The sequence below is a fragment of the Eretmochelys imbricata genome, chromosome 4, assembly GCF_965152235.1.
Source record: "Eretmochelys imbricata isolate rEreImb1 chromosome 4, rEreImb1.hap1, whole genome shotgun sequence".
NCBI classification, from domain to species: Eukaryota; Metazoa; Chordata; order Testudines; family Cheloniidae; genus Eretmochelys; species Eretmochelys imbricata.
The window spans coordinates 88999487-89071575 of NC_135575.1; the positions used below are offsets into that span (position 1 = coordinate 88999487).

General features: G+C 41.4%; 1 protein-coding gene across 1 annotated transcript; it reads left to right on the forward strand.

Moving 5' to 3' along the window:
- The first annotated feature begins 29771 nt into the window (after nucleotides 1-29771).
- Nucleotides 29772-54237, forward strand: MSR1 (macrophage scavenger receptor 1). Its single transcript, XM_077816164.1, has 8 exons — nucleotides 29772-30182; nucleotides 32630-32816; nucleotides 35011-35091; nucleotides 39783-39863; nucleotides 41742-41821; nucleotides 42410-42500; nucleotides 52649-52831; nucleotides 54104-54237. Exons 1-8 carry the CDS (start codon nucleotides 29772-29774, stop codon nucleotides 54235-54237), a joined length of 1248 nt encoding a protein of 415 aa, XP_077672290.1.
- Nucleotides 54238-72089: the final 17852 nt, after the last annotated feature.

Genomic DNA, 72089 nt, shown 5'->3' on the forward strand with positions numbered 1-72089 from the left:
CTGTAAAGGGTTTAGAAGCTAGGATAACCTCGCTGGCACCTGACCACAATGACCAATGAGGAGCCAAAATATTTTCAAAGCTGGAGGGGGGGAAAAAACAAAGGGTCTGGGTCTGTCTGTGTGATGCTTTTACCAGGGACAGAACAGGAATGGAGTCTTAGAACTTAGTAAGTAATCTAGGTAGATATGCGTTAGATTATGATTTCTTTAAATGGCTGAAAAATTAAGCTGTGCTGAAAGGAATGGATATTCCTGTCTTTGTGTCTTTTTGTAACTTAAGGTTTTGCCTAGAGGGATTCTCTATGTTTTGAATCAGATTACCCTGTAAGGTATTTATCATCCTGATTTTACAGAGGTGATTCTTTTTACTTCTTTTAAAATTCTTCTTTCAAGAAACTGAATGCTTTTTCATTGTTCTTAAGATCCAAGGGTTTGGGTCTGTGGTCACCTATGCAAATTGGTGAGGATTTTTACCAAACCTTCCCCAGGAAGTGGGGTACAAGGGTTGGGAGGATTTTGGGGGGAAAGACGTTTCCAAACAACTCTTTCCCAGAAACCTGTTTAGACGTTTGGTGGTGGCAGCGAAAGTCCAAGAGCAAAGGGTAAAATAGTTTGTACCTTGGGGAAGTTTTAACCTAAGCTGGTAAAAGTAAGCTTGGGGGGTTTTCATGCAGGTCCCCACATCTGTACCCTAGAGTTCAGAGTGGGGAAGGAACCTTGACACCAGTGAAGAAACATGAATCAACTGGTGAACAAGTTTAAGCTGCAGTAACCTGCTCATTAAATAACAGCAACAAAAAACGTTAAGGGAAAGTTAAAAATTTCCATAGACATTGGAATGCTGTGGTTTAACAGCAGATGACTCATGCTGAAGATATGGCCAATCCCAAAGAAATGTGTCTTATAGCATGATCAGGCCCAAAAATGTTAATTTATTGGGTGAAAATATAAAACATTATTGTATAACAGGTATACAAATTACACAATATTTATTTGTATTTGTAATTTTTGTCCCATAAAGCACAATTAATAGTATATGGTTATTTTAGGGTGGGACATAAGGCACATACAGAAGTGATGGACCAGCTTCCACTGAATTTCAAAGATTGGGTGACTAATTCCCTTAAGCATGTGTGAATCCCTGCATACTTTAATTTTTTAAATAATCTTTCGGAATATAACAACATTCTGAATATACTGCTAGATTTTTGTCCTTAGCAGAGATTAGGGATAACTCTTTGATTTCTGATGAAAAATTATTTCTTTACTGCTCATTATCACATTCATTTTCTGCCTTAATGGGGTGCATTTGGAAGACATACTTTCCCTAAAGAAAGCTGCAGGACTCCATAAGGTCTGTACAGAGACTCATTTCTTCATCCAGCTCAGTTCTAACTATTGGTTATATCAAAATGTGGCAGATTGAATTTATCTATAGGTCAATAGGGTAATCTAAAATGACTCATTACTGAGTTTCATAAGAACTGTTGGGTTCTGCCATTATTTGAAAATGTAAAGAGAGAAACCATGTTCTAATTTTTCTAATAAATTATCTGTACTGTGTACTCCATGAAAAATACCCACTGTTCAAAGTGCAACTACTTTGGAAAAGCTGACATTGACCATCGATAGATCATGACAGCATCAGTGTCACTGCCCAGAAAGGTTAATAGCAATGTTTGAACACCACTTTAAAAAGATATGAGAGCTTCAACTGGCCTCTATTAAATGAGAAGCCAACACATAAAGCAGATAATCTATGCGATGTATTCACTGTGGTGTTTGCTGTGTAGCAGATGGAATACTGTGTTTTGTCCCTGTTGAAATTTTTTTCAGGGAGGGTGGCTTTATTCCTATATATCTTGGTGTGAGAGATGGTTTAAGGTATAGGCTAGTGTCAAGGTTCCTCCCCCACTCTGAACTCTAGGGTACAGATGTGGGGACCTGCATGAAAAACCTCCTAAGCTTATCTTTACCAGCTTAGGTCAAGACAAGGTTTGGTAAAAAGCCTCACCAATTTGCCTAGGTGACTACAGACCCAGACCTTGGATCTTAAGAACAATGAACAATCCTCTCAACACTTGCACCCCCCCTTTCCTGGGAAATGTTGGATAAAAAGCCTCACCAATTTGCATAGGTGACCACAGACCCAAACCCTTGGATCTGAGAACAATGAAAAAGCATTCAGTTTTCTTACAAGAAGACTTTTAATAAAAATAGAAGTAAATAGAAATAAAGAAATCCCCCCTGTAAAATCAGGATGGTAGATATCTTACAGGGTAATTAGATTCAAAAACATAGAGAACCCCTCTAGGCAAAACCTTAAGTTACAAAAAAGATACACAGACAGAAATAGTTATTCTATTCAGCACAATTCTTTTCTCAGCCATTTAAAGAAATCATAATCTAACACATACCTAGCTAGATTACTTACTAAAAGTTCTAAGACTCCATTCCTGGTCTATCCCTGGCAAAGACCAGCATACAGACAGACACTGACCCTTTGTTTCTCTCCCTCCTCCCAGCTTTTGAAAGTATCTTGTCTCCTCATTGGTCATTTTGGTCAGGTGCCAGCGAGGTTACCTTTAGCTTCTTAACCCTTTACAGGTGAGAGGAGCTTTCCCCTGGCCAGGAGGGATTTCAAAGGGGTTTACCCTTCCCTTTATATTTATGACACGCCCCCCAAATCTCAGCTAGGGTGAAACACTGGCTGGGATTTCTTCCTGGAGCTCTAGGAAAAACAGAGTTAATAAGACACATGCATCTCTAAATATACTACCAAGTACATAAAGACTAACAATATTTTCCACATCTCAAGGACGATTTTAACCAGTTGATTCTGGGAAACTTTCACGGGAGAGTGCATCAGCCACTTTGTTAGAAGCTCCTGAGATGTGTTGGATGTCGAAATCAAAATCTTGGAGAGCTAAACTCCACCGAAGAAGTTTTTTGTTAGTTTCTTTGATGGTGTGAAGCCACTTTACTGCAGCATGGTCGGTTTGCAGGTGGAAACGCCGTCCCCAAACATATGGGCGTAGCTTTTCCAGAGCGTAGACAATGGCATAACATTCTTTTTCAGTGACTGACCAGTTGCTTTCCCTCTCAGACAGTTTTTTGCTGAGAAACACTACAGGGTGGAATTCTTGATCAGGTCCTTTCTGCATTAAAACTGCTCCCACACCACGCTCGGATGCATCTGTGGTTACTAGGAACGGTTTGTCAAAGTCTGGGGCCCTTAGTACAGGGTCAGACATGAGTGTCGCTTTAAGCTTGTTAAAGGCCTTCTGACACTTTCCGGTCCACTGAACAGCATTTGGCTGTTTCTTTTTGGTTAGGTCTGTCAGTGGGGCAGCGATTTGGCTGTAGTGCGGTACAAATCGTCTGTAATAACCGGCCAAGCCTAAGAAGGATTGAACCTGTTTCTTTGACTTTGGGACAGGCCACTTTTGGATAGCATCCACTTTGGCCTGTAGGGGGTTGATAGTTCCTTGACCCACCTGGTGTCCAAGGTAATTCACTCTGTTTAGGCCTATTTGACACTTCTTAGCCTTAACAGTTAGTCCTGCCTCCCTTATGCGCTCAAGGACTTTGTGTAGATGTTCCAGGTGGTCTGCCCAGGAATCCAAAAATATGGCCACATCGTCAAGGTAGGCGACTGCATATTCTCCTAATCCCGCTAGGAGACCATCTACAAGTCTTTGGAAAGTGGCGGGTGCATTTCGCAGCCCGAAAGGGAGTACATTAAATTCATACAGCCCGAGATGTGTGATGAAGGCTGACCTTTCCTTGGCAGATTCATCTAGCGGTACCTGCCAGTACCCCTTCGTTAAGTCCAAGGTAGAGATGAACTGGGCCCGTCCCAGTTTCTCTAATAGTTCATCTGTGCATGGCATTGGATAGTTGTCTGGGCGAGTTACAGCATTTAGCTTACGGTAGTCCACGCAAAAACGTATTTCCCCATCTGGTTTGGGAACTAGAACCACTGGAGATGCCCATGCACTTTCAGAGGGGCGGATTACACCCATCTGTAACATATCCTGGATCTCCCGTTCTATAGCAGTTTTAGCTTGAGGAGACACCCGGTAAGGGTGGACCCTAATTGGGTGAGCATTACCTGTGTCAATGGAGTGGTATGCCCGTTCAGTCAGTCCTGGGGTGGCTGAGAACGTTGGCGCGTAGCTAGTGCACAGCTCCTGGATCTGCTGTCGCTGCATACGCCCAAGGGTCATGGAGAGGTTCACCTCTTCCACACCACCAGCACATTTCCCTTCGTAGTAGACACCTTCAGGCCACTCAGCATCGTCTCCTCCCTGGGCTGTAAACTGACAAACCTTTAATTCTCTGGAATAAAAGGGCTTTAGAGAATTAATATGGTACACCTTAGGCTTTCGGTTGGAGGTGGGGAATGCTATGAGATAATTAACAGCTCCCAGGCGCTCCTGGACCGTGAATGGCCCTTCCCATGATGCTTCCATTTTATGGGCCTGGAGCGCCTTTAAGACCATGACCTGGTCTCCTACTTTGAAGGAACGCTCTCTGGCATGTTTATCATACCAGGCTTTTTGCTCTTTTTGAGCATCCTGTAAGTTTTCTCTAGCAAGGGCTAAAGAGGTTCGAAGGGTGTTTTGTAGGTTGGTCACAAAGTCCAGAATGTTAGTTCCTGGAGAAGGTGTAAATCCCTCCCATTGCTGCTTCACCAACTGCAATGGCCCCTTAACCTCACGGCCATATACAAGTTCAAATGGGGAAAACCCTAAACTGGGATGTGGTACAGCTCTGTAGGCAAAGAGCAACTGCTGCAACACTAGGTCCCAATCATTGGAGTGCTCATTTACGAATTTACGTATCATAGCCCCCAAAGTTCCATTAAACTTCTCCACCATGCCATTTGTTTGATGGTGGTAAGGAGTGGCAACCAAGTGATTTACCCCATGAGCTTCCCAAAGGTTTTTCATAGTTCCTGCCAGGAAATTAGTCCCTGCATCGGTGAGGATGTCGGAGGGCCAACCTACCCTGGCAAAAATGTCTGCTAGTGCCTGGCACACACTTTTAGCCCTGGTGTTGCTTAGAGCTACTGCTTCCGGCCATCGGGTGGCAAAATCCATGAAAGTCAGTATGTACTGCTTTCCTCTGGGTGTCTTTTTCGGAAAAGGACCCAGAATATCCACAGCTACTCGCTGAAATGGAACTTCAATGATGGGGAGTGGTTGTAGAGGGGCTTTGACCTGGTCTTGGGGTTTTCCTACTCTTTGGCACACCTCACAAGACTGGACATAGGTAGAAACATCCTTGCCCATTCCCTCCCAGTGGAATGATCCCCCCAAACGGTCTTTGGTCCTGTTCACCCCAGCATGGCCACTAGGGTGATCATGGGCTAAGCTCAAGAGCTTGGCCCGGTATTTAGTTGGAACTACCAACTGTCTCTGAGGATGCCAGTCTTCCTGGTGTCCACCAGAAAGAGTTTCCTTGTATAAAAGTCCTCTTTCTACAACAAACCTGGATCGATTAGAAGAGCTGAGAGGCGGTGGGTTGCTCTGTGCCGCCTTCCAAGCTCTCTGGAGGCTTTCATCTGCTTCCTGTTCGGTCTGGAACTGTTCCCTTGATGCTGGAGACATCAGTTCCTCATTGGATTGTGGACCTAGGCTTGGTCCCTCTGGAAGCGATATAGGGGATGGAGCTGTTTCTGTTGACTGTGAACCGCTCTCCGCTGGTGCACTATGTTGGGATTCAGGCTCCGGCTGAGCCTCTTGTGTAGGGTTATCGGCTGCTGCCAGTTCAGGTTCAGTGGGGCCCTCTGGTGTTGAGGTTGCAAGTACTGGATTCAGTGCTGGCACGGGGTCTGGTGTTGGTTGTTTGGTTGGTTCCGGTTCTGGGACTGGTTCCGTCTGGGTCTCTGGGACTGGATCCACTACTGCTGTTGCAGACATTGGCCTGGGGTCCGGGTCCATCACCTCTGACTGGGTCCTGATAGAAGTTTCCGGAACAGAGCTAGGCCTCACGGCTTGTTTAGCCTGGCTGCGGGTGACCATTCCCACCCTCTTAGCCTGCTTCACATGATTGGCCAAGTCTTCCCCCAACAGCATGGGGATGGGATAATCATCATAGACTGCAAAAGTCCACATTCCTGACCAGCCCTTGTACTGGACAGGCAACTTGGCTGTAGGCAAATTGAAAGAGTTGGACTTGAAGGGTTGAATCGTCACTTGGATCTCTGGGTTGATTAAATTGGGGTCCACTAAGGAAGCATGGATAGCTGACACTTGTGCTCCGGTGTCCCTCCACGCGGTGACCTTCTTCCCGCCCACACTCACAGTTTCCCTCCGCTCCAAGGGTATCTGGGAGGTATCTGGGCCTGTGGACCTCTGGTGTGATTCCGGTGCAATGAACTGTAATCTGTTGGGGTTCTTGGGGCAGTTGGCCTTTACATGCCCCAGCTCGTTACATTTAAAACATCGTCCAGCTGACGGGTCACTGGGGCGAGGAGGTTTGCTGGAGAACGGGGTGGCAGGACGATAAGGGGTCTGGAGGGTTCTTTGGGAGGTAGGTGGGGCCTTGGGCGGCCCCCGGTAATAGGGTGTGGTCTGGGGTGGTCCCTTCTGGTCTCCGCTCCAACTGCGACCAGTTTTCTTCTTCTCTGCCACCTCCACCCATCTGGCTCCAATCTCTCCTGCCTCAATTACAGTTTTGGGTTTCCCATCTAGGATGTATCTTTCTATTTCCTCAGGAACACCCTCTAAGAATTGTTCCATTTGCATTAGGAAGGGCAAATTTACTGGAGATTCAACACTTGCTCCTGATATCCAGGCATCCCAATGTTTCACAATGTGGTAGGCATGTCGGGTAAATGACATGTCTGGTTTCCACCTTAGGGCTCTGAACCTCCGACGAGACTGCTCGGATGTTATCCCCATTCTGACTCTCGCCTTGGATTTAAACAGTTCATACTTGTTCATGTGTTCTTTAGGCATTTCAGCTGCCACCTCAGCTAAGGGTCCACTGAGCTGCAGCCTCAGCTCTACCATGTATTGGTCAGTAGAGATGTTGTACCCAAGGCAGGCCCTTTCGAAGTTTTCTAGGAAGGCCTCAGTATCATCGCCTGCCTTGTAGGTGGGGAACTTTCTGGGATGGGAAGTGGTACTTGGAGAAGGATTACTAGGGTTTGTTGGGATATTCTGCTGAGCCTTTATCTTCTCCATCTCCTCCACATACTTCCTCTCTTTTTCCTTCTCCTCCAGTTCTTTGTCCCTCGCTTCCATAGCTCTCCTGTGAGCAGCCGCTTGGTGTTGTTCTGCCTCCCTTTCTTGTTCCTTCTTCAGCCGCATGAGTTCTATCTGTCTTTCATGTTCCCTTTGTCTTTCCTCAGCCTGAAATTTGGCTAATTCCAGCTGTAGTCGAGCTGAGGATTTGGTCATTCTAACCTCTCTGTTTTTAACTAACTTTACACCCGAGGTTTAGAAATAAACAAACAAAACTTGGCTGTAAAATTTTGCTGTGCTGGAATAGAATACCTATTCTCTGATAGTGATTGTCAGCCTACAGAAAAAGACAATTCCCTTGTCTCTGCTCTGGGCCCAACTTAAAGCAAAAAACCTCCAACTACTTGGAAACCTGCTTACCCAGCCCAAAGAAAAAGCAAATGGGTAAAACACACACACCCTATTTACTTTTAGGAAGAGAAGAAAAAAAAAACCTCTGGGTTGGAAGACTGTGAATTTCCCTGCAGGAGTTAAGTACTCTGCCTCCAGGCAAAGAAAACCTGCAATTCACAAGATAATCCCCTTTTGTCTCTGCTTGGCCACAAAGCAGAGAAAAAACAATCTGCTTTCAGTTTCAACTGCTTTCTGGACTTCCTTTCCAAAGGAAAAAATAATTTCTTTTTAAAATCTGTATTTCTAGTTCAAAAAATCTCAACTGGATCTCAAAATGATTTCAGGTTAATCCCACCACTATGCCACCATGTCAAGGTTCCTCCCCCACTCTGAACTCTAGGGTACAGATGTGGGGACCTGCATGAAAAACCTCCTAAGCTTATCTTTACCAGTTTAGGTCAAAACTTCCCCAAGGTACAAAATATTCCCCCCGTTGTCCTTGGACTGGCCGCTACCACCACCAAACTAATACTGGTTACTGGGGAAGAGCTGTTTGGACGCGTCCTTCCCCCCAAAATACTTCCCAAAACCTTGCACCCCACTTCCTGGACAAGGTTTGGTAAAAAGCCTCACCAATTTGCCTAGGTGACTACAGACCCAGACCTTGGATCTTAAGAACAATGAACAATCCTCTCAACACTTGCACCCCCCCTTTCCTGGGAAATGTTGGATAAAAAGCCTCACCAATTTGCATAGGTGACCACAGACCCAGACCCTTGGATCTTAAGAACAATGAACAATCCTCCCAACACTTGCACCCCCCCTTTCCTGGGAAATGTTGGATAAAAAGCCTCACCAATTTGCATAGGTGACCACAGACCCAAACCCTTGGATCTGAGAACAATGAAAAAGCATTCAGTTTTCTTACAAGAAGACTTTTAATAAAAATAGAAGTAAATAGAAATAAAGAAATCCCCCCTGTAAAATCAGGATGGTAGATATCTTACAGGGTAATTAGATTCAAAAACATAGAGAACCCCTCTAGGCAAAACCTTAAGTTACAAAAAAGATACACAGACAGAAATAGTTATTCTATTCAGCACAATTCTTTTCTCAGCCATTTAAAGAAATCATAATCTAACACATACCTAGCTAGATTACTTACTAAAAGTTCTAAGACTCCATTCCTGGTCTATCCCTGGCAAAGACCAGCATACAGACAGACACTGACCCTTTGTTTCTCTCCCTCCTCCCAGCTTTTGAAAGTATCTTGTCTCCTCATTGGTCATTTTGGTCAGGTGCCAGCGAGGTTACCTTTAGCTTCTTAACCCTTTACAGGTGAGAGGAGCTTTCCCCTGGCCAGGAGGGATTTCAAAGGGGTTTACCCTTCCCTTTATATTTATGACAGCTAGCTTTCAGTATATGGATCAAGAATCTAGATATATGGAGATAGCTGTCTGGCTGTGCTGAGATACTGAATATCTTTCAGGAATGGTCTAGCAGCCAGAAGAGAGAACTATGATTCCCATCTTCACCCTCCACCATTCCTCAGCATTAGTGAATTGCATAATGTTACTTAACTATCCAGAATGTAGACTTACAATGGCTGAACTCTGTCTTGGGCTACACCAGTTTCTGCTGGTGTAACCCAGAGAGCAATGCTTCTAGTAGCAGAAAGTCCACTGTCGGGGGCAGAACCAGCAGCACAAAATGCCTACAGCCACTAACCTGCAGCCACTGAAATCTAAAAATGGTGACCAGGCCAATGGATGTGCAGATTCAACAACTCTGCCTTTACTTACCTGGCATTTAAAACATACAGCTTAATAACAAAAATACAATTTGCATTATGCACTGACAGAGGTGAATACAACCCATCTTCCTTTAATGTATTATTCTTGTCTGCTTGAAACCTCTTGCTGCAATCACCATGAAATATATTGTGGAAACACATTCAATCACTCTTCAACAAAAGCCTATGGCTATACCTATGGGTAGATGCTAGGGGACCAGGACTAAACAAGTAATACTTAACCTCTCTTGACTATTTTCCTTTCTGTGGGTGGTAACAGAGCATCTGCCTTTATCCATGTGGCAATGTTGTTTTTACAGAAAAATGATTGTTCAGCTTCTCATCTCTTGTTATTTATCACATGCAATTTGGCCAGAGTTATGACACTGATGAATACCCCGAACTATAAAGCAGATTTACGGAATGGGATTAGATTACATGTAAAGAGCTCCTATGCTGTGTAGTGAAAAGGAGCAGAGAAGCCCAAACACAGTACAAAGTGAACAGGTGGCTGTGCCCCTTCTCTCTGAAAGTCCATGGAAGTCCCTCTGCGTGAATATCACATGGTGGGGTTCTGTACATTAGGGAGCTAGCTGGCTTGAAGTGGGGCTGGACTGAAGAGGAACCACTTATCTGGAAAGTGAGAAGAAATTCTACTAGAAAATCAATGAGAAGCAATAGTGGAGCAGTATTATCTTTGGTTCTGTGTCTTTTAGCTGCCACAGAAGGGGGAGGAAATAGATGTATCACAGGTAGCCACTGACAGTACAGATCCTCAAAGGTATTCCACTGATTTCAATGAAAGTTAGGAGCCTAAATACCTTTTGAGATCTGGACCTAACAGCCCAGCTCCTGAGTGAGGAATGCTGACAGGTAGAACATGAGTAGCAGTGAATAAAGGCAGTCTTGTCCATGAAGGTGGCCTGGGACCCATGAAATCGGAACTCAATACATCTGTGGATCCTTGAGCTGTTCCCTCAGTGGTAGAGGCACTTTAACCCTTCCTATGTTTTTTCAAAGGGTATGGAATAGTTTGGGCCTAGATCTAGAGAAAGTGACCCTGTTAATTATGTTATTGAGTCCATGTCAACATTATTCATAAACTCAATATAAATATTCTTCACTTACGCATGCAATCATTAAAGGGGTGTCAATTGTGTGCATATGTAACCTCTGGGGGTGCTAGAGTTTACTTCATCACCTCTCGTCTAGTGCTTCAACACAATTCATACAGAAAAGCACATGCAGACCCAGAATTCAATCACTGAGGATTTTTGACAAGAATTGCACAGGGTCAAACTCCCCACACTTATGTCCAAAAAGAACAAAAAGTTTTAATTTAATTCTTAAGTACCAACTTGATAAAATCTTATCATGATAAAGAAACATGATAGCTTACTTTCTACTACAATAATAAGACTACGTCATAATCCACATACATTAGCTTCACAGATATACATAAATATAGATAAAAAATTTAAATATGAATAGCTCAGTCCCCACAGAAATGTAGAGAAAAATAACTCCAAGTACCAAAAGCTTAGGTTGAGTTCATCTGAGTCTCAGTTCTTCTTTGTTCCTCAATGCTGTACAGTCTGCTGAGTCAAAAACATTGCAGTAATATCTTTCCTCCTTTTGCTTACAGAAATCTCCAACTGGAACCCACACAGACTCTTTCCTCTTCTGCTGGACTGTGGAACCACTCAGTTAGCTAGTCAGCTAATAAACCAACCAATCAGTGTTAAGTACACAAATAAAAAATCCTGTCACAAGAAAAATAGAGAATTAAGAATAGCAAAATACAGATAACTTTTTCCCTATCATCACTTTTAAATAAGAAGAGCGCTGGTGAACCAGACTGGTTAAGACAATTTGATGAAAATCAAGGAACATTAAAGGTACACAATTAAAACAAAAGAAGGTAGCTTTTCCTCCCAATTCCTCCTTTTTGTAATTAACAGTGCCAATGATTCCCTGTTGGAAAGCTAATAGTAGTACTAACTGCTGCAAAATACTTCAGTGTTAGGGGAAATCTGTCTGCTTTCTGCTCCTGTGGCTAAGCTTCTCTCAACCCACCCACATTACATGACCTTTTGTAAAGCAGCTACCCTGTCTATTTGCCTTCAATAAAGTCTGAGTCCAGCTACAGGGGGCCTATTGAGCATACCCAAAACTACTGCACCGAATTCCAGAAACTTCTGGACATGTGTATCTGCCTATCAAAATGATCCAGACACAACTCATTACTCTGCCCCTTCTTCTCGCTAGACCTCTTAAAGAGATATCTCCCGTTAAGCATGTGGGTTACACATATATTGCTATATTTGATACTCCTAAAGATGAACTCAGATTTGGTTAGACATTACAAGTGATTGTTTCACAGGTCACTGTGTGTGTAATTTCAAAATAAACAGTGCAATTGCATTTTTGTTCCCAGACAGAAAACTACCCTTTTCATGGTGCTTCCATAGCACGTATCTGCCAGTGATATAGGTTGTTTGTCCAGTCATGCTACTACATGCAAGAGGGAAGGGAAAAGCCATCTGTCATTTTATTTATTTCTCACCGCATTATGTATATAAAGTGAAGATTGGTTATGCATTAACATTAGGCAGATAAAAAAATACCTTTGCATAATTTTTTCTGCTTCTAAATGTCTATCATTTTTATAGCTTTATGTTTGGAAGATAGATAAATGGATTCTATTGCCTGTGATTTTCATAGATATATGTTAGAGGAAGAATTCAAACAAGCTAATAGAGCCATGTACAACATGCCCTCTGAAGGACAGATTTGTCTAATTTGTAATTGCACCGCAAAAATCTTTATAGATTTTCTTGTCATAGGTGGGTAGTCCCATATGTGACCTTGACCTGAGTATTTTTGTCTGTGCTTTCCAAAGTTTCTCCTTTTAATTGCTCTAAAAAAATAATCAATGATTTTTTTTGGGGTGTGCTACAGGATAATATGCAGCATTTAATTCTTATTTACAGGAATCTATTTCTTGTCATCTGAACACATTTATTATTTTATTTGTAGTACAGTAGAACCTAAGGGTCTCAGTTAGGATCAGTGAGGCCCCATATGTGCTAGGTATTGTACAAACATATAGAAAGACCTGGTCCATGCCCTGAACAGCTTGCGAACCCAATTTGCAAATTACACAAGTGAGTTTAACAATTGGGAGAAAGAGATACAACAAAGACAATGCAGTAACATTTGTCATTCCCCCATGAGTCTTGTGATAACAATGTTGGATTTTTTTCCGAGTTCCAACTCCTGGAGTCAAGTGATTGAGCTGGGAATGGCTACCTTTTTTTTAAAAAAAATGACTACATATTATGATTGTGGAGAACATCTTGAAAATGTGAGTTCTAAAGGCACAAAGATCATATGGCCACTAAAAAGACCTACAAGGTTATTATTTTTAAATCATGATTTGAAGCCTATTTCAAACCTATTCATGACTTTGTGCATTTTACTTATGATTTTGGAGTGTTTGTAATTGCCAATACTCATTTCAGTAAAAAATCATAGTTGAGATTTCCAAAGCCAGCCAAGGGAATTAGCTGTGCAACCACTATTGAAATGAATGGGATTTGTGTGTCTAAAAATAAACTTCAAAAATCTGAGTCTATGTGGTTAGTCAGGTCAATTATGTGCACCCACACGTCCAAGGAATGGTGACCACACTGCCTTTCTTTATGAGTAAATAAGAAGAGGTTCCCAAACTTTGTAACATGGGGTCACAGAATGGAAAAAGGCAGGAACAACTGTTATAGAGGGGTTTACATTGACATACCTTAGATTTTAGAGACGTTATTTCATATTCTTTACACAGCTTTTGCTTTCAAACTCTAATGTAAGTAAATACAGTTCATAGATTCATAGACTAGTCCAACCCCCTGCTCAAAGCAGGACCAATCCCTAACTAAATGATCCCAGCCAGGGCTTTGTCAAGCCTGACCTTAAAAATCTCTAAGGAAGGAGATTCCACCACCTCCCTAGATAACCCATTCCAGTGCTTCACCACCCTCCTAGTGAAAAAGTTTTTCCTAATATCCAACCTAAACCTCCCCCACTGCAACTTGAGACCATTACTCCTTATTTTGTCATCTGGTACCACTGAGAACAGTCTAGATCCATCCTCTTTGGAACCCCCTTTCAGGTAGTTGAAAGCAGCTATCAAATCCCGCCTCATTCTTCTCTTCTGCAGACTAAATAATCCCAGTTCCCTCAGCCTCTCCTCATAAGTCATGTGTTCCAGTCCCCTAATAATTTTTGTTGCCCTCCGCTGGACATTTTCCAAATCCTTCTTGTAGTGTGGGGCCCAAAACTGGACACAGTACTCCAGATGAGGCCTCACCAATGTCAAATAGAGGGGAACGATCACATCCCTCGATCTGCTGGCAATGCCTCTACTTATACATCCCAAAATGCCATTGGCCTTCTTGGCAGCAACGGCATACTGTTGGCTCATATCCAGCTTCTCGTCCAGTATAACCCCTCGGTCCTTTTCTGCAGAACTGCTGCCTAGCCATTTGGTCCCTAGTCTGTAGCGGTGCATGGGATTCTTCCGTCCTAACTGCAGGACTCTGCACTTGTCCTTGTTGAACCTCATCAGATTTCTCTTGGCCCAATCCTCCAATTTGTCTAGGTCCCTCTGTATCCTATACCTACCCTCCAGCATATCTAACACTCCTCCCAGTTTACTGTCATCTGCAAACTTGCTGAGGGTGCAATCCATGCCATCCTCCAGATCATTAATGAAGGTATTGAACAACAACAGCCCCAGGACCGACCGTTTCATACCAGCTGCCAACTAGCCACTGAGCCATTGATCACTACCCGTTGAGCCTGACGATCCAGCCAGCTTTCTATCCACCTTTTAGTCCATTCATCCATCCCATACTTCTTTAACTTGCTGGCAAGAATACTGTGGGAGACCGTATCAAAAGCTTTGCTAAAGTCAAGGAATAACACTTCCACTGCTTTCTTCTCATCCACAGAGCCAGTTATCTCGTCATAGAAGGCAATTATGTTATTTTGATCTCCTAGTACCTCAGGTTTTAATTTTCCTGCCCAACTGACTATTTATCTTCCTTTCCCCCCCCAGTACTGTTCTAACTCTCCTTTATCAAGTGACTCAAATACATTCCATATTGGAATAGGTTTTCTAGACAATAGAAAAGTTGTGTAAGAAAAAAAATTAATACCAATTTTCCTTCCTTTTCCTGTTTAGCAGTCTAGCATTTTCTTACCACTGGATGGACGCCTGTTTTCAGTTTCTGTATCCCATTCCTCTGTATTTAAAATATTATAGAACTAGGGAGCTGAGGGCAAAGAGCCTGGGGTTAGGGTTGTCAAAACACCTCACAGTACCAATACAAATCTCTTGGGCCAAGAAAGCCGCACTTGGGAGGCATCAGATTTTGTGACAGACACATTTTGGAACATACCATTCACAGTTATGGTATCTATCAGGTACAGGATATAATGCTTCACAGAGAAAATGAGCAGAAAATCCACAGTCAGCTATACAGTAAGCATTCCACTTAAACCAGCATATTATTATACTGTTGGTAATTAGCTGATGAGTCTCATGCTATATTTTTGATGAAAGCCATGCAGTTTTTATGTGCTATCATGATTTTTTCTTTTATTTTCTGCTAATAATTTTTTATTTTTTGCACCATGATCTATCTTACACCATTTTGTGAGCTCATCTATTATTTTTAGAATGCAACACACTCTCTAACCATTTCCCATAAAGTCATCTTAGAGAAGCCTGATTGGCACCAACCTAGCTAACATAAAATTCTGCTATTGATGTAAAGTGTCATTTATTGCACAATCTATTTTGACCTCACATAGACACTTATTCCATTAAAAAACATACAGTACATTAGGGAACTACATCAGCATTTAACATTTTTAAGTAACCCTTTTTTCTTCCTTCTTAGTATATTAATGAAAGGTCACTAAGAATGTGTGTGTGTGTGTGAGAGAGAGAGAGAGAGAGAAAGAGAGTGCTGAAATGCTAAATATTTTATTTAATGTGAAGACGATAATTTTGCATTGAACTGACAGTGAAATCTGGCATGGGTGGGCATATCTGGCCCCAGGAGAATAACTCCAGTGCAAGGAATATCCTCCATTGACAAAGAACCAGAGTAGAGATTCCTGTGCAACCCACTACCTCTGTTGCAGGGGGAAGGAGTATGTCCTCTGTACTGCTGCAGTTTCATGATTTAAACTATTTATGGCCATTATTTGAGTATTAGAGCATTTATTTAGGCTACTGTAATTTATGTGTAGGGACTGGCCCCATGCAAAGCACTACAAACTTTGGGGAAGTGCAGAGAAACTTTATGCCAGTTTTTCACATGCCTAGGGTGACCATCTATTCAAAATGCAAAAATAGGACACATAAGGAGCCCCACTTTTTCTCTGTGGCCCCATCCCTGCTCCTCCTCCCTGAGGCCCCACCCCCTGACCAGGGTGATAGCTGGAACCAGGCAGTGGTAAGAGCCACCCAGGGACCCTCACCTGCTCTGGACAGGAGGCTGGAGTGCCCAAGAGCAGCCCTTGGCCCATGTTCCTGCCCCCGCATGGCACATCGCCCAAAGGAGGTGGAGAGTCTGGGACTCCAGGGCTCCCCACAGTGTCCTGGGCTACCTGGGTGGCTCTTACTACTGCCTGGCTATAGCTTCTGGCCTGGCCAAGAGTGGGGCCTTTGGGGAATAGGAAGGGCAGGGGGCAGGGTCTTATGGTGAGGGGGGCTAAGGCCCCCCTCCACCCTCCCTCCCAACAGGAAGAGGTTGGTGCCACCCGTAAGCTTCAGGCTGGCATGGAGCAGTGCCGCAGGGACTCTGTGACAAATGTTGTCCTGCAGTCATTCAGTCTGGGACCAGCACTTGAAATGTACATTTTGGGACTGTCCCAACCAAGTAGGGATGGGTAGTCACCCTACGCTGAAGCTCTGGCCCTATGAATATTTCAGAGAGATTAACCAAATTGACTCATCGATCGATATCCCCTAAATACCTTACTTAATATTATACATTTCATGTATATGGCAATATATAGAGAGAGATAGTTCTCTACACTTTTTCTTATAGAATTATGTTGAACAGTCAAAAACTCAGCTTGGTTCTGTCACTGTAATTTCAATGAGAAGCAGAATCTTTCCGCATTAAAAAAAAACTGATCTTTTTTCTTCTCCCAATTTGTGACCTGCTTTCTGGTAAAGTCATTTCAAAAGCATGAGATTTTAAATAAAAATTATCTCAGGGGAGGAGATAACAACTTGGTGCCATCCAAAATGCAGATTAGATGCAAGATTTTGAAATGCTATATTGTACAGAGATACCAAAACTACCTCCTATATAGTTTCCTTTATTGGAAAGTATCTTACTAGATTGGTATTTTAAATATAGGAAAGTATAATGGTATCTTGAATGCCATTTGTTGGTTATGGTATTTAATTTAGGTTAGATTACCCACATTTGTTTTTTACTACTACACAACTGTGCATTTCCTAAATTTGTGGGCTCACAAACAGTTTTGGCCATTTGCATGGAGGAAAATAATACAATAAAATAAATAAATAACAAAACCTCCTGAAACACAAATAATGGCTGCTTTAATGTATGGAAAAAGGCAACACTCAGATTTTCAAATGTGTTGATGATAGAATACTTGCTAAATCAGGGGTGGGAAAACTTTTTGGCCTGAGGGCCACATCTGGGAATAGAAATTGTATGGTGGGCCATGAATGCTCACAAAATTGGGGTTGGAGTGCGGGAGGGGGTGAGGGCTCTGGCTGGGGCTGCGGACTCTGGGGTGGGGCTAGGGATAAGGGGTTTGGGGTGCAGGAGGGTGCTCCTGGCGGGGATCGAGGGGTTTGGAGAGCAGGAGGGGGATCAGGGCTGGGGCAGGGGGTTGAGGCATGGGGAGAGTCTCTGGGTGCAGGCTCCGAGCGGCGCTTACCTCAAGTGGCTCCCCGAAGCAGTGGCATGTCCCTTCTCCAGCTCCTATGCAGAGGTGCAACCAGGCGTCTCTGCACACTGCCTCATTGACAGGCACAACCCCTGCAGCTCCCAGTGAAGTGTGTAGAAGCTGGAGCGGGGCCATGCGACTGCTTCCAGAAGCTGCCTGGTACGGTCCTGACCCTGCACCCTGGCTGGAGCGCCGGAGTGGGGCAAGCCCCAGACCCCGCTCCCCAGCAGGAGCTCATGGGCAGGCTTAAAATGGTCCATGGGCCATAGTTTGCCCACCCCTGTGCTAAATGATCATAGTGATCACTTCTGAACTTCAAGTCTGAGCCTATAAAGTCATAATTAACACACTAATTATGACCTGATTGCGTGGGTGTTTTTCTTTTTGTTTTTTATTAATTGGGCGACTTATTTTCAGTGGATTTCATTCAGAGTGATGCCAATTAAATACTGAAGAACAACCATGCAGGATTCCACAATCTGTCTTGCTGCTAGTCAGTTACTGTGACACTATCTAGAACAGTTGTCTCCAAACTTTTTACACACACAATCACTTTTTCAATTTAAGGGCAACCCAAGATCTACCCTGCCCCTTCCCCAAAGCCCCGCCGCACTCACTCCATTCCACGCCCCGTCTCTCCGTCACTCGCTCTCCCCCACCCTCACTCACTTTCACCAGGCTGGGGTAGGGGTTTGGCAGGGGGTGTGGGCTCTGGGCTGGAGCCAAGGGGCTCACAGTGTGGGAGGGGGCTCTGGGCTAAGCCTGGGGTAGGGGGTTGGGGTGAAGGAGGGAGTTGGGGTGAAGGAGGGGGCTCTGGGATGAGGCAGTGTTGGGGTGTAGGAGGGGGTGCAGGGTGTGGGTTCTGGGAGGGGGTTCTGGGCTGGGGCAGAGTTTTGGAGTGCAGGAGGGGATACAGGATGCTGGCTCTGGGGGTGCTGGCTCTGGGAGGGGGGTCAGGGCTGAGGCTTGGGGTGCAGGAGGGGGGCTCAGGGTGCTGGCTCCAGGAGGGGGCTCATGGCTGGAACTTGGGGTGCAGGAGGTTGGTGACCACTGATCTAGCACATGGCCATGACACCATGACTAGGAATAACCATACACTAAACTTATGAGCACAGACTTGGGCACTATTGCTCTGATACTGCAAAGATTTAGGCGCATGCAAATTTCTGAAATGTAAATACTACCACTGAAAACAAATTCTATTCAAGTTAAGCACATGCCTAAGTCTGTGCAGGATCAAAGCCATGATCTCCACAATAATTGGGGGTAAATAATATATGAGAGAACTATAATTAAATAGTTGTACAAATAATTTATTGCAAATTATTTAATAAAAATTGTATTCTCAGAGTTGAAGATCCCAAGGCGTATTCTCATGTTGATACACAGGGAGATATCCACATAAGGATAAACTTATTAATATTATCTTCAAGCATCTACATAAGTATTGATGCTGCATCAGCTTTTAAAACTAGTCATAAGAGAGAATTTCATTTCCTTTTCTTAATAAGAGGAAGCAAAGGTATTATGTAACTACAGTTTTCGGGTTTTGCTGAAAAGAAAGAGGCTGCATAAGTCAATTCTCCTTCCATTGGCACTAAAGGTAAAAAACATATTTTAATTATAAGTCACAATTTCATCCTTTTTTAATGAGAAAGGGGAAAGTCCTAAAAATAAATTTCTCCCCTCAATGTTAAAAGGCATCTCTATTACAGCTCAGCTTTTTCTTCAGCTAATAGAAAAATGTTATATGTGATGTAGGATTCAAGGGAAGTTAAGTTTCAGAGTAGCAGCCGTGTTAGTCTGTATTCACAAAAAGAACAGGAGTACTTGTGGCACCTTAGAGACTAACCAATTTATTTGAGCATAAGCTTTCGTGAGCTACAGCTCACTTCATCAGATGCATTCATCGGATGCATACAGTGGGGAATGCATCCGATGAAGTGAGCTGTAGCTCATGAAAGCTTATGCTCAAATAAATTTGTTAGTCTCTAAGGTGCCAAAAGTACTCCTTTTCTTTTTACAAATACAAACTAACACGGCTGCTACTCTGAAACCTGTCATAAAGTTAAGCTCTGATGTCTGCAATATTTTTCTGAGTTGTTTAATACTTTTCATCTCATTTTTCATATACTTATTGTATTGTTGAGATGCTTCACTTTTGCTGGGAGTGGGCTTCTTTATAGATTATACGTGCTCTGCAGACATTTAAGTTCTTTACCTGTAATTGGAAATTCCAAACCCAGTCAGTTGTGGCAGCAGAGAAGATAAGTAATCTCAGTTGAAACCTTTTTTATTAGATCTATCTTGTATCCACTTGTTATATTTAATTATATCAATTCAGGATTAAATTTATAAAGGGAAAATTTAATTCAGTTGACTTACTTCAAGAGCTAAAAAAGTAAACTCATATGTGGTTTCATCTGAATATTTCTGAGCAGTTTGTCATTTGAGCATTGATTTCTGAATAATGCACTACAGTTTTAAGATATCAGGAATATTTCTCTTAGAAATAAAGAAGTTCAGTACATATTAAAATACAATTACCTTGGTCCATCACATGCAAGTTCTTTAACCCCACATTTATTTCCCCAAGACTCATCAATACAATGAAATTTCACTGTCACGAAAGCAGAAATGACATTTTCTGGTCCCCATAATAGCTCTCTGGGCACTGGCATGTCTGGGTGCTGGAAAATATTGTGTTAATGTACTTGTGTCCTATGAAAACCTTGATTAATTGTCTATTTACTGTAGATCAAAATTGAAAATGATTTGTGGTCTCATCAGAGTTCCTAACTGATGCTTATCCAAATTACAGAACCACCACTATACAACTGGGTATAATTACTAATCTTTTTTTTTAAAGAGACATAATTTGGCTAGATTTTAAGGGGTTTCTATAACTTAACAACCACTAATGATATTAGCTGTATAAGGAGAAGGTAGCTATGTGTGTGATCAAATATCCTATTTCAGGGTGTATGATGTTTGCTTGCAACTCTCAGGGGACTTTCCCTCATTATACAAAATTTCACAGCTGCCTAGGGCCACTAGGGTGGGATTGAGAGAGCAGGTTGACTTTGCTTGGACGCCTCAAGTGCCAACCATTATGAAAAACAGGAGGCTGAATTAGATGGAACCATAGTTCCAATCAGATATGACAAATTCTTTGCCATCTTATTCACACATTTTTAATTCTTGAGGGTAATATTTTTTTACTGCATGCTAGTGTGTGGTTGGTTTTTTTCTTTATTTTTTTGCTCTTCATTCTGACTTCTATTGGTACACACTGGTCATAATTCTAATCTCACTTACACTGGTGTAAATGTAGTTCCCATGATTTCAGTGAAGTTACTCCGGAAGAGTGTGTGTCGTTGATAGAGCACTGGTCTGGAACTCTGGGACCTGGTTGCTATTCCTGGCTCTGCCACTGGTCTTCTGTGTGACCCTGTGCAAATCACATCTCTGCTCTGTGCCTCAGTCTCCTCTTCTGTAAAATAGGAATAATGATAGTGTCCTACTTTGTAAAATACTTTGAGATCTAAAGCTTTGATCTAGCTGAGGAGAATAACCCATAAAATTCTGTTAGAAGAAGAAGAGAACTACCATTTGGGGGGTATGTTCTCATTCAGTTAGAGAGTGAGAATTCAGTGAACTCAAGTACATGCATAAGTACTTTCCTGAGTTGGGGCCTTAATGTTTGATTAAGCTGTTATTTGTGAAGAAATATATAAATACAAGATATTTAAATTATATGTGCACTATTTTAGCCTTTGACATTCAAAACATGGCAAGTTGTGAGGATGATCATTCAGATGGAATTTTCTGCACAGACCAGCATTCTGATTGCGTCAAGTTTGATACCCTGTCTGAGAAAGCACTGTTTTCACTATGTAAGTACTTCACATGAATAGGATGACTCCCTACTAATTCCTCCATCATCAGAGAATGACACTTATTATTTAAAAGTTTTCAGTAGAAAATGATACACTTCTTCCTAGATTATTTTCCCTTTAGAAAAGACACATTACTTATTTTATATTGACTGTGTTACACACTTAGGATGAAATTCATCTGCACATTTTAAGCCTGATATGAATACTGTTTAGACATCTGCCTATTGTGGCTGTGCAGAGATGCTTTTACAAATTCAGTGGCCTAAGATTACACACAGATGGTATAGAGGGATTGAAATCTTTATTCCAGCCCCAAAGCTTCCACGAGTCAATCTGGCTCATGGCACAACTTAGATCAGCCCTTTCCTGGAGGGTACTATATATAATGCCCCTTCTCAATGGCCCCACAGGTTCTGTTCCATAGCCTGGGAATGTATTGGCCATGCCTCCTCCCCCATTGGAGCCAGGAATAGATGACTCAGCTCGAAGACAGCCATGTAATTTTCCATGCTGGGGGAATTCTGAGTTGCTCACGTAACAAGATTTTATGACCTGTTTGGATGGTCAGCAAAGCCAGAATCTGAAATCTGGTTCTGTGTATCAAAATATTTGCCCTTTAGGAAAGGCCATTATATTTAGATACTAAAACATTGGAGGTACCTGAACTCCTGCATACTAGTTTGGTATGTGTCTCTTACCCCAATTCCTAAAATTAGAGAAACACATTATTTTCTTTCAAAAAGCAACAGTTATTCCAAAAGGCTTTTTCAATGCAATATCCAACTGTAAAATAACAAAAACTGAAACCGAAACCCTGTTAACTTGCCTCTTGTAATTCAGTCACTGTAATATAAATTGTAAAAATAAATATCCTTGAGAGATTTCATGAAGAGAACTATAGCACCAGAGATTTGATATGGCAGAGTTGAAAAAAATGAAAGCAAAGTTTAAACTTGATAACCAGCCATAAATTTACTTTTAGGCTCTCTCTTACCTGGTGACTTTGGACTGAAAATATATCCCTACTATAACTTTAATTAATCATTCTACCTTACTCCTTGAATCTATTGCAATAGCATTCAATTCTTAGTGTAGTTTAAAACTGAGAAATAAGTGAGGGCTATTCACTTATCTTTTCTTTATATACTTCTGTTTAAAAAGAAATACTGTTTCAGCTAACAATGTCACAGAATGTTACCAGCTTTCTTAGAGTAATTTCAGCATCCCAGATTTTGCCCGTGCCCCCAAGAAAAAACTCACAGGGAGGAGCTTTTTCTGAGGAAATTATCATGATGATCCCCTCACTAACTTCCTCTCAATTCTTCCATTAGGGACTGGAGTTTTATCTCCATGGGGAATACATCAGCCCCTCAACCCAGGCAGATCTGGAAGGTGGATATCTGCATGAGTCCCGGCTTATCCACCTGGGGGCCATTTCCCTCTGTACTGGCACAGGCCTCTAATGCCATCCCTTGTTCCTCCTACCAGAGTGTCCTGGATGTAGCTTCTTTCTGGGCCCTTTTTCCCCCGGAGGGGAAAGCTAATACAGCACCAGAATGTATTATATGTTCTTCCTAAGGTCAATTAAAGGGGGAACAATGATGGCACTTTAACATCAAGAACTGGAGGGAAAGGAAGGTGAGTACAGGAAGAAGAAATCTCAGAGGAAAACTGGAGTCAGAAGAGTGCTTGATTTAGTAGGGAGAACCAGATGGCAAATCTACCTTTCTTAGTGATCTTGGTGACCACTGGTCCCACTGTGAGAATTGGCATTATTTTTTATTATTCAAATCACTGCTGCTTATAAAATGTAAAACATGTTTCCTGAAGTATTTTTATTATTTAATTAATAGCCCATGATTATTTTAAAGTTTCTTTAGGGGATTCAAAATTTCTTAATATCAAGAAAAATTACAGTGTAATATCATATATTCTGGGCTCCTTCTGTAGTCTTTAGTCAGGCAAAATTCCCATTATTTTCAATGGGAATCTTGCCTGAGTTGGGGCTATGGGATTGAACCCTCTATGTCTAATTCTTTGCAGGTACTAAAAAGGTCACGGATCATCAAAGAAAAAAACAGAAATGTTTTATGCTTACCCTCAGTGTTCTCTATCTGCTTGTATTTTCCATTGTCGTTGTAATCATCAGACTAGCAGGTAAAAATTTCAATTTATTATACCAAAGGAAACAAACAGGTATGGGTAATCTTAAGCAAGAGATTTAGTAAAGAACGATTATATCTGGAATTATTTTTACATCAGTGAAGACCTGAAGTATGACTTAGGATTTGAATGCACAGTGTTCACTAGGGTCAAATTTAATGCAGTGATGGCTAGTGCTCCTGGATCAACTAAGCCCCAGTGCTGATGTCCATCCACCTGTATTTGTCACTGCTCCAGAAAAACAATGCTGCCTTTTTTGTGCACTAGGCTAGATACACTGCCTCCCTTGAGAACCAACCTTCATTTCCTTTGGAAGCACCACTGAGTAATTCCTTCAGGTGAAAATCCAAAACTAGTTCAAACTGTAAATAAGACACAAGATTTTAGCAGCAAAGTTGACCATTGACACAGCCTACTGAAGGAAGCTGTAAATTCATCATAAGTTGGAGACTTGAAATGGAGTCTGGATGTCTTTCTAAAGGACATACTCTAGTTCCATCACAGATTATTGGGCTTGCTAGTTTTCACATATGTAGCTAAATAAATAAATAAATTCCCTCCACTGCAGAAACTGTTGGACAGTAAATTCTATGATCTGTCCTATGTAGCAAGTCTGACAAGATAAGCAATGTGGCTCTTCAGGCATTAAAATGTACTAATCTCTATCTAACAGAAAACTGTCAGTTATGAGCCATCTGATGGTTCATGAACATTGTTTCAAAGTACAATATCAATGCCCTGCTGTTGCATGGAGATCCATGCTGCTTACGGATGGTCACTTGTGCTGGCACAGAGCCATTGACTTCCATGGAGACGCCACATGAGTGAAGAATCCACCAACGCAGAGCTCCTTACAGGACTGGGGCATTATTTCTGTGAATAAAAACCATTCCCCCATGTAAGATTAAAGACCATTAAAATTCTTTCCTTGCTGGAGCTGTCTTATGTTAAAATAATGTCTGTTTCTTAGTACATACGTCCCAAATTTTACAGTGATATTTCACTGTCTCCTTCAGAAAGGTTCTTTACTGATGAATAAACATATCCCTTGTATATGTTTCAAGTAACTGGCTTTTTGTATCGCTAATAAGACTAAGCAACATCTTCCTGAAAACATTCCATTAATATGTAAATAACTGAACTCCTTTGTGTAATGATTGGGGGCCAGATCCGAAGACCATTGAAGTTAATGGCAATAAACCATTGACTTTGGATCAGGCCCTGAAAAGAAACACTCACAGTAAATATATCCTTTAGGAATCACAAATAAAGACACTGAAAGATTAAAAGTGTATGGGTTGGCTAGAGCTGTGAAAAGCACAATAAAATATAAATTGAACACCAAAATTGTAATTATGGAAAAGATGTCATTTATTGACTTTTGTGGCAAAAAATCTGGGCACATTCTTTAATCAATACTGACAGATTAAATAAAGTGGCCTACTTACTTCTTAATTAAATCCTGAGTACAGAGAGGAATTCAAATGCTCTTTGCGACAAAAAAGTCCTCTTTATACTCATTTCTTTTTATGATACACTTTGTACATTTTTATCAATTTGACTATTGTAATTTTCTTTTTACTAATCAAAATGAGACTTTCTAAGAACTGACAAGAAAAGAAAAATTATCTAGAGTCCAGATCTGCATTGCATTTTGTTCCCCATATACATCATGATCCGACCCAGAGACAGTGGGAAAGCTCATATGAAAGTACTTGCTCTCCCTGTCCCATGAGGAATCCAAAGAGGCATATTGGAAGATCAGCCACAGATAGATTGACCTGTATCAAGGAGTGATGTAGTCCCATTGCAAAGTGTGCCCCACAGGGGAGCATGTGAGATGGAGGGACCAATGAGGAACAACAGCTACCAAGAGGCACCACAGTGGCTCAGGTGGATACAGAGGTAAATGTCAACCTGACTCTCAAATAAATGATTTTCCCAGTGGAATATTTTGCCAAAATTAATCTTTTCCCACAGAAAATTTAAATTTGGACGAAATCTATTTTTTTCCAATGGGAAAATAGTTAGTTCTAAATTTTTCAACTAGCCCTAATTATCATGATGAAACATTATGATTCAGTGTCACCAAGAGATGACTGAAAAATCATTTAAAAATCCAAACATGAGGGGGGGGCAGAAGGGAAGAATAGGGTGTTGAATTTTCTCCAAAAAAACTCGTTAAAAAATCAAAATTTGAAAAATGTCAAACAGCTGTAGTCATGTAGTGATGCAATCCAACAATGAAACTATTGCCAAGTCAGGTCAGGATGCTGCACTATGTTTACTTTGAGGCTCTCTGCAACTCCATTTTATGCAAACCTCCTCTCTCTTTGTTCCTCCCTCCCCCACTTCTCCCATCACCCCTGGATATTGAGAGAGATCCAGCAATATCCCACTAGCTTCAGTCCAGTTACTCAGTAGCCCTCTGAAACCTCACATGTATCATGGGAAGAGCTTTCGTCTTTCTGCCTGGGATCTTGAAGAGTGAGAGGATCCCTGATCAGGCTCTTGCTCTCCACACATATCACATTTGGTATTATAAGTGCTGTGCTATGACTACAAGCTGAATATCTTCACTCTGCAACAGCCAATTCCACCCCTCAATAGCCTGACGCGTGAGAGAGGAAGAATCAAACCCAGTTTGCTGGATGGCAGCACAGTCACTAACCACTTACCCAGGGCACTTTTCTCATATTGCTTGGAAATTTACAATACATGTTTCCATACAGAGTTGGGAGAAATCACTGTAGGCAACTGCTACAACCTGCAATAACAGTTTTCATACATATGTTTACAGTCAAGTTTCTTTCTCAGCTTGGCAAATGTGCCTGGGGAGAGAGTCACAAGAGTGGAACTGAGAACATATAGTTCACAAAATACAGTGAAAAACCCCCACAGCCATTTATCAGGGGGTAGCCGTGTTAGTCTGTATCCACAAAAACAACAGGGAGTCTGGTGGCACCTTAAAGACTAAGCCCTGGTCTACACTAGGACTTTAGGTCAAATTTAGCAGCGTTAAATCAATGTAAACCTGCACCCATCCACAAGATGAAGCCCTTTTTTTCGACTTAAAGGGCTCTTAAAATCGATTTCCTTACTCCACGCCTGACAAGTGGATTAGCGCTTAAATCGGCCTTGCTGGGTCGAATTTGGGGTACTGTGGACACAATTCAATGGTATTGGCCTCCGGGAGCTATCCCAGAGTGCTCCATTGTGACCGCTCTGGACAGCACTCTCAACCCAGATGCACTGGCCAGGTAGACAGGAAAAGAACCGCGAACTTTTGAATCTCATTTCTGGAGACTGCGGGAACTGTGGGATAGCTACCCACAGTGCAGCACTCCGGAAGTTGACGCTTGCCTCGGTACTGTGGAAGCACTCCACCGAGTTAATGCACTTAGAGCATTTTCTGTGGGGACACACACACTCGAATATATAAAAACGATTTCTAAAAAAACGACTTCCATAAATTCGACCTAATTTCGTAGTGTAGACATACCCTAACAGATTTATTTGGGCATAAGCTTTCGTGGGTAAAAACCCTACTTCTTCAGATGCAACTGAAAGTATCTGAAGAGGTGGGGTTTTTACCCACGAAAGCTTATGCTCAAATAAATCTGTTAGTCTTTAAGGTGCCACCGGACTCCTTGTTGTTTTCACAGAGATTTAGTCAGTTAGTGTAAGCGCTATTTACTTTCTATCTAATGAAGCTGTTATTTCCTGATTCACATATGGTCACACAGACTCATTTGGGTAGATTAACCACTGGTGTAACTCCACTGAGGTCAATGAAGTTATACCGGAGATACATTTGGCTAAACATGTTTACAATGCTTGGATGCAGTGCCTTGAACCAACCACTGAGAATCCGGAATCTCTCTGCAGTCCTATTCAATGACATAAAAAGCAACATTTCCAGTAAAAAGCTTTTAAAGGAAACAAAGGAAATAGTTACAACAAGCTACTTTTAATGTTGACATTGATGGAACAGAAAATGTTTCATTTCATGTAAACTACAATCACTGACTATTAATGCTGACAAATTTCTAAAAATGGGTGTATTTTTTTCAGTTTGCATTAGCACCCATTTCACCAACAATACAGAACCCACTGTGTCTGCCTGGTATGAATAATAAGAACTTGTCTGTTTATCTGCAACTAGAATTAAGTTGTGGAACTTGTCTCCAATGAAATAGATGCTGAAAATCAGCCTGCCCCTCTATATCTCTTCAGAATTATTCTGAGAATTAGAGAGATGATACACAATGCATAGAGGATTTAACTGCCTCATCATGCATCAAATAAGGCACTTAACACATGTGGCCATTAATTTACTCACCCACAAGTTTACCAGTGGGGGTAAAAAAAAAAAGCAGATCCTAGAAGTGTGCAGTAGTAAGCAGCTGTGCATATCTCAGAAACATCTCATCACAACAGACATTAATTGGCTCCCCTGTTGGCCGTCCTAGTGAGAAACTGAAGGGACTTAAAGATTAAAGTAGTTTTTCCTTGATAGAAGTGTGGTCTTTCTAGACCATCACAGAGCAAACTGGTGTGCAGTACTGGCAAATTTGTATGCTACTGCCGAGGCTGTATAGTCCTTTGAATAAATAAGACTTCAAATCCCTAGCTGTTAATCCAGCACCTTTCAAAAACACTAAATTCACCAAAAGAGTCATTATCAATGGCTGCTTCAAAATATATGTCAAATTTGAAAAGCAAAATCTATATTCAGTAGAGAAGAGCTCCGTTGAAGGACTAAGACAAGCTCTATGTGTTAATTACTTCTATGCTTGTTTTTTTCAAGCATCCAAATTGTGCAAGCCACCACAGAAACAAGTAGAAATGTGGAGGAAATCCCGGCCCCATTGAAATCAATGGGAGTTTTGTCATATTTTTATCCATGGTCTCTACCCCCAAGGCTAAAGGACAAAATTTTAAAACTTGGGTGCTTAACGTTAGCCACTTAAATAAATTTCACTGATTTTTTTTCCAGTGAGCAGTTCTCATAATTCATAGATTTTAAGGCCAGAAGGGATCATTAGATCATCAAGTCTGATCCCCTGTGTGCATAAGTCATTGAATTTCATACAGTTACTCTTGTATTGAATCCAACAATTTGTGTTTGACTGAAGCATATCTTCCAGAAAAGCATCCAGTCTTGGTTTCTCCATCTTTTGATGTCTTCAAATCACCACTTCCTTTGGTAATTTCTTCCAGTGGTTAATCACCCTCACTGTGAAAAAAATTGTGCCTTATGAATTTGAACATCGCAAGTGAGTGTCATGTCAGACTGTAAAATCTTTCTCTCTCTCTCAGTCCCTCCTGTTGAAGCTGTTCCATTTTGTATAATGATTAAATATTAATTGGACCAGAGAGAGAGAGAGAGAGAGAGAGTAACTGTCTGGCAGGGGTGTCAGAAGCAGGGAGACCATGGGGTCCATGCCTGCCCACTTTTTAACATGGGCATAGTTGGGAGGGGCAGGTGGCCATGTTGCTCCCCAAAACTGCAAGCCTTGGGCATGCTCGGTGCAGTGTAGGCAGGGGCTGCGCTTCGCAGTGGGGGAGCTGATGATCATGGTGCCAGCCTCTTCCCAGGGTGGGAACTGAGGTGGGTCGTAGTTCCCCCTCACCATGAGGCATGGTCCCTCTTAGTGGCCCTGCTCCTGCTCCTCCTCTTTTCCCCAAGCCCCTGCCCCCTAGCCAGGCTGGAAGCTGGAGCCGGACCATGGTAAGAGCCATCCAGGGAGCCTAGACCTCTTTGGGGAGCCCTGGACCCTGCATCTCTCCTGGGTGGGATGCCGAGGTGCCTGAGAGCAGCCCCTGGCCCATGTCCCTGCCCCCCAGGGCACACCACCCAGGGCAGGTGGAAAGTTCTGGCCTCCCCACAGTGGCCCGGGCTCCCTGGGCAGCACTTACCATGGCCATATGTGGAAGTCCTTGCAGGATAGAGGTTTAAGAACACATACAAAACAATAAATTAGGGTCACTGATGGGCAAAACAGAGAGAGAGAGAAAGAGAAAGGACCAGGGTAACAATAAGATCACACTCAGACAGGTGAATGTGGATCTCTTACAATAGAGTTTATTTAAATTTTTTATCATCTCACATGCCATGCCAATTCTGTGGGAACAAAGTAATTTTAACCCATAATATGAGGAATGCTGAGGCCCTGGATAATTTATTTAAGAACAAATTATACAGTCTTGATACTTAATCTATTGATTTAATTATCTCAGTACCCTGCATGATTAAATAATTGAAGAACCTAGCAATAACACTTGTATTTTCACTTGGAACTTTATTCAGTTCACGTATCCGAGATGGAAAAGAACCTGAAGAATGACACTAATCTAGTTAGTGAGAATAACATACAACGGTGCTTCAGTGGAGATTGTCCTGGCAAAGCAAGAAAAGGAAAAGAGGAGCAGAGAGAACTCATCATAGCTCATACTGAAGCTTTACATCAAATTGCCAAAGAGATTTCAGAGCTGAAAACGAACCTTCACCAAAAGTCAGAGCATTTCCGAAATCTAAGCACAGCAACTGAACAAAAGCTCTGGGCGGTTGGCCTTCAGATTAACACCTCAACCTTAGCAATGCAAGTCCTTCGGAAGTTGATAGAAGATATTCAGACCTCATTTAGGTTTCTGAATTTGACATTAGCTGAAGTTCAGTCTGCTGCAGAAGACAGGAACAATAAATACACAGGAGTGTTCCTTAAACAGCTAGAGGTAGGAAGCTACATTGATTTTGTCACAAGTTTTAAGGCATTGATAGGATCCCCCATCCATTGGCAAAAGAAAAGGTAACAGCTTTGCCGTGTAGATGGTCAGATTGTTGTTCTTATGACAAATTTGGGAATACATTTTCAGAAGGGCAGAGGGAACAGCTTTTCTTTCTACAAGTGCAATTTGTATCTACTAACATTCATTCCCATATTTTTGCACCAGGAAAATGAACTACATATGCAAATCAGACAACTTAGACCTCTTTCTACTTACCTGATTTGCACCTGACCATGAGATAATTAGTGCAATTATCCTAATTTTCATCCACAGAAGGAAGGCCGCCCTGTTGAAAAATTACCCGGTCCCAAAGAGATCATGTTGGCAGGTTAACATTTTGTTCATTTACTTTCATCCCAATGGGACTTAGGCTTTAAAAATCCTGCTTGGCACCTATCTGCATATTTAGGGGCATAAATAAAGGACCTTTGAAAATCTGTCCCTTAGGAATGTAAGTCTCATTGAAAGTCAATGGACTTAGCTTTCTAAATGCCTAAACACTTTTCTAAATGAGAGTTATAGTAGAAAGCTCCGAAGTAGAGCTTTGCAAATAACTGATGGAAAATTTTTAAAAAAATACATTTTGGGTATGTTCCGAAATGAAACTGTTTCAAATTTTTTGGCAAACTGAAAATTTGAAAAAAATATATATTTGGAGAAAAACAAAACATTTTGTTTGACCTGAAAGGAAGCATCTTGCTTCATTTTCAAGCTTTTAAAAAGTTTTTTAAAAATAAAAGTGAATTAAATTTCAAAGTGAAAAGTCATTTCAAATAAAAAAATCAAAACGTTTTGTTTAAAAAATGTCAGAACAGGATTTTTTTTCAGAACTTTAGTTTGTTTTTTCAACTGAGACAATTCAGTGAAATGGATTTGAATTCACTAAATGTTTCAGTCAATCCAAATCTGCAGGTTTCAGAGGAAAAAAAATATTAACCAAAACATTTCACCCAATTCTACTTCCAAGTTACTGGGGCAGTTTGGAAAAAATGTACTAGTGACTACAGTCCTGTACACTAGTCAATATAAAAATGATCAGACATTGACCATTGATTTTAGACAAATATAATGTACCCTTCTTTCTGCAGCAAGTTTTCAAACATAACCATGCAGGTACTGTACTTAACTAAGTGTTAAAGACCAAGGACCAGATTCTAAACTACACCCTTTGTGTAGTCATTCACTCGTGTGCAAAATGCTGCAAAATTATAATGGTAACACTTCACAATCACTTTCCGCTTCCTAGGCAAAATCCTAAGATGTGGCCAAGATACAGTCAGTGCAACTGAACAGTGGGTGGGGCTTTAAGGCAGCTTTGCATTCCTTCTGTTCAAGAGCCTCCCAGGAGTATGAGCTGATCCCTAGCATAACTTAAAGCAGTTGAGGATCACAAGGACATAGAGGGTATGTTTATGCTGCCTTTAAAAAAACACAACTGGCCTGTGCCAACTGACTTGGGCTCATGAGGCTTGGGCTAAGTGGCTGTTTAACTGTGGTGTAGATATTTGGACTCGGGCTTGAGGTGAGTCTCTAAGACCTTATGAGGTGGGAGGGTCCCAAATCTTGGAGCCCAAACATCTACACCACAATTAAATAGTCCCTTAGCCTGATCCCCTTAACCTGATCCCCTTAACCTGAGTCAGCTGGCTCAGACCAGCCACAGGTGTTTAATTGCAGTGTAGTCATACCCAGAGACTCCCTTTTCCCCAAAATGTCCCCTCCACAGAGTAGGGATGGCATAGAGCTGCTCTGCTTTAAAAAAAAAGAAAGTACTACTCTATATGAAGAACTGAGCCCTAGTTTTATATGGCATTTTGTGAGATAGACTTCAATGGGAGCAGAGTAAGGCCAACGCTGAGCACTTCTGAAAATCCCATCCACCTTTCATTGTGTATCTTGGCCACCTCTGTCAGGTTGCAAAGAATCTGATGTAGTCTCCTAAGAGTTTAAAATAATTTGATACTGTTCTGGGGAAGAATAACCTGATTTAAAATAAGTGAACAACACTCAGATGCATCTGAAGAAGTGGTTTTTCACCCACGAAAGCTTATGCCCAAATAAATCTGTTAGTCTCTAAGGTGCCACTGGACTCCTTGTTGGTTTTGAACAACACTGTATTTGCACAAGAAATCCTGAACTGCCAGAAGGTATTATTTCAGTTCTAATGCATCTTAATATCAATAAGGGGCACAAACCTTGCTCAGGGGAATGGTCTTTTCTCACTGGAGTAATTTATTTACTCCCAAGCAGATTCTTTTCTCACTTTTATTTATTTACCATGTCTATCCCAAAGAATGTAAAAAATAACAATAAAGGGGATTACTCAAATGAGTAAGGTCTCGGACCATCAGTGTTAGAATGAAATACCTAATGATGCTAATATATTTTTACAGGATATCACAAACCTGTGGGATAATTGGTACAACACATCAGCAACCATTGTTACCATAAAACAACAACAAAGCAATCTGGAGCAAGAAATTAAAGGCGAAGTGAAACTTTTGAATAATATCACAAATGACCTCAGATTAAAAGACTGGGAGCATTCAGTAGCGTTAAGGAATATTACATTAGTGCAAGGTAATTTCTGGTGGTTCTTAAAATAAGAATCGGTTAAAATATTTAAGAGTTATCATAAGTGACAAGAAAGGACAGGGATTAAACAGATAAGGGAAGCTATCACTGTAACTCCTGATCCTGTACGTGCTGTTGTGGTAAATAGAGGACATATTTCTCCAGCAATGTCAATTCCCATAGCTTCCAATCCTGCAAACACTTATTCATGAATTTAGTGTTATGCTCATTTGTGTTTACAGGCTGAAGTAGGTAATAATTATTAGCAAGATTAGAATTGAAGTAGCAAAATAGAATAATGGTCCATCTATTCCATACCAGCAGTGGCATATGATGGATGCTTCATATTTGACTAATGAGGCAATGCTACCTCATAAATTCATTCCTAACCCTTGCTGATGAACCCTGAAGAATGAGAACTGCTCAGACTTAAGCTGATTCATGAGATGCTATTTATTTATATAAATGTCTATTCATTTTGTGAATCTCACTGATTCGCCATTGTGTTATTCCAGTTTTACATATGTGTAAGTCCTTTGATTTCAATGGTGTTACAACAAGAAAAAGCTGGAACATCGCTGTGATGAGTCAGACTCAGAGATTGCTGAAGGCCAGATTCTGCATTGAGAACGTCATGCACTAACTTCTGAAACTTGGCAGACACCCTTTGACTTCAATGGAGATCCACCCCCATGCTCCTCAATGCAGGATAATGACCTAAATGTCATTCTTTCTGACTATTTGCCAAGGGAACTAAATGTCCATGACTGTCTGGATTTTTTTCTCAATTTTATACTTAAGTATTTTTCAGAGAGTGTTGGTCTTGAATAAATGGAAAGTTATACAATTAAATTTGTAGATTAAAAATGCAATTATAGGTACACATTGGACTGCACATTCTTTTAACTTTACTTCCCATAACTCCAAATGAAGATGATGAGGATAATTGTCACATCAGGGTCTGTAAACTGATTGTTCTTGAGAGAGACAATTAATGTGACAAAGCAAGAAACAATTATCAAGAAGTAGATGAAAGCATGATCAAAGAACAAGCAGAAAAAATAAACATTTTTCCAGACTATTTTCTCATGAGATCAAACTTTTTTTTCAAATTCTCACTGAAACAAAAGAAAAAATACTTTAAATTTTTCAGTTTAAAAAAAATCCAAATCTCGATTTCATGTTTCTTGTCATAACAAAACCACCTATTATGGTGTAACACTAACATGAATAATATACAATGTGCCCATCTAATGGTAATGTTTAGTATTGCAAATGTTTTGTGTTGCTCTGGTTGGTTATGTCAATAACGTAACAAGGTCCTGCAATGATGTTGACACTGTTAGAGCATTAAAGAAATTAGACTAGTTCTTATTGGAACCAGTGTGAGAATGTGCATTTGACATTGCACGCTGCAGGTTCACAGTAGCAAACTGCAGGGTTAATTTAGTCTTCCAAAACAGAAAATAAACCTAACCAAATTAACCCTACAGTTTGCTACTGTGAACCTGCAGCATGCAATGTCAAACATACATTCTCAGACTGGTTCCAATAAGAACCAGTCTAATTTCTTATATATTTATTATTGCAGTTGAGTTATACAAGTATCAGATTTTACGCTGAAAACATATGATAAAAAAGTAATTATCTTCCCCATTTTTTGAAAACTGAACAGTTTGTACTTTTAGAAAGAAACCTAAGCATTTACAATGGAGTAAAATGTTTTTCAAAGATCATGTAGTTGCTTTCCTCCTTTTTATTATATCCTCTCTGTTGAATTCTTTAGGCATCATTTTAATAAATACATTTTATATGTTGCTTTGAATATTGCTATGACAGTGCACTTTTTCACTCAATTGCATAAAGTATCTATGCTGTTTCATTTTCATCCTCTTCCCTCACCTTTAGTTCTTTTCCTCTGCATTCCACCAAAACATGACCTTCTGTGTTTCAGGAATCAAGGTTTTAGAAACTCCAACCTCTAGGTCTTTGGTTAAGGGTCCTAAATGGGGGCTATACTTTGTTTTCTATCACTTGCATGCAGTAGTATCCCTATCAGTGTTATGGTGGTTGAACCACCACAATGGCAGATTGGTCTTTTTCTGAATATTGCTAATGAAAAATGATAAGCCTATCCTTTCGCGTATGTAATAAATTCATGATTTACAGTAATGGTGTATCATGTCCAATTTTTTTAAAGGTCCTCCTGGGCCCAAAGGAGAGAAAGGTGATAAAGGTGTCAGAGGAGATCAAGGCGTAGAAGGAGTTCATGGGCTAAGAGGTACGTTGGCTGTCATATAATGAATAATCCTGGGAACAAGGTGCACGTACTGGATACTCAATAAAGTCACGCTTATGATCATGTGGAGTCCCAGGTAAAAGGTTAATTGTTGAAATCTAAACCCTATTGTACAGAAAAGATTTGCTTTAAATTCAGAAAATATGAACTATTCTATATGTATTTAGTTCAGATTAGCTTGCTGAACAATCTTCCCAGATGCCTAATAACTGGTGCAACCAGCTTGATAACTGTATGTTGGTGGTATCTATCACATATTGAACACTTGACTTTGCTTATTTTTTTTGTCTTAGATGAAGATAAATCCTTTCATTTTAAAACCACAAAAACAAACAAAAATCGCCAATAGGCTACATCTTGTGTGTGTGTGTGCGCGTGTGTGTTTTAAAAGAAAACCCAACAGATTCGGAGAAATACACTACATAAATATCAGACAGACTCTAGCTGGATTCTATTTCTCTAGTGATGTACTGGAATAGATCTGTTTCAACTCACTGGATGTGAATTTAAATGCTGAGTAGAATACAAATTCACTTTCACCTTTGCTGTCAGCAACTGTATGTAGCTTATTTGGAGCAAGTCTTGGTTTTTACCATTTTTCTATATGTTTTATTTGCTAAAATCTATAACATAATTAATAAACTTTAGAAATTAAAGAAGATAAAGGGAAATATTATTTCCTTCTAAAAGAATAAGAGAAGACAGTGAGTAAAATAATTGGCTCTTAATTCCTCATAAGTATCACAAAAACCCGGGTAGTGTTTCAAAGCAAGGACTGTATACAGGACGATGTGTTTTTTACTTTGCATATCATCTCATGAAGCTAGAAAAAGCCCAAATATGTAGCACTACATTATTTTCATCATCTTTAATTACGTAAATCTCTTTCCATCCCTGATCAATGTATTGACCAGTCCAAGTTTAATTAGTTTAAAAGTTTAAAAGCAAAAGTTTGGTTCCTGACTGTCCTTCTGATCATTTTGCTTAAGAAACTAATGCATCAGCTGAAAGCCTATCTATGGGGATTCCTTGTCCTTGAATATTCTGCCAGATTAGCTTTATCTTGAAGAGTCAGTTTACATGATTGCACATCTGTGGATCTTGACAATAGTGCATTAATGTCATGAGCAAGGGAAGTAACCAGTATTATATCAAAGTCCACAACCTTTGCTATTATCAAGGCTCTGTCAGCATTTCCATTATAAACTACTATCGTCAAAGCTTTATAACTCAACCATAAAAGGTCAGTCTGGATGACAACTTGCAAATGGTTTCATTTTGGGACCATCTTTTTCAGCTGTTCCTAAACTTTACGTTTGCAAAATGAAAAGCACCAATATTTTACCTTTTGTTGTTGTTTGTTTTGGTTTGTTTTTTTTGGAAGATGAGGGGCAAGGCAAAAGAGATTCTTGTAAATAAAGTGTGAAAATGAACTTTTTAAGTCTCTTAGATTGCACTGATCACACAGATTGGCCTTGGCTTAATTTGGAAAACCACAGAAACAACTACAAATGATACAAAAAGTGTCTTCTGATTATTTTCAACAATAATGTTTCCCAGAGTACTAACTCTGAATACCTGCCTACTTGACCCATCTACTTTAACAATTACAGTAACTTGTTATATGAATGATGTAACAGTAATAATCTATGACTTTCAGTGATGTTAATGGGAGGTCTGCACATGGCTCAAGCATGGTTTATGACTGAATATGTTTACGTGTCAGAGCATGAAAACACCAGTACATTGAAAACTCTCCTACTCCATCTGTACAGTACCTAGCACATTGGGGCCCCATTCTTGGATGGTCCTTAAGCACTACTGTAATAAACATAATTTATAATAGTAGTGTTAAAACCTATACCAGTGTTTAGTCCACTAGGTTGTTTTCCGTGGATGATTAATCTCTAACAGTATGAAGTAGTTTTATCTCTGGCATTTGTAAAAATTGACTTCATTTAAGGAAGACAAAGAGGGAGGATCATTTGAAATTATGGAAGGAAACAGAGGCAGATACATCATTAACAAGGCAAAAGCAGCTAAAGTCTGTGGATCTTGTATTAATAGGAATTCCTAGATCTCTTAAAAACTATGGAGCAGGTCATCAGAAAGTGTAAATTTATATAATACTCTGATGTTTTATAGAGCTATGTTGATTTACACCAGCTGCGAATTTGGACCTATGTATTTATTCTGTAAAATGTATTATGAAATCAAGGGTCAGAACCTTCACTGATGTTAACTGGCTTAGCATTATTGACTTCAATGCAACTACACAATTTATACCAGCTGAGCATATGGACCTTGATAGTAACAGCTGAAGAATGTATAATGTGGGAATGATGTAACTCTACATTTCTGAAATATCTACCAAGACCAAAACTATTTCCTCTGAAAAAGGAATAAAGGAAATTTAAAATCGGTTCATCTTGTATGCTCTAGCCATTAGGAAGAAAAAAAATAATCTTTTCTAGCTATGAAAAACAGGAAATTAAGTTCAGTTAAAATTCACACACCAGTTGACTAACTAGGAACCTATAGTCTAACTTAGTTTGTTAATGAAATCTGCCAGGAACGGGGAGAGCTGGATCTCAGGAACCCATCCTAAACTAAGGTAATCAGGAGACAGCAGAGCTACAAGTTTTTGCAATGTTGAAGAACACAGAGCCAAACAGAAGGAACTCTATATATTTTCCATATATAATTGGGGGAAGAGGGGAGTAATCTGGTGGTTTGCACAGGTAAAAAACACTAGAGAAGAAGGAAGTCATGGAAACAAACATGGCCGTAAACGAATAACCAGAAATGGCTATAACTCTGTCTGAAATAGCAGGCAAGTCTGATATGGCTACTATTCTGACTGGAATATACAAAACAGTGAAGGCCTTAAAGAAATTGTCCACAAACCAGGAGTGATGACCAAACGTTAACATTTTCTTTTGCTGAATGAATGTGATTATTAAAATATTCTATTAGGCATTAATTTAGAGACACTTAAGAGATATTATTATTATTGTTTAAAACAAATTATACAGGGAGATGACAGAGGTTGAGAAAGCTTTTCTTAAATGTAGAATCAGAATATTAAAATGCAGGAAAATGATAAGTGCATAATGTTGGGAAAACCCTTCAGTGTCTGAAGGACTTGAATCCTTTCAGCAGAGTTTCTTTGGGTATTAATATGGGAATTAATACAATATAATTATCTGATAAGATATTGGACTGTGTACTTTTTCACAGCACATCCATCTCTCTTAAGCTCTAGTGATGAAAGTATGCTATCTAGCCTTTGACAATAAGGCCTGATCAAAGTCCATTATAGTAAATGAAAAGAATTACGGTAGAGTTACAGATCCAAGGAATTACAGACCAGTCAATTTAACTTCAGTAGCTGAAAAGATAATGCAGCAAATCATTAAGCAATTAATTTACAAACACTGAGATGATAATAAGGTGATAAATAACAGTCAGCATGGATTTGTCAAGAACAAATCATATCAAACCAGCCTGTTAGCTTTCTCTGACAGTGTATCAAGCCTTGTAGATGGGGTGGGGGAAAGCGTTAGACATGGTATATCTTGACTTTAGTAAGTCTTCTGATACTGTCTCGCATGACCTTCTCATAAACAAACTAGGAAATACAACCTAGATGGAGTTACTATAAGGTGGGTGCATAACTCAATGGAAAACCTTTCCCAGAGAGTAGATATGTGTCAAGGTTCCTTCCCCACTCTGAACTCTAGGGTACAGATGTGGGGACCTGCAGGAAAACCTCCTAAGATTACTTTCACCAGCTTAGGTTAAAACTTCCCCAAAGGTACAGATTATTTTACCCTTTGCCCTTGGACTTCCATTGCCACCACCAAACGTTTATCTGGGTTTATTTTTATTAGGAAAGCGTTGTTTGGAAATGTCTTTCCCCAAAAAATCCTCCCAACCCTTGCACCCCACTTCCTGGGGAAGGTTTGGTTAAAATCCTCACCAATTTGCACAGATGACCACAGACCCAAACCCTTGGATCTTAACAACAATGAAAAAGCATTCAGTTTCTGAAAAGAAGGATTTTAATAGAAGTAGTAAAAAGTAAAAAAGAATCACCTCTGTAAAATCAGGATGGTAAATACCTTACAGGGTAATTAGATTCAAAACATAGAGAATCCCTCTAGGCAAAACCTTAAGTTACAAAAAGACACACAGACCGGAATATCCATTCTATTCAGCACAACTTAATTTCTCAGCCATTTAAAGAAATCATAATCTAACACATATCTAGCTAGATTACTTACTAAATTGTAAGACTCCATTCCTGTTCTGTCCCCGGCAAAAGCATCATAAAGACAGACTCTTTGTTTTTCCCTCCCCCAGCTTTTGAAAGTATCTTGTCTCCTCATTGGTCATTTTGGTCAGATGCCAGCGAGGTTATCCTAGCTTCTTAATCCTTTACAGGTGAGAGGATTTTTCCTCTGGCCAGGAGGGATTTTAAAGGGGTTTATCCTTCCCTTTATATTTATGACAGAAGGGCATATCCAGTGGCGTCCCATAGGGATCGGTTCTGGGTCTGGTTCGTTCAATATCTTCATCAATGATTTAGATAATAGCCTAGAGAGTATACAACAGTGATTTTGATCTGTAATATTCAGACTTGCACTAATTCATTTCTCTGGTTTTGCTAGGTTTCCCTGGAGCCAAAGGGGAAGCTGGACAACAAGGTCGTCCTGGAAATCCTGGACAAAAAGGATCAAAGGGAATTCCAGGTATAGTGATTATAGCAAGCAATTAATAGCAATATAGACAAGACATTCAAGTTGAGGTATTTGTCCTGACTGGATTTAAAATGATCCCAGCAGAATTCTTTGATAAGATCAGACCTGATCATTCATCTCAAAAATCTCTCTCTCCTCAGGATGGATGGCAAAGCTTAAGTAACTATGGCCCTCAATTGCACAATGCTTTCCCCTCCTCTAGTCAGCTATAAAATATAAAGTACTATAAAAAGAAAGATCATGGGGCATACTACAGCCCTGAGCCATCTGATTTACACCACTCTGGCAGCACAAAGTAGGTAGAAGGCCAACTTAAACAGCTGTTTGGGGATTCCCTCAATGTAGGACCCCTGTACGATAACTAACCCGTTCTTGACATTTGTATAAGGGGCACATCAGTGACTCTGCTTTGGTTTGGAAGGGGTTAAAGGGCTGCCCCGGGGAGCCAATCACAAGCAATCTTGAGGCAGCCAATCAGGGCCTGACTGGGTCAATATAAGAAGGGCTCCTGGGGAGAAGGAAGTCAGTCTTGCTGTAGCAGTGGAATAAGAAGGACCTAGCTGTCTGGTGGAGATAGGGATACCTGGAACACAGCAGTACTGAGAAAGGGCAGGCTGAGCTGGGGAGCTCTGGCCTGGTGACCTCCCAGGCTGAGGTCTTGCAGCAAAGCCTGAGGAGGTACTAGGGCTGCAGGGAAGCAGCCAGGCCAAGAAAATGCAGCAAGTCGATGAGTGGCAATTTCAGACTGCAATTTGCCCCTGAGAGAAGGGGCAATTTCAGACTGCTGTTTGCCCCTAGATGATGATTGGCAGTAGCCACTGAGGCAAGGTGGTATAGGGGTTGGGGTTCCCCTGGGAGGGGAGACCCAGTGTGTGGGAGGGCAGCATCCCAAGGTAAGGAACTCTGGGGTCCAGGAGGCACATGGGGCCAGAGGTGGTGGAGACAACAGGGCAGGTAACTGAGGGTAAGAAACCAGCCAGAGGAGGGCGCTCCTGAGCTGGACGAGCTAATTCCCGGAATGACCAGCAGGAGGCACCACTCCGGTGAGTGCTCTGCCTTACTACATGTAGACAATTATGATAAATTAGGTACTGTTTCCTTTACACCACAACAAGTCTCTTTATATAAGAAATGACAAATAGCACAGTGAAGGAAAGGGACATTATAGAAAAGGGGAAAGAGTTACAAAAGAATGAAGAGGGAGAAAGAAAAGAGCCACATAAAAAGGAAACACAAAGAATCAGAACTATTTTTTATTTTATTTTAATTTTTTGGAAGCTGATTACTTTTTTATTTGTACATAAAACTATATGCACTAGTACACTAAATACTAATGCAAGCCATTATCATATGGACTTAGTTGAGAATGCTGCTCCATAAATACATGTACATGGAGCCAACAGGAAGGTTGCTGAGTGTTCATCATTTCTGAAAATCAAGTCACTTATTTCGGTATCTAGAAAGGATTTAGGAGGCTAACTGCAGGTTCCTATTTTTGTACTTCTCAAGTAGGCATTTTTGACCACAAGTTCACTGGAAATGTGGCTAGTGTTATCCACAGTTATGCATTTATTTTGAGGGATTTTTTTTGGTCACAATGTTATTTTGAATGAATTTTTATCTTTAAATTTAATTTTCTTAACATGCAGTACCAATATTCACAAATAGCTTCCCTGTTCCTGAGAAGTTTTACACGTAAATTAAATCATTGTAGAAACTTCAGGAAAATCAAACCCAGAAGAAACCAAATCACTATTGTACACTAAGGATAATCCCAAAAACTGAAATTGCTCTGTCAGTGGTAGGGTTTGGGTGCTTGGCCTGAGAGCTCCCCTCCCTAAGAAAAAACAAAACATCTTTTTTCTTCAGATGTTGTGGATGCTGTGGGTAGAGTGAAAGGGAGAGATGTAGCTTTACCTGGGTTGCAAACCAAAGTTATCTCCATCAGTGTAAGTCACTATTTTACATCAGTACATCATGTCTGGTTTTTCACTGGTCTAAAAAGTCTGAGTCTACAAACAGCCAGAAAAAAATATCTGAGGTATGAACCATCCATTCAGCCTAATGAGATATTACTGTAGAAACTTACTGCCATGTCAAGCTCCTCTGCAACCATGTGAGCAGAAGACTCAATTGGGGGTGGTGTGGGAGAGCTTTTGATGCCACTAACCAGTGACAGTGACTCTGCTGTGGAGGTATAGTCTTTTGCACTCTCAGAGTCTTTTGCATAGGTGGGTGACCGTTAAGTCCTCCTTCTCTGGGACTGACTGAAAAGAGAAGCAATGGTAGTCTGGGAAAGGAGGGAGCTCCAGTCTCCTCTAAGAGGATTCGTGGTAATATCCTGATAGCTGTGCACAGAGCTTTTCCTGGAGGAACGGGGGCCATACGGGCCCACAGCGAGTGCTATGTGGGGATGTACCTAGGGCACCAGATTGGCTTACTCAAGTCCTGAGAGCTGGTAAAAAAGTCCCTTTCAGAAATCTCCCTTGTTTGACCCTCTCAATGAATTTTTCACATAAATATTGTTACTAATACAGGTCTTTTTTATCTTCTCCACACACACAACTGATTTAGGGCCAAAAGGGGAGAAAGGAGACAAAAGCGGAAGTAGCAGCACCATTGCAATATGTAAGTAACACTTAAATAGTTATTTGATTTAAAGAGCATGTATTTTTCTGTTTTTTTCTCTTTACTTAACTTGGTAAGTGTTCTTGTAAGAAAAAAACGTGCCGCTGGACTTAATGTGGGCAGGCAATATGCAGGCTTCTACATGCAAAGCTCTGGCTCTGTAATGTAGTCCTGACCTACAGTGACTCCATTAATCCAGTACCGACCCTTTCTGGAACAAAAAAATGTCAAAAAGTGTGTCAAACTGTTTTGTGGCTTTAGTCATATGGATATCCACCAAGATCTACACTCGGAACGCTGAGCTCCATTCAGTTGGAGCCTACATGGCAGATCTCAATGGAACTGAACACAATAGTTTATTTACTTAGTTTCAGAGTAACAGCCGTGTTAGTCTGTAGTCGCAAAAAGAAAAGGAGTACTTGTGGCACCTTAGAGACTAACCAATTTATTTGAGCATGAGCTTTCGTGAGCTACAGCTCACTTCATCGGATGCATACCGTGGAAACTGCAGCAGACTTTATATATACACAGAGAATATGAAACAATACCTCCTCCCACCCCACTGTCCTGCTGGTAATAGCTTATCTAAAGTGCAAGGTAGCCTATTTCCTCTTGTTTTTTCCTACCCCCCCCCCCCCAGATGTTCTGGTTTAACTTGGATTTAAACTTGGAGAGTGGTCAGTTTGGATGAGCTATTACCAGCAGGAGAGTGAGTTTGTGTGTGTATGGGGGTGGGTTTTTGGAGGGGGGTGAGGGAGTGAGAGAACCTGGATTTGTGCAGAAAATGGCCTAACTTGATTATCATGCACATTGTGTAAAGAGTTGTCACTTTGGATGGGCTATCACCAGCAGGAGAGTGAATTTGTGTGGGGGGGTGGAGGGTGAGAAAACCTGGATTTGTGCTGGAAATGGCCTAACCTGATGATCACTTTAGATAAGCTATTACCAGCAGGACAGTGGGGTGGGAGGAGGTATTGTTTCATATTCTCTGTGTATATATAAAGTCTGCTGCAGTTTCCACGGTATGCATCCGATGAAGTGAGCTGTAGCTCACGAAAGCTCATGCTCAAATAAATTGGTTAGTCTCTAAGGTGCCACAAGTACTCCTTTTCTATTTATTTAGTGTTCTGTGTGAAAAAAACCTTTGAGCATTGACAGAAAGATCCAACAGAAATAACTGAGAAAAATAAAATGTGATTAAGTTAAAATAACAGAAAAGCATGGAATTTTAGTCATTAGATGGTTTGGCAACTGCTGCTAAAGAGTAGGTAAGAGTGAGGACTGATGATATTGTTTCATACTAAAACCATTGATCTCTTTCTGTAAGATTCTCACATTATCCAAATTGCAAACATGCAATTTTTTTTTCACCTGGTGTTTGGGAGTTTAAACTGCACCTCTGGCAGTTCTCTGGGTGGGAAATCATTGTATTTATTACCAGGCTTACATTACTTTGAACAAAGGCTCAGACTAGTATTCTGTTTGCTCTAAATAAAGTTGGTCAAATATCAAGTACAAATAATATGCCAGATCCCACGCCATGACAGAAATGCTTCTAAATCACCTTTATAAAGTGGCCTGTCCCTGTACCACGTTGGCCCCACAGTGCCAGTTAGCGCAATCCGAAGATTAGGAGCACATGGCTATAAGGGTTTATAGAAATAATGCAATCAAATACTGAAATGAAATTACTCAAATAGAATTTTATTTAAATGCAGAAGCTTGTTTCACCCTTAAGATCAAACACCAATTTCTGTTTCCTTGTAGAAAGCAAGGAGAACTACCGGCACTTTCCTTGCTGTCCATTTTTAAACAAAGATAAAATGAGATTCAGTGATAGGATTTTTTTTTTAAATCTCCAAGACAGTTTAAAATAATAAGAGAATGAGAGACATTCAGAATATAAGTTGTGGTTAGTCAAATAAGACCACACATTCCACTCAAAAGCATAAAGTTAAAGTGATTAAGAGCAATCTGTACTTCTGTTCATATTTCAGCGACTGAGAATCAAATGGTGGAATACAATCTATTTTGAAATATAACCATACTCTTGCACTGTAGTGCAAACATCAAATATAAGCTTGTAACATTGCAAAATACCTCTCACCCCCAACTGTTTCTACAAGGATTTCATTTCAAGCAGAAAAGCAATTTTAAACCTTGCTTTATTTACTCAGATTGATTACCTTTGTAAAGAATATACCCACTCAATTAACAACAAACCTCCACAACTAGCTCCTATTGACCGATTTACTGTACAGAGGATAATTCATTTATGCCATCTGGCTGGAACCTCTAACCTACAGTCTCAGTAATGGGTCTTGCCTAATTTATTTTCAGGGTCAGTATTTTCATGATGTAGATTCAGCAAGCATAGCCTTTGTTTCTCCTTGGGCTGACAGGTATGTTTCTGCACAAGAAGTCTGGAACCTCTCACCCAACTGGAAATGGAGCCTTTATAGCTAGTTTAAACCAATCCACGTGTCAGCCAAGCTGTGCTCGTTGCAGGATGAGGTTGAGGGTGGGACAAAAGTACGTCACTTCTGTATTCCTCCAATCCTTGTGTTTGCAGGGAGCTAGACTGTCCGCTGGCATAAATTAGAGGAATCTTAGTACTTAATACTGTTTTAATTGACTGCTTACCCTAACATCAGCAGGGGCAATTGTGTCAGCCAGGGATCACCAGAACCCAGCTCCTCCCTGCTCTACATGTCATCTATACTGACAGGGGTCAGAAGCAGGAGGCAACAAGTAGTTACACTAGCTCCATTGTAGATAGGGATTCCACTGCTGGGATCCTGTTTGTGCCACTCTGATGGTACAAAATGTCACAGTTACAGAGTAACCTGTCCCCTTCCTAGTCTCTCTGTGTACACCCTTCATGCCTCAGGCTTTTACCTGTCCGAGGGTGGAATCACACAATTCTACTCTGAGATCAGGCCCTGGACTACAGTTCCTGGTGTATCTATAGTTCTTACCCTACAGGTCCAACTGAATTCAGACACCTGCAGTTCTTCCTTTCAAGAACCAGTGAGCAGTGGCATCTAGTGACAAAACAGCCTTCTTAAAACAAACTACAGTTTGTTTTCACAGTAGGAACAAAGTATTGAGAGAGAATTTTAAAAACAGTCTATATGCATGTCTATCTTACCCACTGGCTTACCATTCTCTGTCGATAACCTAGCCAGGCCTAACTTCTTCAGACACTCCCAGTGGGTTCCAGTGTCTCTCTGGCTCCCCTGAACAACTACCTCGCTCTTTCTTCAGAGTTCCTTTTTAAACTCCCCCATGGTATTCCTGGGCCATTTCCTGTCTGGGCATGTTCTCTTTACAGCTCTCAAGCGTTTGCAGTGAAATGGCTTATCTGTTTTTTTTGTTCCCTCCTGCTTGGTTTTTTTTTTTTCAGATAGCCCTCCAATATTATTCATACATAAACAGCCCAATAACCAGGCCAACATACAATACTCATAAATTATTACAGAGCGGCTCCTAATCTGTCACACAAAGTTCACATAATGTGGTACATGATGTTGTCCTCATTTTGGTTTTGGCTTGTATAAGCACCCTGCACTCAGAACTATATGAAATTCTTAGATCTGCAAAACTGGGCTGGCAATCTCATGTGAACAGCTTTTGTCATAGACCAATCAGAAACAATCCGTAAAGACTGGAAATCTCAGGGGGACAAGCCTGTTCTTATGCAAATCCAGCCAAAGTTGATCTGGAGATTGAGAGAGATCAGACTTTGCCCATGGTATTTTGTTGCTTCCAATCTGATCTCAGCCAAAACCCATAAGTACAAAGCTAAAATAAATATTAAAAAGTTAACCAACATATCTGAAACTTCCAAAAAAAGTTCAATTCAGATTTGGAGGAAAGGTTCCTGGGGAAGGGACAGGAAAGTCCTTTAGCCATTTTTGTTTCCCCATCCACAATGCAGGCTAATGTGTCATAAGGCTAAGAAGTGACTGTTCAGTATGACATGGAACATTAAACAATAAACCAGAACTTGGAAGCAAGAACACTGAAAATGTAGGAGTCTAACCAAGGTCATTTGAGGAAAAAACCCCAAGAGAGAGGTGACCTCTTACCAGATCACAAATCCAGGTGTCACAGTCTGAGTATTAGAGTAGACCTTATAAATAAAGGGGTGGGGGAGTTGTGTGTGAGCAAAAGACCCTGAACAGATTTCATAGCAGAGGGCAGAAGCCATCAACAGAGGACAGGACAAAAATGTCAGACTAATAAAACAAAACATTATTGTAAACGCAGGATAAAACATGATACCCAAAAACTGCCAGTGAGACGTCTTATAGATCATGGGAGCGGTATAAGAACCTGAAGACAACAGAAAAATAAAACATATTGAAGATGTTACACTACAAGGAGATTTAGGGACCTCCAATATCAGGGTGTTTGTCAAAATTGAAGTAGTTTGTAATTCTGGAATCTGAACAACAGAAGGGATTCTTCTTGCCTTTTAAAGGAAAGCTTTAGTGGTCACTAATTAGTTTTAAAAAAGGAGTACTTGTGGCACCTTAGAGACTAACAAGTTTATTTGAGCATAAGCTTTTGTGAGCTACAGCTCACTTCATCAGATGCTCACAAAAACTTATGATCAAATAAATTTGTTAGTCTCTAAGGTGCCACAAGTACTCCTTTTCTTTTTGTGGATACATACTAACACGGCTGCGACTCTGAAACCTGTAATTAGTTTTAATACTTTAGATAAATAATTACTAAGAGCTAGATCATAGGTAGGAAAGGGAGTGCGGAGCTGCCCCCTGTGCTTGCGTGGCCCATATAAAGGCTAGGTAGAATCACAGTCCCTCCTTTCAGGAGAGCACAAGGACTTCTCTTTAATGTGTGGAGCAGAACAGGGGAGATAGGAGGGAGGGAGAATGGGCAGACTTCAACTGGACTCCTCATGGGTGCAGGAACCTGGCTACACAAATCTGATTGCAGGACTGGGGCCTTAGTTAGCAACAAACAGCTCACACATCAAAAAACACAATCCAGGTTTTTTTTAATCTCTGGATTTATACATATACACTGGGGGAGGCAGAAGGTGAGGATCATCAAGTCACAGCATTTTTGTTAACCTTTTATTTAAGCACCTGATCCTAGAATTGATCCAAATTCAAACCTCCATAGACTGCTCTGGAAGTTCTGTGCAACATCTGATTTCAGATTTGGCTGTGTGTATTTCCTTGTTTATTTTTTATGTATAGTTCAATACCAAAATATTAATAATCAAATAAAGGAAAGTATGTAATTAAAATATGGTCTAAAAGAGTTTAAATCAATTTGTTTGCAATGCAAAATGTTATCCTGAAAAATGCAATTACAAAATTTTTATTAAAATCTTTAAGAGTATGGTAATTGGATGATTTTCTTTCACAGTATGGTGGTGGGAAAAGTCACTAATTCATATCCTGCAGTTTAATGTCTGACTTGTGTCACCTCTCTGGAACATGCACTTAGAAAATCTCAAAGTATCTAATTATAGCACCTGCCTTGTTCAGTGTTTTGTGATCCATATACAAATGTCTTGACTTGCTGCGTAAAGAAATCTTCAAAAGAAAAAGGGTTTAGGGAAAGCTTAAATCAGCATCCTTTGGTTTCTTCCATGCTGTGACATTTATCTATGGAGTTAAGTCATCACACAGTAATAGCTTAGCATACAGCGTGGGCTAATTCTATATTTAGTGATGCCATGAACTAATAGAGAGAGATTCAAATACTTAGAAAAAGTTGTTGACTGATTTGAATGACTAAAGCTTATGTTTTCACAAAGGTTAACAGGAAGATCTGTGCTGTGATAGATACCAAATCCCAGTTCCATTTAAATTTTAATGGGGTAAGACGAGTAGATCCTACCTGCAGAGGGGAGCCGATTTTGGATGAGTCACCCAGTTCTTCTGGGAGACCTGTTTTAATCATAGAATTATAGAATATCAGAGTTGGAAGGGACCTCAGGAGGTCATCTAGTCCAACCCCCTGCTCAAAGCAGGACCAATCCCCAACTAAATCATCCCAGCCAGGACTTTGTCAAGCCTGACCTTAAAAATATCTAAGGAAGGAGATTCCATCACCTCCCTAGGTAAAGCATTCCAGTGTTTCACCACCCTCCTAGTGAAAAAGTTTTTCCAATATCCAACCTAAACCTCCCCCACTGCAACTTGAGACCATTACTCCTTGTTGTGTCATCAGCTACGACAGAGAACAGTCTAGATCCATCCTCTTTGGAACCCCCTTTCAGGTAGTTGAAAGCAGCTATCAAATTCCCCCTCATTCTTCTCTTATGCAGACTAAACAATCCCAGTTCCCTCAGCCGCTCCTCATAAATCATGTGTTCCAGTCCCCTTATCATTTTTGTTGCCCTCCGCTGGACTCTTTCCAATTTTTCCACATCCTTCTTGTAATGTGGGGCCCATTGTAGTGTAATGTCACCTTCGACTTTATTCTAGTTCATCCAGTCCACTTAGCACAACATAATCCTGGAAAGATTCCAGAACGTGCCTAAAGGAAGTGGAGTAGCAGCGCCTGTTCCCCTCCAACTTCATGTGCCTCACTCTAGAAACAAAAATCCATATGATTTCCATGAAACCAGAAATAAAGCCTAAGACTTGTAGTGATTTACAGATGTCCAGATAAAGAACTTGCTTATTGGTTGGAAGTGCTCATGGACCTTTGGGTCAGCATAAGACTGGAATTCCTCAGGTTCATTTTTCTTAGACAATGCCACAGACAGACTAGTATCCAATCTCTTCTAACCACATGGAAACCATGGGTTTCACCTGGGCTCTCTCTGACCCCCATGCTCAGATGTCTCTCGCATTCTGGATGGTTTGCAGTCTTGCATGAAGACTCTATACTCAAAAAAGATGACCGCTGTATACAATAGATAGCGGCCACAGGACAGATTCTCCACTGCCTTGAACCTTGTGTTGGCATTTATAGTCTAGTTCAAAACAGTCCAATATGATGCAATAACCAGGAAAAGCCTTACTAAGAAGGATCCAGTGATGTGAATGCAAGCAAAAACCTTGAGCCAAGTCATCAGTTACAATTGAACTGTACTACATAATATCTAAAAAGAAATTGGAGCAAGTGTAAGAGAATTAGATATGGAATGGCCAGCTGAGCATGTTTGTAACAATGGGGACATAGGTTAATGAGTCTGCAGCCAGCATTTTAAAGAGACTGTGTCACTTTAAGATTGAAATAGAAACTGATCACAGGTAACTACTCTATGGGCCTGATTCTCCTGTGTTATAAAGCATTGGGTACAAAGAGAATAACTATTACTGGAGATTTAACAGCGTAACCAAGGGGAGAATCTGGCTCTGTGACTGAACAGTGCGAGCTGATAGGCTGCATATTTGGGATTAAATAAAACAGTTGTATTTGAGGAGCATTGCATGAGATTCCTTTTATACCATTTACATGGCATATGGCAGGAAGCCTACACAGTGATAGTTTACATGCACAGTGTGGCTGACACGAAGGCAGGCTCCTGGCCTGCCCTGGCCCCACACCACTCCCGGAAGCAGCTAGTGCTTGCAGAGCAGGGCAGGGGTGCGTTGGCCCCTTCCGGGAGCGGCATGGTGATGGGGTAGGCAGGGAGCCTGCCTTAGCATCAGCCACGCTGTGCTGCCAACCAGGAGTCACCGGAGGTAAGTGCCTGAGCCCCCTCCCGAAGCCAGCACCCTGAAACCCCTCCTGCACCCCACGCCACAGCCCTGAGCCCCCTCCCAGAGACAGCAGCCCATACCCGCTCCTGCATCCCAAACCCCAGAGCCAGCACCTCCACCCCCTCCTGCACCCCAATACTCTGGCCCAGCCCTGACCCCCCTCCCAGAGCAAGCACCCCATACCTCCTCCTGCACCCCCACACCCTGCCCCAGCCCTGACCCCCCTGTCCCAGACCCATCCCCCTGTACCTCTTGCACCTTAACACTTTGCTCCAGCCCAGAGCCCACACCCCACACTCCCCTCCCACACCCCAACACTCTGCCCCAGCCCACAGCCCCCTCCAGCACCCAAACTTCCTCCCAGAGCTTGCACCCCTCACCCCCTCCTGCCCCACTCCCACCTACCCCAGGCTCAGACCAGAGCCCCTCCTACACTGCGAAACCCTCAGCTCCAGCCCAGAGCCCACACCCCCTCCTGGTGAAAGTGAGTGAGAGTGGGGGTGGGGGATGGAGTAAGTGGGGTGGGCCTTTGGGGAAGGGGCGGGGCCTTGTAGAAGGGGCAGGGTAGATCTTGGGTTGCCCTTAAATTCAAAAAATGATCTTGGACGTAAAAAGGTTGGAGACCACTGGTTTACATTATGTCTACCTTTAAGCAGTATTATCAATCTCTCACTTTTATGAGCTGAACGGATTTACGGCGCACATGCTTCTATCTTTTATGAGTAGATTGGAATATGAGGTGAACCATGCTGCAAATACCCCTCCTTACCGGCATGCTAAAGATAGATGAATAGGCCCACAATGCTTCATAGTAAAATAATAATTCATTTTGGTTGAGTTAATGAGGTGGTTTCATAAAACAGATGAATTATCCTCAAGATGATGTTCTGAGATTCCAAAGAAGTCATCTCCGGCAAAAACATTTTTTTCTATAGTGTTTCTAAAAAAAAAAAAATCCAGCTAAGACAAACGCAGAACATATAGTAAATAGAAGGTCCCCAGTACTCTTCACTGTTACTTGAAAGTATTAACCCTAACATTAAAGAACAAGCACTGTGTGTTAAATAAATAATAAAAAAACCTCCTAGCATTAATGCTCATATGAGGATCACTCTCAGCTTTGGCAGTGTCATATCATGCAGTAAGTGAGGAAGTGTCTCAGGAGGTAGCTATTCAGGGCTTCTAGTTCAAGACAAAAATTGTGAATTCCACCTATAAGCCAGAAGGAAGCCAATGCAGATCCTGGAACACTCATGTGACATGCAATGTGGGAGGCACTGCTTACCACAGCTGCTGCTTGCACCATCTTCAGTTTCCAGCTGGATTTAAGGTGTAGGTCTGGGTAGAATACAGTGCAGTAAGCTATCTTTGTGAGAAAAAAGCATAGATAATGGTAATAAGGTCTACATGCACAAGAGAGAGTTGCAAGAATATCGGGGGGGGGGGGGGCGGGAAACAGCTGTGTTGCTCTTTGCTGTTACCTGATCTAACAGAAGTTGGGAATCTAATCAAACCTCCAAATTGTGAACACAAACACATACTTGTCATGAGAAGGGCAGAAATAATCCTTAGCAAGGGATTTTCTCTCACCTATGCATTTCACTTCTGTCTTATCTTGATTAAACCTCAACCAGTTAGCATTCTCATCTGTGCCTAGTCTCTACAAGACACTGGACAGGAGGCTAAGCTGCACCTACAGACAAAATGGAGACCAGGAGCTAGGCACCAACAGCATACTGAAAACATCATATTCCCTGTCTCCTCAATCACCCTTTGAACAGCCTTATATTGCACAAGATGGGTAGCAAAATGGAACCCAGGGAAAGCCCAAATGAGAGCATCCTGAGAGGGGGGAAAAAAGCCATTGCACAAGCCTGGTCTATGGGACTACTCAGACAGGAAGGAACAGAGCAACAATGTCCACTGGTGAATTGACAAAGCCTCATAGATCAGCAGCATCAAAGGCAGTTGACAGATCTAATAGTATGGATACTTGAACTACACCAATTGCAAGTAGCTCAACCACATACATAGTACTGTACCCAAATTAACAAAGATCATGGAAATCCATTGTAAGAAGATTAGCAAGAAGCATTTGCAATTCTACATTTTCATCGGCAAATGGTGATGTCATACTTTACACTTCTATAAGATTCCATCCAAGGACTACAAAGGCATCAATGATTCAAATTGCCCAGCAACTCATTGAGTTAGGCAAATATTATCCTTCATTTTACAGGTTTTGAAACTGAGACATAAAGAGGCTAACTGATTCCACAGTGTCACACAGTGAATTTCAGGAGCAGTGACAGCACCCCCAACTCCTGACCTCCATGCCTGCATTGTAACTCTTTATTACATATGACTGAAACCCACTGAAATATTCCCTGTATGAATCATGGTATCAAGTTTGTATCTAATCAGACCCTACCTTTATTTTCTCCGCTCCAGCTTCCAGTATTCAACTTGTAGGAGGACATGTTCCTAATGAAGGAAGAGTGGAGATTTTTCATGCTGGAGAATGGGGTACTATCTGTGATGACCACTGGGATATTCGTGATGGAGCAGTGGTCTGTAAGAGTCTGGGGTATTCAACAGCATCTAGAATTCACAGTGGTGCCTATTTTGGACAAGGTACTCAAACAAATTTTTAAATTCATATAGTCTAGGTATCCTTTATATCTCCCCCCCATGCACCCTCCTGCCCCCGAATCACAGCTAAAGCTGGGTAGCTAAAGAACTGTTTATGGAACAGTAGCAAGATAAGATACATACAATTAATTGGATTTTCAAAGCCATGCTACTGATTTTTAGGAAAGTAAGTTAAAGGGTGCATTTAAAAAATAATGATAAAATAACTGTTTTACTAAGAGAAAAGGACAGACAAGTAGAAATTAACCATCTGTTTTATCTACAGCAGGTTAAGTAGTCAGTCCAACCCACAAGGAGTATTCTCCGAAACATGGCATTTTACTCAATGTTTTGATTATATAAATAAACTTTATAATTATAACTTATATTTAAAGTGTTTATTACAATTATATAATGCATATTGATGTGATCAGTCATATAGATAAGGTTATAATGTAATTATTGTCACAGTATCTGAGAGCCTTTCAAAGAAATCACAACCAAAATGGACCAGATTTTAAATTATTTTCTTCTCTACTGTTTTCCCCCCATACCTCCACTGCCCAGGACTACTACTATTTCTCTCTCCCACCACACACACACACACACACACACATATATATATGTGATAGATATAATTTGAACAAATCCTTGTACGCCTAGGAATCTATGGGGTTTTTTTTGTGATCTTCATGATCATCACTCATGACAGCCACAGAGAGAGATCAAATCCTCAAGCTCCAAAACCCAAGCACACCACCACTTAAAATGAAGAAAATTTTCCACAGTATAGGGTCTATGACAGACTTTCTCAAATCCTGACATCACTGGTGAAAAGAAAAATATATGTTTCCAATAGTGAAGCTAAGCTTCATAGTGGGTACCAAGTGGGTCAGTCATTTCACAACCAAGGTAGTGTGCTCTGTATAAAGAAACCTAAATTAATTAGACCCATTGCAATTAATGCCCAAAATTTTAGAACTATCTCCCAATCAAAGAATATTTTCCAAGTTTCTGGATTTTGGATGTCAACTTAGTTTGGTTATAGGGAAAAATAGATGCCTTTAAATACTTTAACACACCCCATTTTACCAATTTTACTGGGATATTTATTTAATCTGTGGCATTTTAAATTAAGTCAAGTGTTATATTTAACTATGTTATACCCACCATCAATATTCCTGGTTATTATATATAAGATGTACAAATATTTAGTTTCATGTAAGAATTATCCTTCTAAAATATATATGAGATAAATTATTCTTAACATTGCAGGTACTGGTCAAATATGGATGGATGAAGTTCTTTGTTTTGGCTATGAAACCTCTGTTGAAAATTGTATATTTAAAGGCTGGGGTGTGACAGATTGCAAACATGATGAAGATGCTGGTGTCACTTGTAAAGTTTAATTCAGCCTTCAGAGATGCATAACTCCCACTGAAGGTAATGAGCATATTATGCATATGTAATAGGTATATAAGGACAATAATAGATCTTAAATGTCAATAGTCACCTACCGCAAGCTCTCAGAGTTAGAGAGGTATGAATCTAAAAGGATATTGAAGAAACTAAGGTTCTGATTTTGTAGGCACAGAGGCTTACTGTTAAGCTTGAAATTAGTCCTGCTGAAATAATTAGGATTCTTCACATGCTTAAAGTTAAGCATATATATGTGTGTTTGCAGGATCAGGGCATAATTTACAGTCATATAGGCTCAAAGAATACAAACTAGTGGGTCAGGACTGACCATGATGATATGTTAAGCAGCCATTTAATAGTTACGTAAATAAAACATAACTAAATGACAAGGACACTTCACTGAATTAAGGTCCTGATTCATGGAAATACACATACTTAACTATAAGCATACAAGTTCCATTGTCTTTAATGAGATAAGAATATGCTTATGTAATGTCTTAACAGAGATGCTTTCGTTAATTGAAGACTTTCATATTATTCTATTTTTATGTATTTGACTAATAAAATTAACCTGAAGACTTTTTACAACACTGTGGAATGTGCATGTTTTTCCCCTCTGTAAAATTAGCATATTTAAAGAGAAATCTTTGGTACAGAAATAAATACAAGAGAATCAAACAACTGGAAAGCATAAGGGAGAATTAAACAGAAAGAAATCAGGATGAATTAAACAACTGAATGCATGCTCTTGGGCCAGATTAGTGGGTGCTAATTCAACCTGGGTACTGGCATTTGTAGTGAACAGACCAAGTTCAGAAGTGGGAAGTAAAGTGATGTAAATTAAAATGTCTTTTCACTTACTTAGCCTCCCTTATATTTCCTTATATCGTCTCTATTGATGCATAAGTAAGTCTAAGAGGATGTAATTTATGCACTGAGAACACTTTACTCTTCCCATATATTCAGATGATCTTCTCCTCTCCTATTCCCAGTTTTGCACCCAAAAGTGACCCAAAAGTTTTGATCAGCTGCTGCTGCTGAAATGTCACTTTACCTTATTCTGGAGCTTGGAATGCTCTCGTTGTACCTTACTGTAAGAGTAAATCTCCATTCTGACATTCCAGATTTCCATTGTCATTTTACAGTGCTGTATTTCCACTGGTTTCAGTGGAATTATGGCTGATTTACACTGTGAAGAAGTCAGTAGCTTCTGGGTCATTTCGCTTTGAAAGTGGGGCAGACAAGTCCCCCACTTAGCATAAGATTGTTCCTAAGAATCTTGGCTTGTGGGGTGGGGGAGGGTTTTGGCTTCCTAAGGACTGGGGATGGCTAAATAAGAAGTGAGTGAATAGGGCCTGAGTTTAGGGTTCATAATAAAACAAAATCCATTCATCTCATTTCAAGATTAATTATAAAGCTTTTGCACAGCATTAATGCTAATGGGCCTGTGATGGGATATATTAGGTCCTCCAAGCTGCCTAGAGCAGCTGCGTGGGACACAGCCAATCAGAAAGAGCGTGCAGGGAAGCAGCCAATCAGGGCTCAGAAAGCTTGTATAAAAGGGCCTGCTAGGACTAGGCAATCAGTCTACTGGCAAGACTGGACAGAGCAGTTACTGGCTGTAGTCAGATGAGTAAGGACAGTGCTCCTGGCTGGTTGCAATACCTGGACAGAGCAGTTGCTGGCAGGGACAAGTGGGGGAGGAGAGGCGGAAGCAAGGAAAGTCCTCCTGGCTGGCTGTGGGAATGCAAGAAAAAGACTTTAGCCCTGCGATAAGGGTGAAGGTAAAGCTGAAGGAGCTGCAGGGAAGTGGCCCAGGGAACAGTACCATAGAGTTAAAAGGAGCACAGCATGTGGCTGCTATTTATAGGGTCCCTGGGTTGGGACTTGGAGTGGTGGGCAGGCCTGTGTCCCCCCTCCCACCAGCCACTAGGGAAGTGGCCAAAGCCCTGAAGAAGGGGAGTTTCCACAGGCCCCAGTGAGCGGGCTAAAGACCCCGAAGAGGGTAGGCATTTGTAGTCTTTGATATCCCCACAAGAAGGGGAATGAACTGGAGAGCTGGGTCCAGTAAGACTTGCTACCGAGTGAAGAGTGTCCAGGAAGGAAGCCCTGGGGGCACTGCTCCATTCCAGAGCAGGGACCATTTGAGAGAGAGAGCCCAGAAGGGGCTGAGACAGTTTGAATCAGCGTACTGTGATAGGCCCTATGGACTAGAACTGAGCCCAGGGATAGGGCTTCAGACAAAAGCGATACTGAGTGCACTGAGATAGGCCCTATTGAACTTGTACCCCGGAAGGGGTCTGTTTTGTTTTGCACGTACAGACTGTGTGTGACTTGGCCAGAGGGCGGAGTCACTGAAAACCTGCTCAAGACATTAACTGCCAACAGGGACCACCACAAGCAGCACAAAGCAGAGAGTGTAGGCTTGCACGCAGCCAGCAGGGGCACTCCTGGGACATTAGTGGCTCCGTCACAGAGCGAAATACTCTGCTGGTGCAAATAGGAATTCATTTGAGAGAATTTGGAAAGTATTTTCCTCAATTGCTGCAGGAATTAGTGGCTTAGGCCAAAGGAGTTATACAGACAAATAGAGAGTGTGCTTGAGAGGCAAGTAGTTAAAATAAACAGGATACTATTTTATACCTATCCTGAAGACAAAGAATTTCAGTCCCCTGGGCTGGCAGTTAAGCAATTTCACAACCATTATACTGACTTCTTATTCCCCCTCCAAATAGCCTGAAACATAAAGCCAAAGCTATGGCAATGTATGGTCATAGTGTTTTATTATGTACAGCACTGACTGACCACTGAATGTGTCCTTGGTGCTATATGAACAAATAAGGAGATACAGAGCTTCCCCAAGGAGCTGCAATCTAGGTCAGACACAAGCAAACCAGCTCAGACACAGAAATAACTGAGTGACAGTACAATGTAGGGAATCTTTACAGAGGTTAAACTTGAAAGGCTTTATAGAAAAACATGTATTTTAAGGAAGGATTTGAAGGAGAATGAGATTGGTGAATTAGAAAATGTGCAGAGAAGAAGAGACATGGTAGACAGCAGTAACCTCATCCAACACCAATTGACTGTAGCGGACATTGGATTGGACCTTTAAAGAAGTAGTTTTTTCAGTCAGGGGCAGCACAGAAGGCAGCACAACATAAAAGCCTTTTCAAAGGATAATAACATAAAGATCAGGATTAAAATCTGTGGTGGAGGAAAACTTTTCTCTTTACCGTAATAATCATCTACTAGCTGTGGTAAGGGGGGTGATGAGGCAATTACAAAGAGCAGGATAAATAAGAGTATTCTAGGTGTCCTAAAAAGCTATTACATGTGGTCACTATACTCAGTATAACTTCTTGGCTCCTGGGTTTACTTTCTATGTATAGGAAAAACACCAAATAGAGAGAAAATTGACATGCCAGGTTGTATTTTGATGGAAGACGAAATTCCCTTCAGTTATCTTTCATCTGTCTTTTTTCCTTATGCTTCGCAAGCTACCAAGCCTGAATGGAACACGAAGGTTTCATCATATTATACATTTTTAATCTCTTTTCGGTGCTGTGTTAGTATAAAGTTGTTCCAAATCCATTTGTTAATCATCCATTAATAACCTCCCTGACATTAATTAAGTCAAACCTTTTCAGAAATACATTTTTTGCCTCAAAAGAGATATCTTTGGTGGCTTACATTTAAATAATATCCTGTTTTAAAACTATTTAACATTAATCAGATAAATTACTGGTTCCCATTTTATTGTGAGGCTGCAAAAAATCACCATTAGTAAAAGATTTGGTAACAAAGGCTAAAGCATAGCTATCATTATCTATTATTCAGAATAATACTGGGTCATTTAACGAAGCAAGACCTACTGCTTCTCAGAGAATGAGCATACTCCATAATCATACCATCTTTCTGGGCCAAATTCAGAACTAAACTAAAATGCATCTAAGGCAGAATATGCTGGTGAAATTGATACCTTCTTCCAGACTCAATTTTAAATTACATTACTTTCCACTTCACTAGGGACATTTCATTTATGCCCCCCACCACGTCACTAAAGCTCTCATGAAATGATCTGCCCTATCCAATTGCATTGAATACCTTGAGAAGAGCACATATTTCTGTGAGGTATCCCAGCCTAATTTACAGCTGTTGCGAGCAAAGCTGCTGATATTAGGAAGGATGTCCACAGTCCCTAATATACCTTATACACCGTTACCCACAACTCAGAACACTTATTACTCTTTGCTTAAAGCTTTTGAGACAGCTTTTTGCTTCCACTTTTAATTATTATTTAAATAAAGAAAATACAGAATAATACAAATGACACCCTCACTTATCAATGGTATTGTGGAAAAATGATATTGACAAGTCGGATAGCCTGTTAGCTGTAGTACATATAGATATAATATCTCCGTTGTTTGTCACTGTTCTGAGTATACTACTGTACATACATAATGTTATATTCAAATTTGGTACAGGTCAGGGTGACCTGGGTGTCTTGCATAGTCTGGATTTGATAAATGAGATATTTTGATACTGTTGTAAAATACCATGTCAAACTCACAATCCAGTTTATCTGCTTCACTGCCAAGAGCATTAGCTCTGCTGTTGCTGCATGGGTTTTTTCTCCCTGAAGACTCCAAGTTCTTGAAGAAGTTATCACACTGGAATCAATTGTTCTGTCAGCATTCTCTTTTAGTAAGTATGCAAAGATATTTTATACAGCTTCTGCAGGTGCTGCTGATATCAGATTTATTAGCCAGCTGTTGTCTCTCTTTATGCAATTACAAAGTCAGAGGAAACTACAAAGGGGCAGGAGAACACCCATGGTAAGCAATGGTGCATGCACTGCTTTTCATTACAGGGATGGGGGAAGGAATGCTGTTACAGCTTTAAAAGAGACACAGATGTTAGATTTAGTAAAGTCTAAGGCCTGGTCTACACTGCGGAGGTGGTGGGGGGGTTGATCTAAGTTATGCAACTTCAGCTACGTGAATAACGTAGCTGAAGTCAACATACTTAGATCTACTCACCACGGTGTCTTCATTGAGGTGAGTCAACTACTGCCGCTGCCCCGTCGACTCTGCCTGCTCCTCTAGCGACGGAGGAGTACAGGAGTCGATGGGAGAGCACTTGGGGGTCGATTTATTGCGTCTAGACTAGATGTGATAAATCAGCCCCCACTGGATCGATCGCTGCCTGCCGATCCGGCGGGTAGTATAGACATACTATAAGAAACACTGCTGAATCTCTTTGCTCTATTACGGTGGTTTAAAACCTTTTTTCATGTGTGGACCCCAAAAATATTACAAAGGGAGATGCGGACCCCTCTGGAAATCCGCAATCCACAGGTTGAAAAACTACCACTCTATTGTAATTAGAGCTAGAGAAAGGCAGCTGAGAGGCCTGGAACTGTATCTACTGTGGGGCTCAACATGGTTGCATATCCCACTTCTGCAGAAGATCATTAGATCCTGGACAGCAGAGGGCACAAGAGAAAATACTTTGATGAACCCTTTACTTCAACTTTTTTGCATCCATTTGCTTAGAGAAAGAAGTAGTCTTGTATGGGTGAGACACACTGGTTTTTAACTCTTCACTGGACAGGAATTATGAACCATGACTACCTCTTCCTTCTCATGCACTTTCTCCTTCTTTCTTTGCCCGTTGTACTTTGAAGACCAGAACCTAGCGAGTCCTAAGTCCCCAGCACTGGCACAAGGGGGACTAATAGCTGCCCAAGCAGGCAACTGAGGATTCTCTTCTTTAAAATATGCTCCACACCACGCTCTTCAATCTCTGTCAGAATATAGATGACAGGAAGAGGTGTGGCTTAGCTACTCATGATTCCCAGAGACATAATGAAGTCTAAGACCAGGTTTACACTAAAAAGTTAGGTCAACCTGACAACATTGCTCAGAGGTGAAAAAGCCGCACCCTTGAGCTGCATAGTTAAACTGACCTCACCCTCCAGTGTGGACAACACTAGGCCAATGGACAAATTCTTCTGTTGACCTAGCTACCACCTCTCAGGGAGATGGATTAACTCCAGCAATGGGAGATCCCCTCCTGTCACTTGTAGTGAAGGTCTACACTGAAGTACTACAGCAGTGCAGCTGTGTCACTGTAGCAATTTAGGTGTAGACGTAGCCTAAGCATCCAATAAAAGCTGGCACAACTTAGAATCAGCTCCAGGATTGGGGGAGATAGGGAGAAAGACTTTAGAGATCCACTTCTGTACCTCTCCCCAGTAGCAGTGCCTCAAACACAGTTCTGACACAGCTAGAGACTGAGTCCTGTGTCTCTAACAACCCTTCGACTCCAAAGAAGTCCAAGAACCTATGTCAAAAGAAGCAATTATAATATACAAAAGGTGGCAAGGGTCAAAGCTGTCCCCCGATTTGGATAGATACATCTTAGCTTTCTTTTCCCTTCTTTTTTTTTAAAAAAAAAGACTTGGAAATTGAAAGTGTTGCTTACTTTCACCATAGCTGTCCTAAGTGCTTCTGAATTTTCTGCTAAAATATTGCTGATACCTGTAATCTCCTACAGGAAACAAATATATGAGAAAAAAACTGAGTAGGGTGGTTTGATTTTTTTTCCTTTCCTATTATTGACTATTATATTTTAAGAAGGGACTCCACCTCCCATTGTCTAATTTCTCCTTCTGATCAACTCCTGAATTTTTAATCCTGGGTTTCTGACAATTTTGTGCCATGGCAATGATGGTGGTATCACCAATTCCGCAATATAAATAAGAGTGATGATGTGTGAGGCAGCAAGCCTTTTTCAAACCCAAATTGCTTCAGTGATAGCAACATAAAATGTAAGTGAAGGGCAGCCAGTGGACAAATACGGAGGAACAGGGGCTGAGGCAGAGATAGGATGCTAGACAGAGGACATAAGGGGGAGGTAGAAAGAGATGGAAAAAGGCAGAGTTAGCTGGGAGGTGACAGGGTGCCAGTGTTAGGAGTGGGGACTGAGAGTGGGAATGTCAAAGAGATTGAGGGGGCAAGTAGGATACTGTGAGGCTGAAGGGTTTGGGCGGGGGGTAGCTCAGCTGTCACCCCTCCACATCTCTTCATGACTGGTTGCTAAATTGATGTGCCTCCACTTCCCTCTGGTGTTCTTCAGTGTATTCCAGCCTTAGGAGTGGCCTGACACAGCCAAGACACAGGCAAGGGCCACAGAGTCCTTTAACATATCCAACAAAAATATAAAGACAGCTAACTTTTCAGCCCCAACTGGGCTCAGGTGGTCACACACACACCCTCAGCTATAATGCAATGTCCTCACATCTGTCTTCTGTCAAGAGGGTGCACAGTTCTCCACCTTTCTAGGGTTTCAGGTTTCCCTCAGGAGCAGCCTGTCTGCCCTTCCACCAGACCTCCTTACTTTCTCTCCCAACTAACCATCTTTCTCCTCTTTCAAGTCCATCCCCTTCACCTGACCACACCCTCCTCAGGTGCAATTAGTGAGGTTACTAGCTCTCTGTCTCCCTCAACCCCACTGACGTCTGTGTAGAGTACACAACTTTTCACAGGGGGAGAGAGTGAAATGAAAGAAAGGAGAGGTTTTGGGGGTGGGGGACAGAGAGGTCTTTGGAGAGCCAAGGGAAGAGGGGAAGCCTGAAGCAGAAGAGGAGAGAATTTGTCCAAAGACAGAATCAAGCTCTATATCTATAAATGCAGTCATTTTAGGAAAGAGTTAGCCATTTATATGGTCAAGTAAAACAAGATATAACTAGAGTTAACTTCCTGGGATTCTAGATGGGGTGGGATCTGAGTTACTACACAAAATTCTTTCCTGGGTATCTGGTTGGTGAATCTTGCCCATATGCTCAAGGTATAGCTGATTGCCCTGGAGGAAAATTCCTTCCCGACCCCAAATATGGCGGATTGGAAGAGGCCCTGAAGATTTTTCACCTTCCTCTGTAGCATGGGGCACGGGTCACTTGCTGGAGGATTCTCTGCTCCTTGAAGTCTTTAAACCATGATTTGAGGACTTCAATAGCTCAGACATAGGTGAGAGGTTTGTCGCAGGAGTGAGTGGGTGAGATTCTGTGGCCTGTGTTGTGCCGGAGGTCGGACTAGATGATCATAATGGTCCCTTCTGACCTTAGTATCTATGAATCTATAAACACCAACTGGGAAATTCTGAATTGAGGGTGAATAAGTTAGCATTACTTGTGCCTTCTTTAACTTGAAGATTTAAATCACTGTACCCAACCTCCAAATCCCTCAATTTCTCTTCCTTTCTCTCACAGAGTGTGAGGGAATCCCCAGGGTACAACCTGGAACTGTGGTACCACGGTGCCCCTTCAACTCTCTGGCCTGAGCTGTCTCTCATGATGATTTGCTAGTGACAAGCAAGAATCCTCTCCAGGCACTGTGATCACTCAGTCAACAACATGCAGAGACACACCCAGCTAAATTGCATGAATGCTCTAAGCCACTCATGACCTATACAGAGGGAGACACCACCAAAGCCTGCCCAGCCTTGCACCCCCAGAAATGTCCCATCTTACACTGCTCAAGGCCTTCTCTTGAACAATGCAAGCTCATTAATTAGTTCGCCACTTCATCGAAGGACAGTGGACATATACCAGCCTTTGTAATCTGAGCAGATTCCCCAAGCACTTTAGACAAACTCATTGGTAAAGATAAAAGATTAAAATAAATTTATTAACTACAGAAAGATAGATTCTATGCGATTATAAGTGGTAGGTATAAAGGTCAGAGATAGGTACATAAGAAAATTAAAAGTAAACATGCATTCTAAATCCTAAACTTTCAGACTAAGCGAGCTTTAAATCAAACAACTTTTCTCACCCCACTGGATGTTGCAGGCAGGTTTCGGTTCTTAATACACAGGCTGAATTCCCTTCTCAGCCTGAGACCAGTCTCCCCAGTTCAAAGTCTTTGTCTTCCCAGAGTTCTTGTTTTCTTCAGAGTACTTGGGGGAGGAGAGAGGTGGTCTTATGGTGCCACTGTACCTTATTTTATACTCTCAATTCATGTCCCAGGGAAAGATATTGGCCCAGACATGTTCTGGTGGGCCTTGCTGAGTCAGAGAGTTGAACAATCCTCCCTCTGTGGTGCTTGCACCACTGTATCTTACAGAATTGTAAATCTCTTGTTTACAATTCCCCTGCTGGTCAATGGCTCGTGGTGGTCACTTAATGCCCATTTGGATGTGGGTCACCTCCTTTGTTGTCATTGGAGAGCTAGCTGTGGGGATCTCCTGGACACAGAACATATTTCAATTTCAACCATATAGCAGACTATCATAATTCTATATACAATGATGATACACATATTTTGACAGAACAATGAATTTCAGCAAATCATGCTCTTTCATATGATACTTTGCAAGGCATGCTTTGAAATACCACAATCAATGATGAATATGAGGGCTACAGGATGATACTTTGAGGTACAGTGCGTCACACTGAGTCCTTTATTTTTTCTGCCTTTTTTGTCAATGGGCTTAAACTTCAGCAGATCCTAATGTCTCACTAAAACACATTGAAGACTACACCTCAAATTGGGGATTCCTATGATCAAAGTCACCCCTCAGCCATATGTGCATCCCTCCCATCACTGTAGTGAGTGTTTATATTGAAATGTTATAGCAGCACAGCTGCAATGCTGCAACTGTGCCACTGTAGCAGCGTAAGTGTAGACATAGCCTAAGGATCCATTAAAAACTGGCATAACTTTGGTTCGTAAGACCACCTTAAACTCCTTAGCTGAGGTCAGAAGTAATCATAAACTGAGTAGTGTGATTCTTGTTCCCATTTATGCCTGTCATAGAATCACTCCACAGTTTGGCCTGATGGCAAACTTAGTTTTCAAGAGGTCCAGAATGGCAATAAGAGTGGTGGTTGTAAATGAGGATTAATGTTATTGACAGGAATCCATTTGAATATACCAGATTTAAAATCAGCACTAGGAACTCTTCACTTCCAAAGTCAAAATAGGCTCCCAATATATTTTTAAATTATATGATCTCATGTTACAAGAAGGAAAGTGAAAAATTGTTCTCCTTAACTTCTGAGGATAGGACAAGAAGCAATGGGCTTAAATTGCAGTGAATGATTGGATGTTATGAAAAACTTCCTAACTGTTAGAGCAGTTCAGCAGTGGAACAAATTGCCTAAGGAGGTTGTGGAGTGTTCTTCATTGGAGGTTTTTAAGAACAGGTTAGACAAATCAAAGACCTGTCAGGAATGGTCAGGTTATTCGTTAGTCCTGCCTTTAGTGCAGGAGGCTGACCTAGATGACCTATTGAGGTCCTTTCCAGTCCTACACTTCTATGATTCTATGGGCATTGTTGCAGAAAATATGATAGTCTATTTCTTTTTTGAAAATACAGCACACTAAAAACTGAAATTCCATACTTTAAAAAAAATTGTGATAATCCAAAGCTTTAAAAGTTCCGCACAGACAGTATCATGGGGGAAAAACACGGGAGGTGCAAATAAGTATGGTACAAAATATACAAATGATAGACTTCACTAAAAAGAATTCAGGGAACAAGAATGTAGAGAACAAAGTGAGTCATATTAGAACTCTCCCTCACACATACAAACTGAATACAATTTAACTTTGCCTATAAAAGTTTCTTTTGAGTTCACTTGGGTATTGGAGCATTCCACTTGGAGGTAGGGTTAAGATTCCCTTTGGTATTGCTCCCCACCATACGGTTAGGCTGTAACAATGCTGGTTCTGGTGGGACCCAACTGAGAGTGCCAGTTCAGGACAAATTGTTTAAAGCAGGGCAGTAACAGCCCAAGGCTAGAGTTTCTTTGCACACCAAGGCAAACCAAACCAGTCAGACAGAGAGGACTTTGGTTTTACCCCACTGGCTAACCACAAGTCATACAAGCAATTCCCTTAGACACTCCCGTTTCCCAGTATCACCACCAGTGCCACTCAGTATGGGGATAAATGGTTATCAAAAACCAATATCCCAGTAAAAGAGAAAAAATGGTTCTCTCAATCCCAAAGGACCAAGCCCCAGACGCAGGTCAATATACAAATCAGATCTTACCCACAAATCACGCTGTTGCCAATCCTTTAGAATCTAAAATCTAAAGGTTTATTCATAAAAGGAAAAAGATATAGATGAGAGCTAGAATTGGTTAAATGGAATCAATTATATACAGTAATGGCAAAGTTCTTGGTTCAGGCTAGTAGCAGTGATCGAATAAACTGCAGGTTCAAATCAAGTCTCTGGAGTACATCAGCAGCTGGGATGGGTCTTTTAGTCCTTGGTTCAAAGCTTCATTGTAGCAAAGTTCCTCCAGAGGTATGAAGCAGGATTGAAGACAAGACGGAGATGCGGCATCAGCCTTTTATAGTCTTTTCCAGGTGTAAGAACACCTCTTTGTTCTTACTGTGGAAAATTACAGCAAAATGGAGTTTGGAGTCACATGGGCAAGTTCCTGCATACTTTGCTGAGTCACAAGGCGTATCTGCCTTCTCTCAATGGGTCAGTTGTATAGCTGATGGTCCTTAATGGGCCATCAAGCAGGCTAGGCAGAGCTGACACCAACTTGTCTGGGGTGTCACCCAGAAGCATAGCATAAGTTTGAAATACAGACAGAAAAGAGCCAATATTCATAACTTTTAATTACAAAATGATACACATATATAGACAGCATAATTATAACCAGCAAATCATAACCTTGTCTTAGACACCTTATTTGACCCCCTTTATACAAGATTTCGTGTGACTACAGGACTTTGGTTGCAACAATGATCTACACAGTCCCAGTTCATGTCAATAATGTCACATAGGGTTCCCTGGTTTAGGGCATGTGGCACTAGGGTTAGGGTTCCTCTGGATATGGTACCTGAAGCTAGGGTTAGGATTCCCTTGGGAAGAGTAATTTAAGCTAGAGTTAGTGTTCCTATGGTCAGAGCTCTCTGCCTTAGGGTTGGGGTCCACTGGGTAGAGAGATACTGGTAGGGTTCCTATGGTAGATTACTTGCAACTACAGTTAGGCTTCCTACGGGAAGAGTCCCTGACCAAGGGTTAGGGTTTATATAGGTAGGGTACTTGGAGCTAGGGTTAGAGTTCCTATGGGCAGGGCTCCCCAACCTAGGGTTAGGGTTGCTATGAGTATGGTACTGGGAGTTAGCTTTAAGGTTCCTATGGATACAACTCCCTGACGTACATCTAGGGTTCCTAAATGTAGGGTACTTGGACCTAGGGTGAGGGTTCCTATAGATATGACTCCCCACCCTAGGGTTAGGGTTCCTAGAAGTAGGATACCTGGAATTAGCTTTAAGGTTCCTATGAGTAGGGCACCTGGCCCTAGCATTAGGGTTCCTTTGAGTAGGGTGCTTGGGGCAAAGGCTAGGTTCCTAAGGGTAGGTTACTTGGAACTAGGCTTAGATTTCCTGTGGGTGGGGTATTTAGAGCTAGGCTTATGGTTCCTATGGGTAGAATTCCCTACCCTTAGGGTTAGGGTTCCTATGGAAAGGGCTCTCCACCCTAGGGTGAGGGTTCCAATGGGTAGGCTACTTGGATCTAGGGTTGGGCTTCCTATGGGTAGTGTACTTGAAGTTGAGTTAAGGTTTCTATGGCTAGGTTACTTGGAGATAGGCTTCGAGTTCCTATGGGTATGTTGATGTAAGCTTAGGGTTCCTATAGGTAGGATACTTGGAGTTAAGATTAGGGTTCCTATGGATTGGGCTCCCCAACCTCTGGATAGGGTTCCTAAATATCGAATACCTGGACTTAAGGTTAGGATTCCTATGGGTAGGGCTCCCTGCCCTAGGGTTAGGTTTCCTTTGAGTAGGATACTTGGAGCTAGGGTTAGTGTTCCTATGGTTAGGTCTCCCAGCCCTATGGATAGAGTTGCTTTGGTTAGGGTTCTTGGAGCTAGGGCTAGTATAGGTAGAACTTTTAGCCCTAGGGTTCGGGTTCCTAGGGGTGGTATCCTTGGACTGAGAGATAGGGTTCCTATGAGTAGGTACTTAGAGCTAGGGTTAGGTGGCCTATGGGTTGGGCTCCCTACCGTAAGCTTAGAGTTCCTATGGGTAGGGTAATTGGCACTGGAGTTAGGGTTCCTCTGAGTAAGGCTCCCTGCTCTAGTTAGGGTTCTTATGGGTAGAGTACTTGGAGCGAGGGGTAGCATTCCTATGGTTATGATACATGGAGCTAGGGTTAGGGTTCCTAGGGGTGGGGTCCCCAACCAAGGATTAGTGTTCCTAAGAGTAGTGTCCTTGGACTTAGGGTTCCTAGGGGTAAGGCTATCCCCCCTAGAATTAGTTTTCCTGTGGTTAGGGTGCTTGGAACTATTGTTAAGGTTCCTATGGACAGGGTACTTTGAGCTAGGATTAGGGTTTCTGTGGGTAGTTTACCCTGCCCTAGGGTTTGGGTTGGTAAGGGTAGTATATTTGAACTTATGGTTAGGCTTCCTATGGGTACAGTACTTGGAGCTAGTGTATTAGTTCCTATATGTAGGGAGCCCTGTCCTGGGGTTAGGGTTCCTATGAATAGGGTACTTGGAGCTATGGTTAGTGTTCCTATGGGAAGGTCTCTCCACCTTAGGTTTAGGCTTTCTATGGGTAAAGTACTTGGAGCTAGGGTTGGGATTCCTATAAGTAGGGGACCTGGCGCAAGGATTGAGGTTCCTATGGGTAGAGCTCCCCACCTTAGGGTTAGCATTAGTATGGATAGGGCTCCCCATCCGAGGGTTAGGGTTCCTATGGGTAGGGTATGTGGACCTAGGGTTAGGGTTCCTATGGGTAAGGCTCCACTCCTAGATTTTAGGGTTCCCTTGGGTTGGGTACTTGGAGATAGGTTTAGGGTTCCCTTCAGTAGGGCAATTGGAGCTTTTGTTAGAGCTTCTTTGGGTAGGGTATCTTGAGCTTGGGTTAATGTTCCCTTGGGTAGGGTACTTGGAGCCAGTGTTTTGGTTACCTTGGGTTAGGGTTCCATCGGTTATGGCTCCTCTCCAGCATGGTAGGGTTATTATGGGTAAGGATGTGGTGCTAGGGTTAGGTTTCATCTGCTTAGGGCTCCCTGCCCTAGGGTTAGGTTTCCTCTGGTATGGTTACGAGCACTAGGGTTTGGATTGATATGCATAGTGTACGTGGAGCTAGGGTTACAGTTCCTAAGAGTAGGCTCCCTGTCTTAGCTTTGGGTTGCTAAGTGTAGGGTTCCTGGAGCCTGGAATGTGGCTATAGGATAGCACTGTGAGCTAGAGTTAAGGTTCCTATCGGTAGTGCTCTTTACTTTACCCCTAGGAATGGCAACTCCTGCTCAAAGTATCCTAAGCCTAATGCTAGCTGCACTACCCCTAGGAAACATAACCCCAGGTAGGGTGACCGACCCATAGGATAGCTAGCTAAGGCTCCAAGTAGCCTACCCCTAGGAATTCTAACAGTAGCTACAAAAACCCTACCCATAGGTACCGTAACTCTTGACAGGGACCCCTACTCATAGAATACCTAGCTGTAGCTCCAAGGAGCTTACCCATAGGAACCCTAACCCTAGGGTGAGAAGCCATACCCATAGAATCCCTCACCTTAGCTCGAAGTACCCTACCCATAGGATCCTTTACCGAGCTGCCCTATCCATAGGAAGCCTAACACTAGCACCAAATAGCCTACCCCTAGGACACCTGATGCTAGGATGGTATCCCTAGCTCTCCTAACCCTTACCCTACTTCAAAGTACCATTTCCAGAGGAACCCTAACATTAGGGCAGGGAGGCCTACTCATATGAAATCTAACCTTAGCTCAAAGTAGCTGACCCAAGAGAACCCTAACTGTAGTTCCAAGTACCTACCCATAAGATCCCTAACTCCTGCGGGGCAGAGCCTGCTCATTGGATCCCTAACCCTTGCTTCAAGTACCATACCGAGAGGAACCTTAAACTTAGCTCTAAGCACCCTACACATTGGAACCCTAACCCTGCCTTTAAGTACCCAACACATACAAACCCTAAACCTTGTGTGGAAAATCTACCCATAGGAACCCTAACGCTATCTTCAAATAGTTTACACATATGTACCCTAACCGTAGCTCCAGTGTCCTACCCTTAGGCACCCTAACCCTAGGCCAGGGACTTCTACCCCTAGGCACCCTAACCTTAAGGCAGGGACTTCTACCCCTAGGCACCCTAACCCTAGCAGCAAGTACCCTTCCCCTTAGGAACCCTAAACCTTGAGCAAGGAGTCATATCCACAGGAATGCTAACCTTAGCTTCAAGTACCTTACCCATCGGAAAAGTGCAGAGAGTTAGGTGTCTCTGCACTTTTAAAAATCTCACTAGGTACGTACCTGCATCTTTTCTTGAGACACTTAAATATCTATGTATCTAGCCCTAACTGCCTAGTCCAAAGGGAGTTCTTTGGGCCATATCCTCAGCAACTATCACTCACCATGTTGTTTGTATTTCAATAGATCTCTGAGGCCCCAAATGAAACTACTGTTCAACTGTGCTAGACACTTTAACAACACATGTAAAAAGAAAGTTCTTGCTCCAGAGGGAATGCAGTCTAAACAGACATAGGATGGAAAGGGAAACAGGCTGTGGGAAGTGAAGTGACGTGCCCAAAATCACATAGAAAGCTGATGGGAAAACAGGGAATAGAACACAGCTCTCCTGAATCCCAATGAATGTCTGGTTTCCTGGAGCACGCTGCCTGAACAGCTTAGTGGCATAGTTCCATTGTAATCAATGCAGCTGTACCAATTTACACAAATTGAGGATCTGGCCCTTTAAGTTTAGTTTGTCTCTATGTTTCTTTTATATTCTCTCTTCTTCACAGTTTATAACTGGGCCTAAAATATTTACTACAGGATGGAACTTGAGGCTCAAGTTCTGAGGCTCAATATGAGAAGATTTTCTTTTAAGAGTAATCAGTTAAGACATTTGCAAGACATTTCACGAGTGAAATAAAATATCAAAGGTTACCAGTGTGAGTGATTACACAACAGCCACAAAGCCAAAGAAAGATTTCCATTTAAAACTATTTTGTGCATGATATTGTGGAAGGGAAACAATTGTATAATGTGATTTTTCTTTTTCTCTATCCCTGAGATTTATGTTTTCTGTCTGGGAAGGTGAGTCAACTGTTAGGATATAGATATTCAGGCCTGTCTGTAAAGGCCTATACTCTAAGAACTCCGTGCAGTCACACTGGATGGAAGCTTGGTAATTAAATTATCCAAGGGGGTCAGGTAGAGTGGCTACTACCACCACTATGCTTCTGTCCCCAGAAGCCTTTACAACTATTCTGAGGGAAAATGGGCCCTTTTCCCACAGAAATGGTCTATAAGGGACTGCTGCAGGCAGCAGGCGGGGAGAGAATCTGATCAAAATTATTTGACTGTTGGATAATGTAATCAAAATCACTAAAGGATGTAAGGGGTTTCTATTGGAACTTAACTTGGCTGCTCCTGGTTGTGTCTAGTTGTACAAGATGGAAGTGTAATCGGGGTACAGTTGTGTAAAAAAGAGTAATCACAGTGCAAGGGATGTTAGGCAAAAGAGAATTTTGTGTGTGCACAGGAAAAAGAAAAGGAAAAGGGGAGGAATGATGGGAACACTGAGCCTTGGGGTGGCTCTAGGGGATCAGATTGTTGCTTTGGTAGGTGTGCATGAAAACTCTGTGGGCATGGGGGAGGCAGTTACACCTTGTGTAAAATTAATATGGCTAATATAATGTTATGGAGATTAAAGTATATGGAAGGAATGTACATTTTCCCAGGACATGTGCAGTGTATATTGGAGAAGGGGTAAAAGAAATGCAAACAAAACATGGTACTTAATTAAAATCCTATTAGGGCTCCAAAGGGGCCACAATAGGTTGTGCTTTCTTTTTCAGATCTTTGTGTGATTTGGAGCAGGAGATGAAAGTGGAAAGTAATCAGAACTCTGGTGGACGTAAAAATGTTTCCCTTTTAAGACAGTCTCTGAGCTGCTAATAGCTTTGGATCCAAAAGCAAGCTAGTAAGCCTCTGTGTAAATGCAAATTACCTAGCTGATGGGCACAAAGGAGCTGCAAATAATGAATACATCTGGTCAGGAAACAAGCTACTAGAAGACTCAGATTATGGCCCTCCAGGAAAGGGAGGTGAAAAAAACAAGTCAAGCCTGAAAATAAGGGGGACAGGTTAACCTTAAGGGATGTGTGTGTGTGTGTACAGTGCTAAAATCTAAAGCTGTGTCTCAGCTATTACCTGAGAATAAACTTAAAGCTTGGTACAGCAGAGAAACTATTGCAAACATGGTCTGTTGTACAAGAGGGGAAACTGAGGTACACAACCTCATGAATTTCATAAATGACCAGTGAGTGGGGTAATTCACTAGCCTGACTATAGAACAAAATAAGGACAGCCTGGAGGTAATTCTTCTGTTTTTCCTGCAATTAGCAAGGAAATTTGTAAAAGGAAGTGGTATTATTATTATTAAGCAATAATCTGTCCCCACCAGAGGGGTGGAAATTGTTTCTTTTGTTTTTCAGACACTCTACAAGCAAGCTGGCGCCAGCGGGAAAATAACCCAGAATACCATGGATCTGTGTTTTATGTTTGTCTGTGGTGTTTATCTTCTTGCTAGCATTGTTGTGTTTTAATGAACAGAAAATCTCATGATGTGGGTGGGGGATGACTTCAAAAGGCTGACCTTGTCGGGGAGATGTGTATGGGAATGCAAAATGCAGTCCTATAGCCAACAGCCTCCTTTACTACACTACCGTGATTCATCCCCATAGCAAATCCATCACGTGCACTGAATAAGGAAGTGGTCAGGTAGAAAAACATATGATCATGTATTTAAAGACTATATCATAAATGCATAAGTATGC

What these genes read in the sequence shown, in the direction of transcription:
- MSR1 (XM_077816164.1), top strand. Translation starts at nt 29,772, where the DNA reads ATGGAAAAGAACCTGAAGAATGACACTAATCTAGTTAGTGAGAATAAC. An exon ending in GAATATTACATTAGTGCAAG is followed by an intron (nt 32,817 to 35,010) that starts GTAATTTCTGGT and finishes ATTTTTTTAAAG; the next exon opens with GTCCTCCTGGGCCCAAAGGA. An exon ending in CCAAAGTTATCTCCATCAGT is followed by an intron (nt 41,822 to 42,409) that starts GTAAGTCACTAT and finishes TTACTAATACAG; the next exon opens with GTCTTTTTTATCTTCTCCAC.